The following is a 57,439-nucleotide window of genomic DNA, read 5'->3' on the forward strand; positions in this document are numbered from 1 at the left end:
CAGTGAGTAAGTTTTCTGAGCCTCACGATATCCGACCTTAATATGGTTCAGATCGGTTCATAATTGGATATATCTGCCAAAAAGACCAATATTTTGTTCAACAAAATTAAATAGTGACATATATATTAGACTACACAATGTCCGTGCCGAATTTGGGTGCTTAAGTTATCCAATTTTTACCGGATTGTGACGAAATGGGGTTTACATATATACCCGAGGTGTTGGGTATCCAAAGTTCGGCCCGGCCGAATGCCTTTTTACTTGTTACATTTATTTAGTTTTCATATGACTGTGCCCACTTTGACTTATTTTCAATATAGTTGAAATTAGCGTCCAAATTTGCAATAATAGGAAAATAGGCTTTTAATTTTTAATCAAAAAAAAATTATTAAGTGTGTTTGATACGATAATATAGCAACAAAATACAAATGGGCAATGCTTCATATCGGATGCCTAACTCAGCCTTAGTCATTCCATTTCTGGGAATAGTTGATATATTTGGTTTATAACTCACATCCGTTTCTGATAAAGATCCACAAAAAATCGAATAACATTACGGTCGAATTTAAATTGCTGTTATTATAGCCATTTTAAAACGATAAATGCTAATTAATTTTTACGGCTGCGATAAAAAATTGAACAAAACACAAAAAAGGGTTCGGTTGGTTGGTGAAGTTTTTGCATCTCAAGTTCTGGTCTAACATATAACAAGTTCAGCCGGGCCGAATCTTATATACCCTCCACCATGGATCGCATTTGTCGAGTTCTTTTCCCGGCATCTCTTCTTAGGCAAAAAAAGATATTAGAAAAGATTTGCTCTGCTATTATCGGTCTGAATCGGTTTATAGCCTGATACAGCTCTCATATTAATCGATCTCTCTATTTTACTTTTTGAGCCCTCAAAGGGCGCAATTCTTATTCGAATTGGTTGACATTTTACACAGGTCTCCAACATATAATTTGATTGTGGTCCGAACCGGACCATATCTTGATATCGCTCCAATAGTAGAGCAAATATTTTCTTTTATCTTTGTTTTGCCTAATAAGAGATGCCGGGAAAAGAACTCGACAAATGCGATCCATGGTGTAGGGTATATAAGATTCGACCCGGCCGAACTTAGCACGCTTTTAATAAATAACTTGACAAATAGATCAATGATGAAGCGTATATGTACAACACCGGTAGACCCTTCTTGTGGACTGTAGCTGGATGAAAATAAATCTCTCGGCTTTCTATTATTGCTGCTGCACAAGTGAAAGATGGCAGTGGCAAAGGTAACCAAGGCATCATATAAAATGTATCGGTTAACGTAAAAAATTTATTTCAGCGATTGAAGTTGAAGTTAAAGGGAGACAGGTATGTGTGTGTGTTTAAGTTTAGTACAAGTTAACTTGGCTAGGGTTGCCATTTTGCAAGAATGAATTTAGATATTAGTATTCATATTAACAAAGAGGGAAAAATTCATATTTATTAAAATTCATTTAATTCTTGACTTATAACTAAATGTGAGCAGATTTGGAAGAATAGACAGATGTTGTTGAACTGGGTTCAACAATATATAAGACTTCGCCTTGTAGAATGTGTGATGAGAGAGAACACGCGACTGCAACCAACGTTGCCGTTTTGGACTTTTCTACCAAATTTGGTGGGATTTACTTTCAATTTTAAGGGTTTGGTCAGATGGACGACCCATTTCGATTTTGATAGATTTTGAGATAAACTGCATGTTTATACCCCCACCTTGGCTTGCAAGGTGGGCAACACATCGAAATATCCATTTCTGACCCAACCCAACAAAACCCCTTTTTGAAGAGTGTTTATTGCAGCAGACGGACATCGTAAAATCGTATAATACTTTGAAGAAGATCAAGAATATATAAAGGGGTTTTGTTGGGTCAGAAATGGATATTTCGAAATTTAGCACAGATCCATATTTTTTCCTTTCGCAGGTAAAGTTCTGGAATCGGCCAAATCCGACTACATTAATATATAGCTGCTTAATGAGAACCGATCTACAGATTAAGGATCTAAACCTCATAACAGTCACAGTTATTATCCTATTTAGCTGAAATTTGAAGCGATGATCTGCAGTATGGTCCCCAATGTCCAAACCGAACATGGTTCATGTCCGATCATAGCTGCCATATATATCGATCTTCCGATTAAGAGTCTTAAGTCCATACCAGCAGCCGCATGTATTATCTTATTTCGCTAACATTTGAAACAATGATTTGCTAGACCCCCAGATATTCGGACCAGATATGTTCAATATCGGACTATATTTAAATAAAGCCGTCATATAAACCGATCTGCTTATTTGAGGTTTTGAGTCCATTGAAGGCACAGTTTTTCCCGATCTTGCTGAAATTTGGTACCATGAGTTGCATTAGGCCTCTCGATACATGTGTCGACATATGACATTAAGAGCAATCTTCGACTTTTATTAAGCCTATAGAATGTACATTCTTCTCCAATTTCACAGGTGTGTGAAACAGTGAGCTTTGTTAGACCTATCGATAACTATGTCGAGTATGGTCGAGATCGAAACACATTGGGATATAGATGACATAAAGACTAATTTCCCGATTACGCGTTTTGAGCCCATTGAAGACGCATTTTTACCCGATTTCACAGAAATTTCGAAAGGTATAATGTATTAGACCCTAAGAAGGCCATGGGCTCATAATAATCTCTTTATTACCCGAAATTGACAAAATTTAGAATATTGGTCCTCTTAACATTTTGTCTGAAATAGATCAATGTCTGGAAAAAAAAAACTTCCTTGTATTCTTGAATAAAATGTGTTTATAATGCGTTTTTGCTTGTTTTTTTTTTTTGTTTTTTCTACCCACCACCATAGGATGGGGATATAGTAATCTAGTTATTCCGTTTGTAAACCTTCGAAATATTCGTCTAAGAACAAATAAAGTATATGTATGTATTCTTGATCGTCTCGATGTCTGAGTTGATCTAGCCACGTCCGTCTGTCGAAATCACGATAGCGTAGATCTAGCCGCTTGAAATTTTGCACAGATACTTAATATTTATGTATGTATGTCGTTGGGGATTGCAAATGGGCCATATCGGTTCAGATTTAGCTCCCATATAAACCGATCTCCCGATTTGACTTCTTGAGCCCCTGGAAGCCGCAGTTATTGTCCTATTGGGCTGAAATTTTGCAAGTTGTGTTCCGTTGTGACTTTCAATAACTGTGTGCGGTTCAAATCGGTCTATAACCTTATATAGCTCCCATATAAACCCATCTCCCGATTTGACTTCTTGAGCCCTTACAAGACGCAATTTTCGTCCGATTTGGTTGAAATTTTGCATATGGTGTTCCATTATGACTTTCAAAAACTATGCCAAGTCAGGTCTGAATCGAATATAACTGTGCCAAATAGGGTCTAAATCTGTCTATAACCAGATAGACTGATTTGGACCGTACATCGTTGTTCGGTTTCTAGAAGCTTAAATTTTTGCTGGTTTGACAAAAGTTTGGTATGTAGAATATAATTATGCCCTTCAACTAAACTTAATTGTATACATTTTTAGCAGAATCAATGGTGGTGGGTTAACAAGATTTGGCACGACCGAAATGAAATTATTGAAATGTCTGATTTTTCGTAAAATTTAAACACTGATGTATTTATGAATGCCGAAAAGGGTTCCAACTCTGCATAATTCCTCAAATCCAGAGGTATCTTTAGGCTTAGAAAAACTTAGTTTAACTTATTTCGTTAAACTAGGCTAAAAAAAAACTTGGCGTTATTTCATTAAGCTCGAGATTCATTTATGGTTAAGCATATGAAACACATTGGATTGCCTTTTCACTAGTGGTGTTACTATCAACCTATAAAGTTCAGAAAATTACGAAGTAATACCGGCATTTCTTTTTCTATACTCCTACGTATAGGAAAGAGAGATTTACATCCCAACTCTACAAGACCTTCAATGCTCCACCATCTTTTCCGCTTTCCATTTCGTTTTATATTCCGACTATTAGATTGGAGTTGGTATTGAGACGAAAATTTCTTTGGGAAACCAAATCCACCAGCTTCCAATTCTACCGTAGTTCCTGGGCAATATTCTTGATGAATGTTGAATTCATTTATAAATTGTTTTGTAAAGATAGGATTTTATTTTTTTTTTTTTTTTTCATTCTTCCACATTATTTTTTCATATATAATTTTGTTTATCTATTCTCACAAAATGTCTTTTTATCTTTGATAACATCTTCAATTCTTCCGCAACAATTTTATATTTTGAGTCATCAGAAAGATCACTTTATCTCGAACACATCACTTGTGAATAAACTTAATGACTCTTGGGTAGCATTGCTTCAATCAACAATCTTTCTTCCATTTTTTCCACTTAAACTTACTGCATTTTATTCCCGCAATTGTACATAAAATAACCAGCAAGCCTAGTGAACTAATCTTTTTTAAATTATTAATCATTTTTCCTTACAAACTTTAATTATTGAATAAAACGCGTCTAACGAATACAAAATCACCACCTTAACTGGAGTGCCGTTTTGTTCAGGGTTATACATAAATGTCGCCAAAAAGCGATTGATTCGTTATAAGTGACGCCACTTATCAGCGTATCTTATCAAAAGCCAGAATACAGAAAAAAATGCTTTTGAAAAATCCACACACTACAAAAGCACTCTGAAAAAAAAAATAAAACGGAAAACTTTGAGCATAGATATCAACAAGGCAAAAATTTGTCTCATAACCATGGTCTTGAAGTGTCACAACAAAACCAAACAAAACAACAATTCGTTTATTACAACGAATTATTGATAAATATGCGCATCGTTATTGAGAAGCATTTTGATGTAAGGAAAACGATTTTTGATAAAGAAAATGGAGTATGAATAAATGAATAATATCTTTATTCATTTAATCATTTCAAATATAAATAAATAAAAAAAAATTATTAAAAAATATAATGTTCAAAATTATGCACGCTGAACAGGCCTCTACCTGATCTACGAAGTAATGGCACAGAACTGTCTGATAGTCAGTCCAATCTTGAACTCATATGGCCTGAGGCCAGAGCATTCAACACCACCTGACCGTCGACGTATGTCATGACAGTCCAATAGGGCAGTCGCTCTGGCATCGAAATATTCTCCAGTATCACCAGGACAGCGAAGAAGCCTAAATGAAGGCTCCTGCCACGGTGCCGCCACCCAATTAAGAACTAACTATTCGTGTAAACATACCCGTACCACTGGTGACTCATAGTAAAATTCATTGCAAAAGTGACTCAACTTAACTAAGCACAATAATTTAGCACTATAAGTTTATGAAAAATCTAACAGAGCATGTACTTACCGAGACTGGGACCCTCGAATAATCTTTCGAAAACCTAATTTTTGAACAACGTTCTTTATTTCTATACTTGGTAAAATGTAATTATCCCTAATACCATTTGGTTTAAATGACAAAGACTGAGAACTTTTATATGGCAATACAGTTGAACCTCGATTATCCGGGCCTCTATTAAATGGTTATCCATGTTAACCGGCTTGCTGTGTTTTTGACTTTGAACCTCTATTAACCGTGCCCTATTATCCCTGCGTCAATAATGCTCCCTCTATTAACCGTGCACCACAAAAATGATTGTTTGATGTAAAATTCTGGGATTCCCCTTTTTATGCGATTTAATATTCCCCTTAAATGTGATTAAATATTCACCTTGAACTTAAAGGTGAATATTATATCACATTGAGTAAAGTTCCTTCAATTCAGAAAAAACCAGGCTATGAACCGATTTAAACCATACTTAGCACAGTTGTTGGAAGTGATACCAAAACATCACGTGCCAAATTGAATAAGAATTGCAGAAGCTGAAGAAGTCAAGACCCATGATCGGTTTATATGGGAGCTATATCAGATTGTATACTGATTTGCGTCATACCAAGCACAGTTCTTGGAATACATAACAAAACACCTCATGCAAAATTTCAGCCAAATCGGATAAAAATTGCGCCCTCTAAAAGCTGAAGAAGTTAAGACCTATGATCCGTTTATTTGGCAGCTAAATCAGGTTATGCAATACAAAAAAAAAATTACAATACTTAACACAGTTGTTGGAAGTGATACCAAAACACCACCAAAATTTCAGTCAAATCAGACGAGAGTTGCGCCTTCTAGAGACTCAAGAAGTCAAGACCAAAGATAGGTTTTATGGCAGCTATACCAAAACATGGACCGATTTGGCCCATTTACAATTCCAACCGACCTACTCTAATGAAAAGTATTTGTGCAAAATTTCAAGCGCCTAGCTTTACTCCTTCGAAAGTTAGCGTGCTTTCGACAGACAGACGGACGACCATGGCTAGATCGACTTAAAATGTCATGACGATCAAGTCATACTTTATGGGGTCTTAGGCGCATATTTCGTGGTGTTACAAACAGAATGACGAAATTAGTATACCACCTATCCTATGGTGGTGGGTACCTTTTTATAGCCGAGTCCGAACTGCGTGCCGCAGTGCGACACCTCTTTGGAGAGAAGTTTTACATGGCATAGTACCTCACAAATGTTGCCAGCATTACGAGAGGAAAACCACCGTTGAATGTTTTTTTTAAATAGGGTATAATAATAATAAAATCCAAAAGTTGATTTCGCAATATACGAATGGTTTCGTTACGAAAGGTTCAAGGGAACCGAAACTTCAGGTGAGTTGACTCAAATTTAACAATTTATTGTCTGGCATAATATTTAATTGTGACTTTTAAGTGAAATAATAACGGAAAAGGCGAAATATTTTCAAGAAAAACTAAACATAAATTGGAAATGTAAGTACTCAACTGGTTGGCTAGAAAAATTCTAAAAACGACATGGAATTCGCAGGCTCAAAGTGACAGGGAAAAAAGAATGCGCTGATTATGAATCATCCACTCTGTTTGTAGAAGGCTTACGCAAATATATTAAAAGTGAAAATCTGTCAACTGGACAAATTTCTAATGCCAACGAAACAAGCCTATTTTGGATGTATTTGCCTCAGACTCCACTGGTCACTGATAAAGAATTATTTATCGATGGGTACAATCATACAAGGAGAGAATAACAGCTTTGCTTTGTGGTAATGCAGCTGGGACACACAGATATAAACTGATGGTAATAGGAAATAGTGTCAATCCAAGAGCATTAAAAAATGTTCCCAATATTCCTGTAATTTATAAATCAAATAAGAGAGCCTGGGTGACACAAGAACTTTTCCTCGAGTGGTACAGTAATTTTTTGATAAAAAGTACGTTACCACTATTCCTGATAGAACCGATTGGAACTACGATATTCCTGGTAACAGAAGTTACATAGACTTCTATACGGATGGCTCCAAGCTAAACGACCAGGAGGGCTTTGGGTCTAGAACTGGTCGGATCGAAAAGTGCAGTGTGTATCAAGCGGAGATCGATCCTTGCAACTAAGTAAGTAAGAATGGCTAAAATATAATGTCATTACGACGATTGGCATAAATATCTTCTCAGACAGCCACGCAGCCATTAAACAATGGAGAACATACATATTTCTGAACACAAAAACCACCCGCGACTGTCGCAGATCTCTCAACCAGATGGCTGAACAGTTCAAAATTTACCTGTTTTGGGTGCCGGGCCACAGAGATATCCCAGGGAATTGTAAAGTGGACGAGCTTGCGGGACTAGGAACTACCCTTCACATTCCAAGGATACTGGAATCTGTGGGTATGCCTCTAGCGACATGTAAGCTAAGTTTTCAGGACCAGGCCCGAAGGACAACCATTGATAAATGGTCACAAAGAGGGGGCTGTGAGCATCCCAAAACTTTGTGGTCTAATCTAGATTTAAAGAGGTCTACCGCTTTGCTATCATTGGCTAGAACAGACGTCTCAGTCATTGTATCTGTGATGACAGGTCACTGTCTAATCGGAAAACATGCTAACAGACTGAAGGTTGCCAGCAACGACTTTTGCAGAAGCTGTGAGGACATCGAAGAATAAGAGACTATAGAACACCTTCTGTGTGTGTGTCCCGCACTAGCAGTCAGAAGAAGTTCCACTTTAGGTTCTCAGTTCTTTGAGAACCTGTCTGATTTAGCGGATATTAACATTCGCAAGTTAATGGGCTTTTTAAAGCCATCTGGAGGGTTAAACGGTAGGAACTAGATGGCATCTTTCTTCTTCTGTTCCTGTGGTATCACAATGGAAAAAAACGTCTAAGTGAGTCTGATTTCAGACTACCACTTAAACCTAACCTAACCTAAGAGAACATATACAAAACACTGGCTTCGATAGGAACTGCAAAGTGCTTTTGCTTCTATTACATAATTGTCCAGCCCACACAGATGTTAATGTTCTGAAATCTGAAAACGGTGCAGTAAAATTTTTTCCAACGAATCTCACTTGCTAAATACAGCCTATGAATCAAGGGGTAATTCGAAGCTTCAAATCACCGAAAATGAATAGTCCAAAAACTTTTAGCTGCAGACAGCAGACATGATTTCGCCAAGTCTTTGAATATTAAGACAGCTTTGGACAGCTGCCATATCTTGGCACAAGGTAACACCACAAATGTTACACAATGTTTGGAACAACCTGCCGTCACAAGATGACGAAAATGCGAACTATGCCGGCGTTGTACAATCAGACATTATAATATCGCCTGAATGTTCTATTGATGACCTCTCAAAGTGGGTCGAGTGCGATGATGAAGTCATATACTGTGCTATTCTATCTATTGTAATACCGACATAGTACGTATGACAAATCAAAGCGAAGATTACAAGACTAATGGGGATTCCGAAGTGTCAGACTAAGGAAACTCAAAAGACCCAGAAATACCCAATGCGAACTATACCTCAGTTGTACAATCAGACATTGGAATACCACATGGATGTTCTATTGATGACCTCTCAAAGTGGATCGAGTGCGATGATGATGTCACATCCTGTGCTATTCTATCTAATACCGACATAGTACGTATGGCAAATCAAAGCGAAGATTACGAGACTGATGGGAATGCCGAAGTGTAAGACGAAGGAAACTCAGAAGATCCAGTAATACCCACATTGGCTCAAGCAATAGAGGGATGCAGTGTTCTTTTGGAATTATTTGAAAACAATAGAATTCCAGAAATTTCAGAGCCAGGTGTAATGCAGGTACATCGCATACAATCAAATCTACTCAAACAAAAAATACACGCTCAAAAATAAACAACACTTCATAAGTACTTTAAATTCAACAAATAGTATATTTATTTTAAAACGCTATCTATATACCGATGTATGTATAGAACATCAAAGAACTCTATATGGTATTGAGAGAAATCAGTATAAATACATAATTAATAACCGGAGCGAGCCGGATAATCGAGGTTCAACTGTAATTTCAATATTTTTCTTATTCTTATCTAAAATATATTATAGCCAAAAACACTGCAGAGCAAGATAAAAATTTGAGCAGTAGAGACACTCAGGCCTTTGGCACTATTTTTATTATTTTTCTTATTATAAAAAGTGTCATTGGCTTTTACAATCCAATCATAAAAAAATGAAACATTGGTATATATCCCTGGATTGTTGGGTTTGCCCATTCCGTCACCCCTAAAAACAACACCAGCTAGTTTGCCATTGCAAACCATGGAACCACCAGCATCTCCTTGACAAGATCCTTCCTCTTCACCAGGTGGAACCACGTAATCTCCGCATATCACACTTAGGGTAACATTTTCATGACGGCGTAAGCAGGTTTCATAGGACATGAAGGGAACGGTATCAGCTGCAAGTTCGGCGGGAGTACAAGTCTAAGGTGACAATAAATCTCTGAACCAACCTCATCTCTGAACCAACCAGTCACATTGCACATTGTTTGTTCTGCTACCAGTTCGCTATTAAGACTGACAGCTTCGGCCGTAGGCCAAGTCCATGGAATTGAATCATTTAGGTATAACAAGGCAATATCATTGTAATAGGTTTCCCAATCGAACGATTTGTGTTTGGTAACATTCTGTACTTTGTATTGCAGAGTATTAGCTTTGTCATACAAATTGGCTGAGCCCACTACAACTACGAACTCTTCTGGTTTTCGATCACTAGGAGAAGTATGGTTGACACTAGAAAAAATATCAAAAATTCAACTTTAGTAGATGTTATTGAATTAGGATTGAATGGCTCTTACTTGATCACACAGTGGGCCGCAGTTAGAATCACTCTCTGTGAGATAATCGTTCCTGCGCAAATGTGTCCATGTCCATAGCCGTTGGTCTTTTCCAATGAAACTAAACGCAAAGATGGTTGATATTTGGCATCATTGATGGAAATCTCTGGATCTGGTTCCTCATCATAAGTTTGATCTTCGGTAATTGAAGGAAACTTTTTAATTCAATTATTTTTAAGAATTATTATTTAAAGCTGGTACTATGTTTGTGGAATACCCATGTTTTTTTAGCGTTATACAATTTTTTAAACACTACAAAAATCTCAAAGATAACACAATATTTTTATTAAAATTTTACCATAAGTAATGAGAGAATGTACTGAATGAAATCAGCATATTTGTTTGCTTCAAAATTTCTTATCTGAAAAAATTAATAGCGAAAAAATATTCGGTTTAGTCACGAAAAACAAGCATACTCGTAATATGAAGTATTTGTGCAATATTTCAAACGTCTATCTTTACTCCTTCAAAAAATAGTTTAGCCACAGACGGACATGGCTAAATCGACTTAGAATGTAAAGACGTTCAAGGTATATGGTATATATTGGGTTGCCCAAAAAGTAATTGCGGATTTTTCATATAGTCGGCGTTGACAAATTTTTGCACAGCTTGTGACTCTGTAATTGCATTCTTTCTTCTGTCAGTTATCAGCTGTTACTTTTAGCTTGCTTTAGAAAAAAAGTGTAAAAAAAGTATATTTGAAGTTCATTCTAAGTTTTATTAAAATTGCATTTACTTTCTTGTAAAAAATCCGCAATTACTTTTTGGGCAACCCAATACTTTGTTGGGTCCCAACTCAACATTTTGATGAGTTGCCAAGGGAATGACGAAAAAAGTATAACTCCATTCTATGGTGGGAGGTTTTAGAAAATTCTCCCCGACTTGAATGACCATGTATTGCTTAACTGCTCGTGGAATATCCCAACTCTATTCATAGAAGGTGATGCATACGCACTAGCGGATGTACTAGAAAAGTATAAGGATGACATCACCGACTTATTGGAAGTACGATGCTTTGGGAGAGGCATCACGCCACCACCAAAATGTGATGCATTATACTATAGAAACCATGATACTGTCAACGAACTGATGAATTGGGCGACTCCAGCATTGAGACGAGAATGCCATCAGATCACCCGTGGAGCGATTTCGCTAAGAAGATCATTGGACTCGAGATAACTCCCAAGATGGTAATTGACCATACAAGGTTAGCAAGATTGAAAAGATTGCGTAAAGAACGAGCGAGCGCAGAAAAACACTTGCATAAAGCAAGTGACGATATGCCATCCTTTATATTCTTAATCGTCTCGACATTCTGAGTCGATTTAACCAAATTTTCCACGGATACTTTTTATTGATGTAGATCGTTGGACATTGCAAATGGGCCATATCGGTTTAGATTTGAATATAGCCCCCATATAAACCGATCCCCGTTTTTGACTTCTAGAGCCCCTACAATCCCCAATTTTTTCCGATTTACCTGAAATTTGTTACAAGGAATTGTGCTATGACTTCCAATATCCTTGTCCAATATAATCCGAATCGGTGTATAAACTGATCGAACGCATCGAAATATTGATCTGAGACCCAACAAAGTGTGTATACATTCTTGATCGTCTTGACATTCTAAGTCGATTTAGCCCTGTTCGTCCGTTCGTCTGTCGAAAGCACGCTAAACCGATCCTGAGTCATGACTTCTTGATCTTCTAGAGGGCGCAATTCTTATCCGATTTGGCTTTAATTTTGCACCAAGTGTTTTATTTTGACTTCCAACAACTGCGTCACGGTTGGGTTAAACCAGTTCATAACCTCTGATATAGCTCACATATAAACTGATCTCGGGTCTTGACTTCTAGAGCCGCTAGAGGGCGCAATTATTATACGAATTGCCAGAAATTTGGCACGAAGTGTTTAGGTTTGGCCGTCAAGAACTGTGCCATGTATGGTACAAATTGGTTCACAACCTGATATAGCTCAGACATAAACCGATCTCGGATGTTGTCTTCTTGAGCCTCTAGAAGGAGAAATTCTTATCCGATTTGGTTGAAATTTTGCACAATGACTTCTGGTATGACCTTTAACATACATGTTAAATATGATCTGTCCATCGGTCCATAAATTGATATAGCTCCCATATAAACAGAACTCCGGATTTTATTTCTCATTTTTATACCCACCACCATAAGATGGGGGTATTCAAATTTAGTCATTCCGTTTGTAACACCTCAAATATATTCTTGACCGTCTCGACGTTCTGAAGCGATCAAGCCATGTCCGTCCATCCATCTGTCGAAATCACGATAGCTGTGGAACGTGTACAGCCAGCCGCTTGAAATTTCGCACAGATACTTAAAATTGATGTAGGTCGTTGGGAAATTGCAAATGGGTCATATCGATTCAGATTTGCATATAGCTCCCATATAAACCGATATCCCGATTTGACGCAATTTTTGTCTGATTTGGCTGAAATTTTGCACGTCGTGTTTTGTTTTGATTTTCAACAATCGTGCCAATTACAGTACAAATCGGTCTGTAACCTGATGTAGCTTCCATATAAACCGATCTCTCGATTTGACTTCTTGAGCCCATTACAAGGTCCATATTTTGTCCGATTTGGCTGAAATTTTGCATGCATGGTGTTCCGCTATGACTTCCAACAACTGTGTCAAGTACGGTCTGAATTGGTTTATAACCTGATATAGCTCCCATATAAACCGATCTCCCGATTTGACTTCTTGAGCCCTTACAAGCCGCAATCTTTGTCCTATTTGCCATGCAGTGTTCTACTACGACCTTCAACAACTGTGCCGAGTACGGTTCAAAACGGTCTATAACCTGATTTAGCTCCCTTATAAACCGATCTCCCGATTTGACTTTTTGAGCCCTTACGAGGCTCATATTTTGTCTGATTTGGCTGAAATTTTGCATGCGGTGTTCCGCTATGACTTCCAACAACTGTGTCAAGTACGGTCTGAATCGGTTTATAACCTGATATAGCTCCCATATAAACCGATCTCCCGATTTGACTTCCTGAGCACTTACAAGGCGAAATATTCGTCTGAGACCCCATAAAGTATATATATTCTTGATCGTCGCGACATTTTATGTCGATCTAGCCATGTCCGTCCGTCCGTCTGTCCGTCCGTCCGTCTGTCGAAAGCACGCTAACTTCCGAAGGAGTAAAGCTAGCCGCTTGAAATTTTGCATAAATACTTCTTATTAGTGTAGGTCGGTTGGCCATGTCGGTCCATGTTTTGATATAGCTGCCATATAAACCGATCTTGGGTCTTGACTTCTTGAGCCTCTAAAGTGCGCAATTCTTATCCGATTGGAATGAAATTTTGCACGACATGTTTTGCTATGATATCCAATATCTGTGCCAAGTATGGTTCTAATCGGTCCATAACCTGATAAAGCTGTCATATAAACCGATCTTGGGTCTTGACTTCTTGAGCCTCTAGAGTGCGCAATTCTTATCCGATTGGAATGAAATTTTGCACGACGTGTTTTGATATGATATCCAATAACTGTGTCAAGTATGGTTCAATTCGGTCCATAACCTGATGTAGCTGCCATATAAACCGATCTTAGGTTTGACTTCTTGAGCTTCTAGAGAGCGCAATTCTTATCCGATTTGCCTGAAATTTTGCACGACGGATCCTCTCATGACCATCAACATACGTGTTTATTATTGTCAGAATCGGTCTATAGCCCGATACAGCTCCCATATAAATCGATCTCTCTATTTTACTTTTTGAGCCCCCAAAGGGCGCAATTCTTATTCGAATTGGCTGACATTTTACACAGGCCTCCAATATATAATGTAATTGTGGTCTAAACCGGATCATATCTTGATATCGCTCTAATAGCAGAGCAAATCTTTTCTTATATCATTTTTTGGCTAAGAAGAGATGCCGGGAAAAGAACTCGACAAATGCGCTCCATGGTGGAGGGTATATAAGCACGCTTTTACTTGTTTTTATTTTATTTGTTTAATCCAGATTAATCTTTTTTAGCACTTCAACTTACTGCCTTCATTTCCCGCAATTAAACACCATATTATCAAAACTCGTAGTAGACTTATTGGTAAATTATTGAACATTTTCCTCTATTTGTGATAATAAAGTGAAGGCGTTTGACAATAACAAAATCTCAGTCAATACTGGGTTGCATTTCAGTCGAGCTAGAACCTATGCATAAAGTGCAATAAGGTGAATATTTTCAATAAGTTATCAATTGGAAATCCCTTGAGGATAGATATCAGGGCCATCGATTTTGAGAGAAGAATAAACAACCTAATCATTTCTTATATTACACCAACAGTATTAACACAAATATACGCTTTAGAGCAATTTATAAAACAATCTTCAACGAATCTTTTGATTCAAGATAACTTTGGACGTGCTACAACATACACTTCCCTCTATTAAATGATCTGAGAATATTGAGGTATTTGTTAGTTAGTGATAGTGGTTTGGTCATCATATCTATTCTATAGTTGTATTGCTAAGTATCTCATCTTTTATCATAAGCAAAAAACTTTGATTGTCTTCAAAAATTGTTATCAGCAGATATTAGAGGTGTTTTATTTACCCATTAAGCGCATTTTCTCGCTTAGTTTGTTCGAAGAAAAATGCTTAGTAAGCGGCTTGACTATTATCCCTGTTTATAACAACACACGGTGTCATCATTCAATCGGAATGACAAAACTAATAATAAAATGAATATTCCAGTTGCATACATCCTTAAATCGTAGTTCGGGGTTCAACAACTGAACATGTAGCTGCAGTTTCATCTCTAAATCATTCGAACTTTGGAGTCTGCAGATCGCCCTTGAACTATTCGAACAAGTGAATCCGAGCATGCGTCCGTTAAAGAGCTGGCAAACAATGGATATTCGCTCCATTTGATAGTTTCGATATTTTTCTTCTAAACTATTGAAAGTATCGACAAATTTGTTAAACATATTATAAAATACGTAAAAACGACTAATATAGTTCAGGCCGAGCTTTACATCGACTACATACTTGGTACTCGATCTACTACTATAGAATCCTTTTTTATATCCACCACCGAAGGATAGAGGTATATTCATTTTATCATTCCGTTTGCAACACATCGAAATATCCATTTCCGATATTTTCTTGATCGTCGTAAAAATCTAAGATGATCTATCCATGTCCGTCCGTCCTTCCGTCTGTTGAAATTACGCATCAGTCTTTAATATTGAGCTGAAACTTTGCACAGATTCTTTTTTATACCCACCGCCATAAGATAGGTGGTATATTCATTTAGTCATTCCGTTTGCCACACATCGAAATATCAATTTCCGATCCTACAAAGTATATATATTACGGATCTTCGTAAAATTCTAAGGCGATTTAACGATGTCCGTCCGTCTGTTGTAATAACTCTACAGCCTACAAAAATTGAGATATTGAGCCGAAATTTGTCACAGATACGTATTTTTGATGAACGCTTGTAAGGTTCTTGAACGGGCCAAATTTGACCATATTTGGATATTGCTGCTATATAGACCGATCTGCCGATAAAGGGTCTAATGCCTATAACTGCTTTATTTTTAATCCGATTTCGCTGAAATTTGAAACCGTGAGTAGTTTTAAGCCTTCCGGACAATAAATACTACTTTTATGGGCCCAAGACCTTAAATCGAGAGATCTGTCTATATGGCAGCTATATCCAAATCTGGACCGATCTGTGTCATATTGCATAAAGATGTCGAGGGGCCTAACACAACTTACTGTCCCAAATTTCGGCGATATCAGACAATAAATGCTACTTTATGGACGCAAGACCTTAAATCGAGAGATCGGTCTATATGGCAGCTATATCTAAATCTGGACCGATCTAGGCCAAATACAAGAATGATGTCGAAGGGCCTAACACAACTCACTGTCCAAAATTTCAGCAAAATCGGACAATATATGCGCCTTTTATGGGCGCAAAACATTAAATCGAGAGATCGGTCTATATGTCAACAGTATCCAAATCTGAACCCATCGGTGCCAAATTGAAAGTGGATGTCGAGTGACCTAACGCAACTCACTGTGCCAAATTTTAACAAAATCGGATAATAAATGTGGCCTTTATGGACCTAAGACCCTGAATCGACGGATCGGTCTATATGGGGGCTATATCAAGATATAGTCCGCTATAGCCCATCTTCAAACTTAACCTGCTTATGGACAAAAAAAAAGAATCTGTGCAAAGTTTCAGCTCAATATCTCAATTTTTAAAGACTGTAGTATTTCAACAGACAGGCAGACAGACGGACGGACATGGCTAGATCGTCTTAGATTTTTACGCTGATCAAGAATATATATGCTTTATAGGGTCGGACACGGATATTTCGATGTGTTGCAAACGGAATGACAAAATGAATATACCCCCATCCTTCGGTGATGGTTATAAAAACATTTGAAGAGTTTTGTAAATGAGAGGTTGCTAGTTTCTTCTGGAGGTTTTTCCCCAACAGAAGATTCCTACTTTCCTGGACATTTTTACTGGCAAATTATTACTGAATAAGTTCGCCAAAACTCCTAATATTACACAGCTGTATTTATCGGGATAATCGATACGACAAATTATAAGTGGAGAATGAGAAAACGGTCATTGGCAAAATCTTATTATTCTAAGTGTATATTTATTTAGCCAAAGGCGTTGACTCTTATATTGAAATACAATTATTTTCTAATTCTTATCTAAAACAAATTATAGCCCAATACACTAAAGAGCAAGATTAAAATTTGAGCAGAAGAAACACTCAGGCCGTTGGCGCTATTTTTGTAATCAAATGTTCCATTGGTTTTTACAATCCAATCATAGAAATATGAGACATTTGTAAATATTCCCGGATTGTTGGGTCTGCCCATGCCATCACCCCGGAAAACGACGCCAGCTAGTTTGCCATTGCAAACTAGGGAACCACCGGCATCTCCTTGACAAGATTCCTCCTCCTCTCCAGGGGGAAGTTCGTGACCTCCGCAAATTACACTTTCGCTGACATTTTCATGGCGGTAGGCGCAGGTTTCATGGGATATGATGGGTACAGTAATACTCAACAGTTTGGTGGGTTTACAATCCTAAGGCGACATAGAAAACAAATATGAATACCAGAGTAAAATATATTAGGTTGATTGTTTTTTTATATTAACCTCTTCTCTGAGCCAACTAGTGGCATTGCACATCGTTTGTTCCGGCACCAGCTTGCTATTTAGACTGATAGCCTTTGCCGTGGGCCAAGTCCATGGAATAGAGTCATTGAGGTATAACAAGGCAATGTCATTGTAATAGGTTTTCGAATCAAACGAATTGTGTTTGACAATTTTCTTCACATTGTATTGCAGAGTGTCAGCCTTGTCATACAAATTGCCTGAGCCCACTACTACTACAAACTCATCGGCATTATGGTCGCTTGGAGGAGTTTTGCTGGCACTGTAAAACAAAATTAAACATTCAACTATACCATTTATTATGTGCAATTGAATTAGGTAGCTCCTACTTGACCACACAATGGGCAGCGGTTAGAATCACTCTTTGAGTAATAATCGATCCTGAGCATAGGTGTCCATGGCCATAGCCTTTGGTCTTTTCCAATGAAACCAAGCGCAAAGATGCTTGATATTTGGCATCATTGATGGAAATCTCTGGATCTGGATCATGTTCCTCCTCATCATGAGTTTGATCTTCTGTAAGTGAAGAAATCATTTTTAATTTTTAGGTTTATTGCTAAAGAGGAAATCATCAAAAGGGGATTATTAGCCAAATTAAAATTTTAGGCAAACATCCGACCACAAAGACCTTAAAAAAACACAAGTAAGAGCGTGCTAAGTTCGGCCGGGCCGAATCGTATATACCCTCCACCGTGGATCGCATTTGTCGAGTTCTATGCGCGGTATCTCTTTTGAGGCAATCAAAGAATATTGAATAAGAACTGTTATGCTATTGGAGCTATATCAAGTTATAGTCCGATTCGATTCATAAATGAATGCTGAACATTGTAGAAGTCATTGTGTAATATTTCACTTCATTCGGATAAGAATTGCGCCGTGTAGGGCTCAAGAAGCAAAATCGAGAGATGGGTTTATATGGGAGCTGTATGAAGCTATTGATCGATTCAGACCATATTAGACACATATGTTGAAAGTCATGAGAGAAGTAGTTGTACAAAATTTCTGCCAAATCGGACGAGAATTGCGCCCTCTAGAGGCTCAAGAAGTCAAGACCCCGGATCGAACTATATGGCAGTTATATCAGGTTATGGACCGATTTGCACCATACTTAGCACAGTCATTTAAAGTCGTCACAAAACACCTCATGCAAAATTTCAGCCAAATCGGATGAGAATTGCGCACTCTATTGGCTCAAGAGGTCAAGATCCAAGATCGGTTTATATGACAGCTATACCAGATTATGAACCGATTAGCGCCATACTAAGCAAAGTTGTTGGCAGTGATACCAAAACACCACGTGCAAAATTATAGTAAAATCGGACGAGAATTGCGCTCTCTAGAGGCTCAAAAAGTCAAGACCCAAGATCGGTTTATATGGCAGCTATATCAGATTATGCACCGATTTGCACCATACTTAGCACAGTCATTAAAAGTAATCACAAATTACCTCATACAAAATTATAGTCAAATCGGACGCGAATTGCGCTCTCTAGAGGCTCAAGAAGTCAAGACCCAAGATCGGTTTATATGACAGCTATACCAGATTATGAAACGATTTGAATCGTACTTAACACAGTTGTTGGAAATAATACCAGAACATCACGTGCAAAATTTCAGTCAAATCGGTCGAGAATTGCGCCCTCTAGAGGCTCAAGAAGTCAAGACCCAAGATCGGTTTATATGGCAGCCATACCAAAACATGAACCGATTTCAACCATACTTAGCACAGCTGTTGGAAGTAATACCAGAACATTACGTGCAAAATATCAGTCAAATCGGACGAGAATTTCGCCCTCTAGAGGCTCAAGAATTCAAGACCCAAGATCGGTTTATATGGCAGCCATATCAAAACATGGACCGATTTGGCCCATTTACAATCCTAACCGACCTACACTAATAAAAAGTATTTGTGTAAAATTTCAAACTCCTAGCTTTACTCCTTCGAAAGTTAGCGTGTTTTCGACAGAGAGACGGACTGACGGACGGACATGGCTAGATCGCCTTAAAGTGACATGACGATCAAAAATATATATACTTTATGGGTTCTCAGACGCATATTTCGAGGTGTTACAAGCAGAATGACGAATTTAGTATACCCCCATCCTATGGTGGAGGGTATAATGAACAAATATTCTATCGGGAATAGAACGTTCTCAATATCGGATACAGTAAAATACTTGGACCTTGGAAAAAAAATTTAACTGGAACTACTCCATAAGGGACTCTACGTAATGTGCTAAGCTCTTCTTCTTGTGGTAAAGCCGATTCCAACAAGAGCGGGCAAACTATCGGATGGCACTATCAATAGTTAATTTTTTTTGTCAATATCGATCATTTTTAACACGATTGACTACAGACTATCTGGCGCCCCACCTAGCCAATATATTCACAGCGTGCCTGGGACTTGCATATACTTCGAAAGCTTGGCAGGAGGCAAGGGGGGTATTTATACCTAAGACCTGCAAGGCAAGATATACGACAACAAAGGCCTACAGACCTATAAGCCTAACGTCCTTTCTACCCGAAACCGTGGAACGTATTGTGGATACCACGATAAAGAGTAGGACATCCAGCGGACAGCTCAAATACAAACAGCATGTCTATGTCAAGGGAAGGTACGTGGAGGCTGCCCTGCACGAGGTTGTGCATAAAATAGAAGAATCAATCCTTCGATGCCAAAACGTACATCGAGGGGGCTTTTAGCAATGTACAGACCGACACACTTATCCAATCCTTAGACCAGTACCTGGTGGAACCGGTCCTTAGAGACTGGATAAACCATATGCTAAGGAGCAGATGGATAAATTGTGTGTCCCATGACATAAATATAAGGGAGAAAGTGGCACAAGGCATGCCACAGTGGACATTTTATCGCCACTGCTATGGGTGACCACCATAAATAACCCATTACAGATGGTAGCTGAGGACGAATTTGAACCCGTCTACTAAGCAGACGATGTTGTTATACTTCTAAGGGATAAGGATCCCAACCAGCTATGCATAAGGGCCGAATGGGTCTTGCATATGGCATATGACAGGGACCCAGAGGTCTCAATGTTAACCCAGAGAAGAATGAAATATGCCTGTTCACTAGGAAGACGAAGGTGGGCCAATTTAAGGCACCACGTTTCCTCAAGAAAACGATTTCGATATCTGACTAGGTCAAATACTTAGGTGTGATTTTGGACAGGAAACTGAATTGTAAGTGTCACATTCAGGAGCGTACTCAGAAGACTCACAGATGTTGGGCACTATATAGACGGGCCGTAGGCTTGAAATGGGGCCTGGATCCGAGGATAGTTCACAGGCTCTACAGGAACGTGATTAGACCAATACTTATTTATGCCTAAGTACAATAGTTTGGTGGTCTGCGATGGAGAAAAAGTGCAACGTAAGGATTATACAACAGGTTCAGAGAACGTGTTGTCTTGGCATAGGCGGAGCGATGAGAACCACTCCTACTATGGTAATGGAGACCATTCTAGATTTCCGATCCATAGACATACAGATTTAGTGTGAGGTAGCCATTGCGGCTATGAGAGAATGGATAGAGGATAGAAGCAAGTCATACCATCGCGTTATAATCGAGGTGACGATGGGAAACTGGAAGGAATGGAAGAGGTTTCCGATGGGATACCTGAGACTACACTTGAGGTCGAGTGCGAAGCACTGCTGCCGGTTGCACAGTCATTAATTGACGGCTAGGCTTACGTCATTCGTATTGCCATCTAGAAGAATGTTACACGGATAGATCGAAGCTAGAAGACATAGTGGGCCTGGGGACCTACATTGAGAACCCAGGGACTGAGATTTGTTTTAGACAGGCTGATCATAATACGGTCCTGCAGGCGGAGATCCGGATGATCGAGGAACGCGGGAGGTTGAGTGGTGTTAACACAAGGACGTCGAGTATGAACAGCTTTACGTTCCAACACGAACAGTGTTGGAATGTAAGAAGGAGATTAACGCCTTCTCTGAGGATGGCACGATCCGCATCGTTTGGGTGACGGTCCTTTGCGGAGTAACTAGGAATGAGAAAGCAGATGATTTGACAGTGAAGGCCGTCATTAAACTTTACGGTTAACCCGAAGCCTTTCGAGTCGACGCAGTCCGTGTTAAGGGCGTGGGCAACGAAGGCGCATACAACCCTGTGGAACAGCGAAACGTTCGGTTCGAAGGTGAAAATCCTATGGGCAGATCTAGATTGTGAGAAGACTAGTCTATTACTGAAAGGATTGGGTGCGGTACATATAGCTCACGGGTGTCGAAAAGCCTAGCATAGGTCACTAAATTTCAGCGAAATCGGATAATAAATTCGTCTTTTATGATCTAAAGACCTTAGATCGGGAGATCGGTCTATATGGCAGCTATGTCGAAAAATAGGCCGATGGATGCCATATTGAGCACGGATGTTGAAGGGTCGAACACAGCCTACTGTGCACAATTTCAGCTAAATGTGGTAATAAATCCTCCTTTAAGGGCCCAAGAACATAAATCGTGATATCGGTATATATGGCAGCTATATCCAAATATAGACCGATCTGAACCATATAGAAAATGGATATCGGAAAGCCTTACATAGATCCTTGTGCCAAAATTCAGCGACATCGGGTAATAAATGCGCCTTTTATAGCCCCAAGATCCTAAATCGGGAGATCAGTCTACATGGCAGCTATTGGGTTGCCCAAAAAGTAATTGCGGATTTTTTAAAAGAAAGTAAATGCATTTTTAATAAAACTCAGAATGAACTTTAATCAAATATACTTTTTTACACTTTTTTTCTAAAACAAGCTAAAAGTAATAGCTGATAACTGACAGAAGAAAGAATGCAATTACGGAGTCACAAGCTGTGAAAAAATTTGTCAACGCCGACTATATGAAAAATCCGCAATTACTTTTTGGGCAACCCAATATATCCAAATATAGCCAATATAGCCCGAACTTGACCATACTCCTTACAAATATCGAGGAGCCTCACGCAAAACATTGTGCCAAACTTCAGTGAAATCGGATAATAAATGTGTTTTTAATGAAACTAAAATCTTAAATCGGAAGATCCTTCTAAATGGGGACTATATCAAGATATAGTCCTATATAATTCATCGTCGCTAACTTGCCTATGGCTAATTATCTTCATTTGTAAAGCCTGTACCGTGATTTCAATAGACAGACAGACGGAAGGGCGGATGTGGCTAGATCGTCTTTGATTTTAGCGAGGAACAAGAATTTAAAGGGTGATTTTTTAGCAATTATCCTTTTGGCAACACTGGTTTAGACAGCTCACGCACGTTTCATGCTTTCATTCACTGTCAAACATCTTCAGTTTGGTCTATAATTTAACCATGAATCGCCTCACAAACGAACAACGCTTGCAAATTATTGAATTTCATTATCAAAATGCGTGTTCTATTAGGAAAGTTCATCGCGCGCTTCTTCCATTTTATGAACGAAGCTCATTTTTGGCTCAATGGGTACGTAAATAAGCAGACTTGTCGATTTTGGGGTGAAGATCAGCCAGAAACATTGCAAGAGCTATCAATGCATCCAGAAAAATTCACAGTTTGGTTTATGGGCTAGTGGCATCATTGGACCGTACTTCTTATAAGATGATGCGAATTGTAACGTAACTGTGAATGGTAAGCGCTATCGTATGATCACATCCAACTTTTTTTTACCTAAAATGGAAGAGCTTGGCTTGCATAACATGTGGTTTCAACAAGAAGGTGCCACATGCCACACAGCATGCGTAACAATGAACTTTTTGAGAGACGAGTTTGTGACCGTTCTATTAGCAGCCTAGATCGTGCTTCTCTACTGTTAGATCATCTTGGGGCATAACCATCACATCATTGTTCAGCTCCTTTTCCGTCTGTCTGTGGAAAACACAGTAGATCATTAGGAATTGCAAGTGGGCCACATCGTTTCAGATTGATTTTAGCTCCCATAAAAGACGATCTCCCGATTTGATATCTTAAGCCCTTGAAAGCCACAATTTTTGCATGATTTTTCTAAAATTTTGCGGTGTTCTGTTACGACTTCAAACAACTGTGTCAAATACGGTGCAAATCAGTCTATAACCTAATGTATTGGGTTGCCCAAAAAGTAATTGCGGATTTTTTAAAAGAAAGTAAATGCATTTTTAATAAAACTTAGAATGAACTTTAATCAAATATATATATATACACTTTTTTTCTAAAGCAAGCTAAAAGTAACAGTTGATAACTGAAAGAAAAAGAATACAGAGTCACAAGCTGTGAAAAAATTTGTCAACGCCGACTATATGAAAAATCCGCAATTACTTTTTGGGCAACGGTCTCTCGAACTTCCTTGTTCGGTTCCTATGGCTTTAGTTTTTGCAGGTTTGTCAGAATTTGATACGTAGAGTAAAATTATGCCCTTTAACTAAATTTATTGTTTGAACATTTTTAGCAGAATCCATGGTGGTAGGTTTTCAAGATTCTGCCCGGCCGAACTTTGTACGTTTTTACTTGTTTTGCTTTCAGAAGGCTTGTCACATATCACTTTGTATGTTTTTTTTTATTAATTTTCAATATTTATTAATCCTTTTTTTAACACATCAACTTACTGCCTTCATTTCCTGCAATAATACAAAATATTACTAAAACTCCTAACAAGCCAATTTTTAAATGATTGACCATTTTTCGCGGTTAACGATTGGTGAATTGAACGCGTCTGACAGTTACAAAATCTCCTTCTTAACTGAGTTACATTTTTGAAAGGGTTAATGATATATAGTGCAAAATATGTGAATACGTATTTCGCAATTTAGCACAATAAATTATCATTTGGAAAACCCTTGAGGATAGGTATCATAGCCATTGATTTTGAAGTGCCTCAGAAGTATAAACAATCAATTCATTTGTAATATCACACAGAGGGTATTTACACAAATATTGTTATCGCAACTCAGTCACCTTTTTCGAGTGAAGTCCATGTAAAACTCATCGATATTTGATAAGGACATGTGCAAAATTATTTACAACTCATCAATATTACAAAAATTTGCGACATATATATATATAGCAAATATTAAAATATAATCTCTCGAATCTCGGGAAGGGTCGGAAGTCATATCAAAACACTATGTGCAAAATTTCAGCCGCATCGGACAACAATTGGGGTTAGGTTGGGTTGGAGGGTACGCGACTAGCAACCAGGTCCATTGTGTTCACCCTAGAAAAAAGTAGAAGAGAAAAAGATGGTGAACAACTTTAAAGGCCTTGGGAACTCTATTGCCCTCATTTTTATACCCACCACCGTAGGATGGGGGGAATATTTATTTAGTCATTCCGTTTGCAACACATCGAAATATCAATTTCCGACCCTACAAAGTATATATATTTCGGATCGTCGGAAATATCTAAGACGTCCGTCTGTTGTAATCACTCTAGAGCCTTCAAAAATTGAGATATTGAGCTGAAATTTGGCACGGATACGTCTTTTTGATGCACGCTGGCTAAGTTCTTGAACTGGCCAAATCGGACCATATTTGGATATAGCTGCTATAACCGATTTTCCGATATAATTTTATTTTTCATCCGATTTTGCTGAAATTTGACAACTAACCCAAATATGGTTCAGATCGGACTATATTTAGATATAGCTACCATATAGACCGATCACCCGATAAAGGGTCTGAAGCCCATAAAGGCTTTATTTTTTAACTGATTTCGCTGAAATTTGAAACAGTGAGTTATTTTTAGCCTCCTGATAACCGACCTAAATATGATTCAGATCGGACTATATTTAGATATAGCTGTGATATAGACCGATCTCCCGATAAAGGGCCTGAAGGCCATAAAAGCTTTATTTATTACCCGATTTCGCTGAAATTTGAAACAGTGAGTTCCTTAAGTTATCCAATTTTCACCGGGTTGTGACGAAATGGGGTTTACATATATACTCGAGGTGGTGGGTATCCAAAGTTCGGCCCGGCCGAACTTAATAGCTGAGGTGCCGTTGACACCTCAGCTATAACCATATATTTCATTTCAAGAAAATATCTTTATCCGTTTTAAAATGGCAGACTTATTTTCGTTTATTTTTATGCCATCCCACTGTGCGTCCACTGTGTTGGTCCAGTCAGCCAATTCACGCCTCTACAGAATACAAGAATGACAACAGTACTAAGAGTCTGTAAGGAATTCAGGTTCGGAAAGAGGTGTTCACCCATTATGCTGTGTCTTCTACTCGCAATTGAGTGTCAGTGACACAATAGATACTCTTCCGTCTCCACCGCTCCCTCGTCATCGCACATCATACAGAAGTCTGCCTCTCCCTGCACCCAGCCCAATGTGCAATGACCATATGCTGCAATGACCGGTCAGCACTCCTATTATCAATCCTAAGTCAAGCTTTCTCAGCCCCTGGATAAGCGAAGTCCGGTTTCGCTAAATACTAGGCCACAACGCCTTTGACACCCTAGTCATTCACTCGCGCAGTCATTGTAAAAGACTTCCACCTTAGCAAGGAGCAAGCAGAGTGGAGGTCTCACTAATTCCATAGCAAGATCTGCTGCAATCAGCTCGTTGCCGTTTCGTTCCCCGTCACCCCTTGATGGTCTGGGACTCAGCAGAGCATACCAGCTTTTCTCATGGTTCGAAGAAGCTTTTTGCATCTTCTTATCAGTTTTGACCACACGAGGCTCAAAGCCAGAGTCTTCAGCGCCTCCTGACTGTGCACGTATATCTTGACAGTCTGATCGAGCTGCCGTTCCTACATCAACAGCGTCTCCAGTGCCTTCAGCATTGCGAAGACCTCCGCCTAAAAGACGCTCCAAATATCTATAAAATTCCCTAATTCCAATTCCCAACTCCTTTCTAACAAAATGCGACAGGAGTAAAGCGCATTTTAATCCTTTCTTTGACATTTCTTCTCCAACTTAGTTTTTGGTCAAGAATCACGTCCAAGTACTTGGCCTCTGAAGGAGCGCTAGCTCCACCCCATCCAGATCTGACACTATAAAAACCCCAGGTTTTGCCAACTCCTTCCTATCGAGATGCGAGAGGAGTAAAGCGCACTAAGTCCCCTTTCACTCCTTACTTCGATATTTCTTCTCCAACTTAGTTTTTGGTCAAGAATCACGCCCAAGTACTTGGCCTCCGAAGAGAGCTCTAGCCCCACCCCCTCCAGGTCTGATAGCATAAAAACCCCCAGGGCCAGTACAGTCTTTCTGGAATTTATGCCAAACCGGTTGGCCCTCGCCCATACGGGGAACCTCCATGTCGCCAGAGCGTCATGTATGGGCTTCAACTTTAAGTTATTAAATGCCCCTTCTATTTCCATGACGTCAAGTCGCCCACACCCAAATTTGAATATCAACAGACCGACCTTTAGCGTGCGCATGCTGATAAATGCATACCAGTGAACGGTTGAGACGATTCTTATAACACATATGTCAATTAGTCTCTCCAAAGTCTTTAATATGAAGGATGGGAGGCTTAATGGCCTGGGGCCGCATTACCGCATGCGTGATCGAGTGCGCTTTCGTATGAAATGAAATTTCATGTCGGATATAATGGGTGTTATACCACTTGCATATAAATTTTTATGTCGAAGTTTTCATAAATAATGCTCTATTTCAACATTTGCGTTCTCACCTCGTCACCCAGTAGGTAAATAGTCCAGCAAACTCTGCTTTTAAAATTCTCCTCAAGGAGTCATATGACAATCCGTACTATCTTTTTCAGCATAACAGGCAGTATGCCATCCGTTCCCGTTAAATATTAGGGTTCAAACAAATTCACCAGCCAGACTATCTTCCTCTTCGTCCATTATGCCCTTAACCACGAATAGTGACTCGCCATTACGTTGTTAAGATTTTAAGAAAATCGGCCAGCCGTTTTTTATGCCACGGAACAAACCGAGTCCCATATACTCATAATTGGTTAATATGCCCATTTGGGGCGTTTTCGGGGGGTTGGTGTGTACTCCCATACTTCAATCTGATTTTGTATGCCAGATTCGTAATCTACTCCCGAATACCTTTCATTTGAGCCCATATTGATATGAACTTTCAATTTGTCTGCTTGAAGGAGTTTGGGGTTAGGGTGACTTCCTGAGTACTTGGACCTAATTTTGAATACCATATTCGCATTCTACCCTTCAATAGCTTTCATTTGATACCCATATTATTATATCGGTCCCCTTTGTTTTTGGGGTAACGGGGTAGGGGGCCGACGTTATCAACAAATTATGAAACCTGTTTCTCCCTCCTGCCCATATCCGCAATCTACTCACGAATACCTTTCATTTGAGTCCCATATTGTCATGCTCGTCCAATAAAGCTATTTTAGAGGTTTTTGGGGTTTGGGCGACCCCAAGTTAATTTGACCCTATTTCTAATATGAAATTCGTACTCTACTCCTGAATACCTTTCATCTGAGTCCGATATTGTCCCGATCGGTACACTTTTATTTATCGGAAGTACTTTTGGGATAAGGGGGAGGGTCCGCCCCCTTCCAATATCAAAAATTATAAGCCGACGCTAAGAATAAAACTACAATTTATTTGAGTCTTCAATTGTCGCGATCTACTGTTCTGCGGAACGGTAGGACATGACCCAGATACTTGAATCCTTATACCTACAATAGATTCGAAATATACTGTCATAGCCCTTTCTTTTAATTGGCATATTATCCCGATCGAACTACGCGTCCTATTTAAGGGTATTTAGTGGGTGGGCCGGTCCCAGACTCTATACTAATTGTGACTGCCAGATTTGTTGTAAACTCCTAAAGACCTTTCACTCGCTTCCTATTTTGTGACGTTGGACATTATGTCAGTTTTGGGGATTTTTTGGGATTGGGAAGGCCCAGTAGACACCTTGGACCAAATTCTTATAACAGATGTGTACTCAGCTTCCAAATATCTCTTGTTTAATACCCATATTATTCCAATCGTTAAACATGTCCTGTTGAGGGGTTTTTGGGGGTGGGGAGGCGCCTCAGACACCAAGGAATACATTTTTATATCAGCATTGGACTCCACTTTAAATAGCTTCCATTTGATATCCATATTTTCCCAATCGAGAAATTTTTCCTGTTGGGGTGCCCTCAGACACCAAAAAATAAATTTTTGTGCCAGATTTGTATTGTACTTTTAAATACCTTTCATTTGATACCCATATTGCTCAAAGTGGTTAAAGTGTCCTGTTGGGTGGTGTTTTTGGGGGGTGGGGAGGCGCCTCAGACACCAAGGAATACATTTTTAATTTTTTTTTACTCCACCTTAAATAGATTCCATTTGATATCCATATTTTCCCAATCGGTAAATTTTTCCTGCTGGGGTGTCCTGGGGTGCCCTCAGACACCAAAAAATAAATTTTTGTGTCAGATTTGTATTGTACTTTTAAATACCTTTCATTTGATACCCATATTGCTCAAAGCGGTTAAAGTGTCCTGTTGGGTGGTGTTTTTGGGGGGTGGGGGCCCCCGACACTTAGGGTAACATTTTAATGCCAAGTTCGTACTCGACTCCTAAATACCTTTCATTTGATACGCGTATTGCCCAAAGCGGCGAAAGTGTCCTCTTGCGGCTTTTTTCAGGGTGGGGGACCACCCCCGAAACTTAAGAGTGAAATTTGTATATCAAATTCGTACTCTACTCTTAAATGCCTTCCATTTGATACCCATACTGTCCCAATCGGTACAATTGTCCGTTCGGGTGGGTTTAGGGATGGGGCGTCCCCCCGGGTTATTTGACCCCAAATTCGGTGCACTTATTTCCGAGATCAGGCATTTTTGAAAATTGGGATATGGGGGAGGGTACGCCCCCCCCCCCTCTCCCCATTCGGATATAAAAAAACTTAGTACCCTATTTTCAGCGGAGGCCCAAACTCTACCATCTGTGAAAATCTCATGAAAATCAGTTCGGCCGTTTTCGAGTCTATACGGAGCAGACAAACAAAGAAAGCTCACCAATTTCATTTTTATGTAACGGAATGCCTAGATTAGGTTAACTTACCCTCCATCCTTTGGTGTTAGGTACAAAAATTCTTGAGATTTATTGCTTGACCTCCCTGAATCGTGTTTTAGTTTCTGCCTTTAAAGAGAAAACGTCCAAAAAACTCACAAGTGCGATCCATGGAGGAAGTTATATATACCCTCCACCATAGGATGGGGGTATACTAATTTCGTGATTCCAGTTGTAAAATGTCGAAATATGCGTCTAAGACCTCATAAAGTATATATATATACTTGATCGTCATGTCATCGATCGATCTAGCCATGTCCGTCCGTCCGTCTGTCTGTCGAAAGCAAGCTAAATTTCGAAGGGGTAAACCTAGGCGTTTGAAATTTTGCAAAAATACTTTTTATTAGTGTAGATCGGTTGGGATAGTAAATGGGCCAAATCGGTCCATGTTTGGATATAGCTGCCATATTAACCTATCTTGGGTCTTGAATTCTTGAGCCTCTAGAGAGCGCAATTCTCGTCCGATTTGACTTTGCACGTTTGATTTTTGCGTATTTTGATAACCTGATATAGCTGCCATGTAAACCGATCTGGAGTCTTGACTTCTTGAGCTTTTAAAAGGAGCAATTCTTATCCGATTTGGCTGTAGTTTTGCACAAATATTTGCACAATATTTGTGCGAAGTATGGTTCAAATCGGTTCATAACCTAGTATAGCTGCCATATCAATCTTGGATCTTGACTTCTTGAGCCGCTAAAGAGCGCAATTCTCATCCGATTTAGCTAAAATTTTGCATGAGGTGTTTTGATATGACTTTCAAAAACTGTGATGAGTATGGCGCAAATCGATACATAACCTGATATAGCTGCCATATAAACCGATCTGGGATCTTGACTTCTAGAGCCTCTAGCGAAAGCAATTTTCATACGATTTAGCACAAATTTTGTACAACGGCTTCTCCCATGGCCTTCAACATACGCGAGCAATATGGTCTGAATCGATTAATAGCTTGATACAGCTTCCATAAAAACTGATCTCCCGATTTTGCTTCTTCAGCCCCTACAATTCGCAATTTTTAACCAAATGGACTGAAATATTGCACAATGACTTGTTCAATGTTCAGCATTCAATTCATTTATAGTCCGAATCGGACTATAACTTGATATAGCTCGAATAGCATAACAGCCCTTATTCATTTTTCTTTGTTTGCCTAAAAAGAGATACTGCGCAAAGAACTCGACAAATACGATCCATGGTGGAGGGTATATAAGATTCGGCCCGGCCGAAGTTAGCACGCTCCTACTTGTTTCTTTTAATCTTCATTAAAATCAATTTATTTTTATAACTATAAGAACTCTTTTATTCAAATACACAATAATTTTATACTTTCACTTATCTAAAACAATTTATAGCTGAAAACACTGCATAGCAAAATCAACATATGCACATAAGAAGCACCTAGGCCTTTGGCACTATTCTTATTATAAAAAGTGTTATTAGTCTTAACGATCCAATCATGGTAAACTGAAACATTCATAAATACACCTGGATTGGAGAATGTGCCACATTTATCAACTCTAAAACCTACACCAGCCAGTTGGTCATCGCAGACCAAGGAAGCACCAGCATCTTCGCGACAATATTCTTCATCAACATCATCACGGCCGCAACCGCCACAAATCACGCTTTGTGTCGCATTTGCATTAAGTGCCTTACAGGATTCATAGGAAATGATTGGCAGGGTGTCAGCTACAAGTTTGGTGGGAGTACAATTCTAAGGCAACATGGAATTAAAAAAAAAAAAAACAATGAGCTAATGCAACAAATATTAAAAAAAAAGTCTTACCTCTTCAGTTCTTTCCCATCCAGTCGTTTTGCACATTTTGGCTTCTGGCAATAGTTTTGTATTTAGACTAATAGCCTTTGCCGTGGGCCAAGTCCATGGAATAGAGTCATTCAGATATATCATGGCAATGTCGTTTTTATAAGTTTTCCAATCGAAAGACTTGTGTTTGGAAATTTTCTCCACATTATATTGCAGAGTTTTGTTATTTTTCTCGTCATACAAATTGGCTGAGCCCACTACAACTACAAACTCCTGAGGCTTTCGGTCGGCGGGAGGTTTTTTGGTGGTACTATAATAAGAAAATAATGACTCAATTTTAACAGCTGTTATGGAAAATTGAATGAGGTAACTCTTACTCCATCACACAGTGGGCAGCGGTTAGAATCACTCTCTGAGTTATAATGGATCCTGCGCATATGTGTCCATGGCCATAGCCTTTGGTCGTTTCCAATGAAACCAAGCGCAAAGATGCCTGGTATTTGGCATCATCGATGGTAATCTCTGTTATTTGGTGATGTTCATGTTCCTTATTTTCAATTTGATCTTCTGTAAATGAAAGGAATAGACAATTGAAATGGGCATATGAACACAGCAATATGATAATAGTCATAATAAAAACCAACTATGCCATAATCTCACGGTAACAGTGCAAGCACAGATAGCCATGTATCGATTTTTCACAATGAATATTTTAAAACTGAAATTCCATAATGCGTATATTTGACTTTTGAAAACCAATATTTTTTAAATTTTTTTTGTAAATTTTAAATACTCCCTAATCCTTTTTTTATTATTTTTTCACTTACTGCCTTCATTTTTCGCAATTGTAGACAAAATTATTAAAACACCTAACAAAATAGTTTTTAAATTTTTAACCATTTTTTGCGAGTTGCGATGGATGTCTTGAACGCTGCTGACATATATAAAAACTAAGTCTGAGGTCACTTTCTGATAGGGAGGAAACTAAATAGTGCACAAATGCGTATAATTCGCAATATGGCACAATCAATAATTCAATGGAAATCTCTTGAGAATAGATACCGTAATCAGGGATGTCGCAACAGAGTAATTTTTATTTCGACTCCGACTCCGGAGTTTTTAGGAATCTACTACAACTTGATAGTCGTTTTTATAATCATCACCATATGATGGGGGTATACTAATCTAATCATTCAGTTCCTGAGAACTGAATGATTTTTCTGAGACCGAACAAGTAAAAAGGCGTTAAGTTCGGCCGGACCGAACTTTAGATAACCACCACCTCGGCTATATATGTGAACCACCCTTCGTCAAAATCCGGTGAAAAATGCATACCTTATGCCCCATAGCAGCTATATCGAAATATGTTCTGATTTGGACCAAATACTAATAAGTATTGATCTTTTTACTACCTATATCTAAAAATAAACCGGTCTGAACCGTATACGATAAGGATGTCGAAAAGCCTAACATAAGTAATTGTGTCAAATTTTCGTGAAATCGGATTATAAATGCGCCTTTTATGGCCTCAAAACCTTAAATCGAAAGATCGGATATGGCAGCTATATCCAAATCTGAACCGATCTCAGCCAAATTGAAGAAGATGTCGAAGGGCCCAACACAGCTCACCGTCTCTAATTTCCGCTTCATCGGACAATAAATGCGCCTTTTATGGGCTCATAACCTAAAATCGAAAGATCGGTCTATATGGCAGCTATATCCAAATCTGGACCGATCTGGGCCAAATTGAAGGACGATGTTGAAGGGCCTAACACAACTCACTGTCGCAAATTTAAGCAATATCGGACAATAAATGCGTTTTTTTATGGGCCCAAAGCCTTAAATCGAGAGATCGGTCTATGTGGCAGCTATATCCAAATGTGGACGGATCTGGGCCAAATTGAAGAAGGATGTCAAAAGGCCCAACGTAACTCACTGTCCCAAATTTTGGCAACATCGGGCAATAAATGCGTTTTTTATGGGCCCAAAGCCTTAAATCGAGAGATCGGTCTACATCAAATCTGGACCGATCGGTGCCATATTGCAGAAGTATGTCGGGGGGGGGCTTAACTTAACTCACTATCCCACATTTCGGCGACATCGGACAATAAATGAGCCTTTTAAGGGCCCAAAATCTTAAATCGAGAGATCGGTCTATATGGCAGCTATATCCAAATCTGGAACCATCTGGGTCAAATTGAAGGAGGATGTCGGAGGGCCCAACAAAACTGACTTAGCAAATTTCGGCGATATCGGACAATAAATGCACCAGTTATGAGACCAAAACCTTAAATCGATAGATCGGTCTATATGGCAGCTATATTCAAATCTGGACCGATCGCAAATTGAAGAAGGATGTTGAAAGGTCTAACACAACTCACTGTTCTAAATTTCAGCGAAATCGGATGATAAATGTGGCTTTTATGGGCCTAAGACCCTAAATCGACGGATCGGCCTATATGACAGCTATATCCAAATCTGGACCGATCGCAGCCAAATTGAGGAAAGATGTCGAAGAGTCTAACACAACTCACTGTTCCAAAATTTCAGCGAAATCGGATGATAAATGTGGCTTTTATGGGCCTAAGACCTTAAATCGGCGGATCGGTCTATATGAGAGCTATATCAAGATATAGTCCGAATTAGTCCATCTTCGAAAGTTTCAGCTCAATATCTCTATTTTTGAAGACTGTAGTGTGACTTCAAAGCGGAAAGACAGATAGGCGGATTCGCGACCAGACGGACATGGCTAAATCGAACTAAGAACTAATTCTGAGACGATCGATACACTATTGACTACCAAAGTAGTGGTTCTAGGCGTAACTTATGCTCAGTTAACAAAAAGTGCCATATATATGTTTACTTTGTGCTCAAATTAAATTCTAAGACGAAAACTGCACTAATAGATCCCAAATAATTCTCATTTTTGTACCCACCACCGAAGGGTGGGGGTATATTCATTTTGTCATTCCGTTTGCAACACATCAAAATGTCCATTTCCGACCCTATAAAGTATATATATTCTTGATCAGCGTAAAAATCTAAGACGATCTTGCCATGTCCGTCCGTCTATCCTTCTATCTGTCTGTTGAAATTTCGCTACAGTCTTTAAAAATAGAGAAATTGAGGTGAAACTTTGCACAGATTCTTTTTTTATAGATAAGTAGGTTAAGTTCGAAGATGGGCTGTATCGGACTATATCTTGATATATCCCCATATAGACCAATCTGCCGATTTAGGCCCATAAAAACCACATTTATTATCCGATTTTGCTGAAATTGAGGACAGTGAGTTTTGTTAGGCCAGTCGACATCCTTCCTTAATTTGGCCCAGATCGGTTCAGATTTGGATATAGCTGCCATATAGATCGATCTCCCGATTTAAGGTTTTGGGCCCATAAAAGGTACATTTATTGTCCGATTTCGGCGAAATTTAGAAAAGCGAGTTGTGTTAAGCTCTTTGACACCCCTCTTCAATTTGGCCCAGATCGGTTCAGATTTGGATATAGCTGCCATATAGACCGATCTTTCAATTTAAGGTTTTAGACCCATAAAAGGTGCATTTATTGTCCGATTTCGGCGAAATTTGGGACAGTGAGTTGTGTTAGGTTTAAACAACATTCTGCAATTTGGCCCAGATCGGTCTAGATTGAGATATAAATAGCTGCCATTTAGACCGATCTCTCGATTTAAGTTTTTGGACCCATAAAGGGCGCATTTATTGTCCGATTTAGCCGAAATTTGGGACAGAGAGTTGTGTTAGGCCCTTCGACATCCCTCTTCAATTTGGCCCAGATCGGTTCAGATTTGGATATAGCTGCCATATAGACCGATCTCTCGATTTAAGGTTTTGGGCCCATAAAAGACGCATTAATTGCACGATGTCGTTGACAGCACCCTCTTGCAACTTTAATAAGTTCTTTGCTATACTATTCTTTGAATAGAAAGCATTGAATTTCAATGAACTCAAGCTGGAAAATGTTCGAAAAGTCACAAAAATAAATTTTTTAAAAAATTTTTAATTTCATCCCTATGCTGAGTCGACTACAATTGCCTCACTCAGACTCATTTGGACTCCGATTCTGAAAACATTTTCCGACTCCACAGCCCTGTTCATGGTTTTAAAGTGCCAGAGAAACAAACAAGTAAAAGCGTGTTAAGTTCGGCTGAGCTGAATCATATATACCCTCCACCATGAATGGCATTTGTCAAGTGTTTTGCGTTGTTTCTCTTTATAGACAGAAACTTAAGAAGGGGATGTCATAACAAGAAATCCTCATGAGGTTTTTTACATATTTCGATAAGAAATGCTTCCTGTAGGTACTAAAGTAGCCAAATCGAGCAATTTATATAGCAGCTATATCAGGTTAATGACCGATTCGAATTATAATTAAAATAGATATTGGACCATACTTGGGAAAGTGGTTGGAAGCTATTGGAGAACTTATTGTGCAAAATTTCAACCAAATCGTATAAGAATTACGCCCTATTATGGCAAATGAAGTCATAACACAGATTTTCCAAATTGCAATCAAGTTGAGTAAGAATTGGACCCTTTAGGAGCAAAAGATGTTTAATCGAGAGATCGTTGTATATAGAAACCATCGACGCAAAGTAAAAATATCTCTTGAGAACGGATAGATGGTTGGAGCTGAGTTGTAATACCAAAAAATTGGTCACTTCGGCGTTTCGAAAAATTGTTCGGGCAGCCCAATCTTTGTTTGTGTCCCAATTTCCATTTTTTTGGGTAAATAGTGTTTAAATATCAATACAAAAACAAGTAAAAGCATGCTTAGTTCGACCGGGCCGAATCTTGGGAACCCACCACCACGGATTCTGCTAAAATATGGGAGCTATATATGGTTATAGACCAATTCGGACTGTACTTAGCACAGTTGTTGAGAGTTATAACAGAACACTATGCGCAAAATTTCCGCCAAATCGGATAAAAATTGAGGCTTCCAGGGGCTCAAGAAGTCAAATCGATAGATCGGTTTATATGGGAGCGGCATCAAGTTCTTGGCCGATTTTAACCGTACTTGCCACAATTGTTGCAATTCATAACCAAATTGTGTGCAAAATTTCACGCAAATCGGACAAAAATTGCGGCTTCCCGTGGCTCAAGAAATCAAATCGGAAGATCGGTTTTTATGGAAGCTATATCAGGTTCCTGACCGATTTGAACGGTACTTTGCACAGTTGTTGGAAGCCATACCATAACACCATGAGCAAAATTTCAGCTAAATCAGATGAAAATTGAGGCTTCCAGGGGCTCAAGAAGTCAAATCGGGAGATCGGTTTATATGTATAGGAGTTTTCGAGACCTGAACCAATTGCGATCCAGACCAATCCACATTTGTATATTACTATGGATATAGCAGTGGAGTTGTTATAAAAAATAATGGTTAATTTTTCCATGTTGGTGGGTATCCAAAGTTCGGCACGACCGAACTTAGCACGGTAACACACTTTAGGAGCTATCCAAGAGGCGCGCGGACAACCTAGGGCCATAAAATGTTAAACATGGTCTCGATTGCAGCTAACTGTGTATAGTGGACAGGCTCTTTCAAATGTTGGTGTTATTCCGACAGACAGACGGACGGACATAGCTACAACCATTGGATATATCATGGTGATCACCAATTTATGTATATTTTACCACCAATATTTCGAGTTGGTGCAAACGGCACGATGAAGTTGGTACACCCCTATCATTATATAGTGAAGGGTATAAAAACAAACAACGACTCAATTGTTACATCGTACACACCGTATTTACACAAATATCGTTATCGCAACTGCAGCAGCTATCCGTGAATTCCATGTAAAAACAATCGAGAATGATAGAAATAATGACAAAAATATTAATTTTTTATACAAGCCTTATAAATAGCACATAACTTATGACAAACATATGTACATATTTAGAACAAATTATAGCAAATATTAAAATGCATAAAAAATGGGTACCACCATGGATTCCGCTAATAATTTATATTTAAAAATTTTTCTAAGTCTGTATTTGAATTATTTTACAATAATCAAATCGGAAATTGGTTGCGGCTGCTATGGACTTAAGTAGTATTTATGGAGCCTATATCAGTATACTCTGCAAGGATTTTAGAAGTCAGAACCAAAGTCCTTGTGGCATTGCACATCTTACGATGGCCGTCGCACAGTGGGAGAAAATGGGGAAAAAACAAGAAAAAAATACGCCGTTTGAGAACGGATAGAGATAACCCTTTTAAATTTGATATGGCTAAGGCTGAGATGTTATTGAGAACATGTGCTCCAGATGGACCAGGCGCCTCTTGACAGGCCCCTAAAGTTGGTCACCTCTCAATTTCGAATAATTGTTCGGGCTGCCAAATCATCATTTGTGGTCCGATGGTCAAAATTCTTTTTATACCCACCACCGAAGGATGGGGGTATATTCATTTTGTCATTCCGTTTGCAACACATCGAAATATCCATTTCCGATCCTATAAAGTATATATATTCTTGATCAGCGTAAAAATCTAAGCAATCTTGCCCTGTCCGTCCGTCTGTATGTTGAAATCACGCTACAGTCTTCCAAAATAGAGACATTGAGCTAAAACTTTGCACAGATTTTTTTTTGTCCATAAGCAGGTTAAGTTCGAAGATGGGCCATATCGGACTATATCTTGATATAGCCCCCATATAGACCGATCCGCCGTTTTGGGGTCTTAGGCCCATAAAAGCCACATTTATTATCCGATTTTGCTGAAATTTGGGAAAGTGAGTTATGTTAGGCCTTTCAACATCCTTCGTCAATTTGGCCTAGATCGGCCGAGATTTGGATACAGCTGCCATATAGACCGATATCTTGGTTTTACATTTTGGGCCCATAAAAGGCGCATTTATTATCCGATATCGCTGAAATTTGAGACAGTGAGTTGTCGTAGGCCCTTCGACTTCTTTTTTCAATTTGTCCCTGATCGGTTCAGATTTGGATATAGCTGCCATATAGACCGATCTCACGGTTTTAGATTTTGGGGCCATAAAAGGCGCATTTATTGTCCGAAATCGCTGAACTTTGGGACAGCGAGATGTGTTAGGCTCTTCGAAGTCCTTTTTCAATTTGTCCCAGATTGGTCCAGATTTGAATATAGCTGCCATATAGACCGATCTAAGGTTTTGGACCCATAAAAGGCGCATTTATCGTCCGATTTCGTCGAAATTTGGGACAGTGCGTTGTGTTAGGCTCTTCGACATTTTTCTGGAACTAGACCAAAATCGGTCCAGATTTGGATAAAGCTGCCATGTAGACCGATATCTCGATTTAAAGTCTTGGCCCCATTAAAGCGCATTTATAATCCGATTTCACTGAAATTTGACACAGTGACTTATATTAGGCTTTTCGACATCCATTCGTATATGGTTCAGATCGGTTTATTTTTAGATATAGCTACTAAAAATTCCAATATTTTGTTATACACAATTGAACAATAACTTGTACTTTGGTCCAAATCGGAACATATTTCGATATGACTGAATTTTCCAAAAAAAAAAAAATAAATAAAAATAAATTCTGCCCAAATTATTTTACAAAAGTTCCCAAAATACCCCTTTCGAGCAAAAATGGTTTCAGAATCGGCATTGATTTCAATAACAAGATCTCGCACTACTTTGAGGTGGATCCTCCGTCACACTTACGTCATACGTCTTAGTCTTCCTGCATCCAGATGCCCACTTTATATAGCAGACGCTATATCATTCATGTTGCGTCAAGTTCTCTTTTCTTAACCTGAGTATCACTTCTGCAAAAGTTGTCACAGGTATCCTCTCTGTCATACACCCTTGTTGTTAGATTTTCCGCTCTTATTTCACCGATCTGCTCTTCTAGCCCCGCCAGTGTTGACAGCGGAGGACTGTATGCTCCGAGTCATCCACCACCTCTTCTTCTTCGTAGATGCTTTTTCGCAGCTCATATTGATTGTGTCAAATAGAAGTTTACGTTACCTTTCTTTTTACCCATCCATTGTTGTATATCGGGGATGAGCTTAAAGGTCGATCTACCTTGCGTGTCATTATACCATCTTGACTGCCAATTGCTCAGCGTGTCGAATATCTTCCAATATGGACTGCTGTTGGGAGTTCAGTTTGGCGTCATATATTTTCGTTCGCTCTAAGGCCTGTAGGGCTATCAGCACCATACCGGCAATGAGGAGAACTGCGGGTTTAGACACTATTCAGTAAGATGACTAACTGTTAGAGCGACCGTCCTCTGTACCGAAAGCAGCGCCTTAGCTCTGCATCTGGTGTTTAGGGATTTACCCCAGATCTCGCTTCCATATACAGAATACTATTGCAGGCCCACATCATTAGCTTGCGACAGCCTTCTGGAGGTCCTCCGATATTCGCCATTAATCGCCCTATTTGGGCCATTATCTTCGCCCCTTTTGTTGCCGTGTATTGCGTCTGGGCTGTAAACGTCAGTTTGGTTTCAAGTCGTACCCGTAGGTATATCACGTGCCTTCTAGTGAGTAAGACGACGTTCTCGATCCGCATATCTATCTCGTGAGCAGGAGTAGCTCAGTCTTTTTCATTGCCAGCTGTAGCCCGTGGAATTCTAACCAATGTCGTATTTCTTGCTATGATTACAACGGTGTCTCCATCCTTAGTATTCCGTCGTTTCAGAGGTCGGACCCAAGTATGGAACCTTGTGCAGCGTCCGACGTTACTTCATACCTTGCCATAACCTCGGTGGAGGTATAGAAGAGTACCCGATCTCTCATGAACCTCATCGGATACTCTCAGAAAGCTTTTGATGATCCTCATCGGATACTCTCAGAAAACTTCTCATGATCCTCATCGGATACTCCGGCACCTTAAAGTCCATCTTCATGGTCCGCAAAACGTCCATCTAACTGAGGCTGTTAAAGGCGTTCTTGACGTCCAGCGTTGCCAACAGGATGACAGGTATGATACGTCCTCAACTAAGCCCTTAAGGGCCCCTAGTCTAGACTTTCCTAGGCGGAAGCCATGTTGCCAGCTCCAAATCCTCCTCCTGCGCCGATGTCTCCGCGAGTCTAGGCCTTATCAAACCTCCAACAGCTTTCCCGCTGTGTCCAACATACACAGTGGCCTGCAAGACGGTGACGATTCTGGATCACCTTTCTCCTTGTTGAACAAAACCAGCCTTTGTTGTTTTTATACATCTGGGATTATTCCCTCTGACAGACATGTGTTGGTGGGTATATCAACCCCTGGTGGGTTTAACAACCCGTGGTGGGTATAACAACACTGCGTTAAATTCCGAGGAAAACGATTCTGAACCTATAGCATTTACATCGAACCAAACTCTCCACAATTAATTTTTCAAAATTTCAGCAAAAATAAGTAATAAAGAAGTCTCCAATGGGTTCAAGACCCTAAATTGGTAGATCGATTTATATAGAAGATATTGCCAAATATGATCCGATCTGCAACACTAACTTATAGGTGTGTCAAAACAGACAATGACCGACGAAGGTGGTCGCACAGTTTTTGGTTTTAATACCCTACACGAAGGTGGTCGCACAGTTTTTGGTTTTAATACCCTACAACACCACTGTGGTACAAGGTATTATAAGTTTGTGCATTTGTTTGCAACGCTAGGAAGGAAAAGAGCTAGACCCATTGATAAGTATACCGATCGACTCAGAATCACATTCTGATTCGATTTAGCCATGTCCGTCCGTCCGTCTGTGAGTACATGTATTTTTAACCGATCTGCACAAAATTTGGAAAGGATTGATTTGTTACAGATCTTAACATATCTACGAGATTTCATCAAAATCGGATGTATCACCAATACATTTTTATCGCCGGATTTGCACATATATGGCAGTAGTTCACTTATATGGCGTGACTGCAGTACCATGTTTTTGTCAGACCATCAGAAACAGATCTCATTCCCTGGATCCGCAATGTCGATTCCAAGACCCACTCCGATCCGTCCATGAAGCATGAACTACCAGATGACAATTCCAGAGTTCCGTCAATCCAAGACCGTTTCGTTAGCAGCAGTGTCTCGCATTCGAAGTGTCATCTCAGGTAACCGAACTGAAACTTCTTCCGATTCCGTGATTCCCGCGATGATATGACCCGCTTCTATCTTCTACCCACTACCCCATCGCCTTAAATCTCATAACTGCAGTAACTGCCTCATACCTAGTATGTTTGTCTATGGGTTCGACATCTAGAATTGGCTTAGTGCCTCAGTGAGCATGGTTTTCATTGCTCCGATAACATGTTCTCTAAAATTGTTGTGCTGTACTTATATTGCACTTTTTATACCCTCCGCCATAGGTTGGGGGTATACTGATTTCGTCAGTGTGTTTGTAACTCCTCGAAATATTCGTCTAAGACCCCATAAAGTATATATATATATTCTTGATCGTTATGACATTTTAAGTCGATCTAGCCATGTCCATCCGTCTGTCTGTCGAAAGCACGCTAACTTTCGAAGGAGTAAAGCTAGCCACGTGAAATTTTGCACAACTACTTCTTATTAGTCTAGGTCGGTTGAGATTGTAAAAGGGCCAAATCGGTCCATGTTTTGATATAGCTGCCATATGAACCGATTTTGGATCTTGACTTCTTGAGCCACTAGAGGGCACATTTTTAATAAAGTCAGTGAGTGAGATCATTGTACAAAATGTTAGTCTAATCGGATGAAAATTGCGCCCTCTATATGCGCAATGTATCTTAAAGAATACATCCAGTGTCGGATTGCTTATTTTTGTTTAGTTTTGCAAAAAATTTAACTTAAATTTAACCTATGCCAATCATCTTTATATCATGGGACTCACAATTTATACACAAGTTCCTTAGCACATAGTATATCCGTCTCTAACGACACGATGCACACGGTTCTAGTTTAAGGATTGAATCAGAGCGTCGGTCCTCACATTGTTAAAAGCCACCTCGATGACAATGCATATCGCCAACGCACAGTGGGATAGAATCGAAAAAAAATATCAACAAATCTTCCGTTTCAGGAATAGAAATAATTCCGTTGGAGGCCACCATAGCACAGAGGTTAGCAATTTCCGCCTATGACGCTGAAAGCCTGGGTACCATAATAATGGCGGGAACACCAGAAAAATGTTCCAGCAGTGGGTATCCCCTTTTAATGTTGTCGACATTTGGCAGGTACTATGCCAAGTATTTTAGGGCGTACTGGTAGCCGAGTTGGTAGCTACGTTTGTCAGGTATTATGCCAAGCATTTTAGGGCGTCCTGGTAGTCGAGTTAGTAGCGTGATCGGATTACCAGCTTAGGGTCATGGGTTCCATTCCCAACAGAGGGCTCGGTCTGGACTTAATGGACTTAAAATTGTCTAAGAGAGTCTGTAGGGGACTACCACACTTACCTTACGTCTTGTAAAAACTTTTCCCCAAAGAGATGTCGCACTGCAGCACGCCATTCGGACTCGGAGGTTCCCTATTATTGGGCTTTAACTGAAATCGGACAGCAATCATTGATGTGTGGGAATTTTGCGCCTGTTACTTAATGAAATGTTCATGGACAAAATTTGCAAATAATTTTTTATTAGCCAAAAGAAAATTTATAAAGTCTAATATATTTATTATGTATTATTATCACAAATGGAAACTATGGCAATTCAAAAATATTTCTATTAAAACACTCATCTTATAAGGAAATATTATATTTGTAAATATTTTGCCAAGATAAGAAAAACACTCAGGCTCAATAGGGCACTTAGCCCGTAAGTCACCTTTACAGCATTTCCATTGTTGTAATATAAACTATAGTTGAACGATTGATTATTGGTTACAATCCAATTGTCATAGAAGGAGACATTTGTATAAATGCCAGGATATCCAGGCTGAGCGCAGCTATAACCCCAGGAAACTATGCCAGCCAAGTAACCATTGCATACCAAGGGTCCACCAGAATCACCTTGACAGGCATCCACACCGCCTGTGGTCATGTAGCCAGCACACAACATGCCCGTGCTAATGTTGCCATAGTTGATATCACATGTGGCATAGCCCACAATGGGTACAGTGGCCTCCATAAGTATGCTCGAAACTATGTCCTGTAAAACGAAAATCTGTTAATATCCCCTTCCGTTTGGAAATCAAATCATGCTTACGGTGTTCAAACTGGTTTTACCCCAGCCGGAGACTGTGCAATATGTACCATTCGGTTCGGCAACGGTATTCAAGGGTATCGCTTGCACTGTGGGCCATGACCACGGTATATAGCCATTTATCACAAACATGGCCACATCATTTTGCATGGTGTTCAAATTGAATCCTAGATGAACGGCAATTTGCAGCACATCATATTGCAGAGTGTAAGGGGGAATTTGATATAGATAAGCAGAGCCCATTACCAAAGTAAATTCATTGGGACTGCGGTAAGCCATGGGATTAACATTTTGACTGAAAGTATGAAGAGATACAAAAAAGAAGATTACAAAATTTCAAAATCATAAATTTATTTTCGAAATCCGCTGTACTATACTTTAAAATTTAAAAAATATTGGCAACATATTAGCAAAATAAAGAAACAATTTAGCTTTTTGCAAAATTGTTATACCCTCCACCATAGGATGGGGGTATACTAATATCGTCATTCTGTTTGTAACACTTTCAAATATGCGTCTAAGACCCCATAAAGTATACATATTCTCGATCATCATGACTTTTTAAGTCGAACTAGCCATGTCCGTCTATCTGTCCGTCCGTCCGTTTGTCTGTCGAAGGAGTAAAGATAGGCGCTAGAAATTTTGCACAAATACTTTTTATTAGTGTAGGTCAGTTGGAATTGTAAATGGGCCACATCGGTGAATGTTATGATATAGCTGCCATATATACCGATCTTGGATCTTGACATCTGAAGCCTCTAGAGGGCGCAATATTCGTCCGATTTGACTGAAATTTGGTGTTTTGGTTTCATTTCCAACAACTGTGTAAAGTGTGGTTCAAATCGGTTCATAACCTGATAAAGCTGTCATATAAACCGATCTTGGGTCTTGACTTCTTAAGCTGCTAGAGGGCGCAAATCTTATCCGATTTGGCTGTAATTTTGCACGTAGTTTTGCATAGCCACGTAGTTTTGCATAACCTGATATAGCTGCCATATAAACCGATCTGGTATCTTGACTTCTTGAGTCTCTAAGGGCGCAATTCTCATCCGATTTGGCAGAAATTTTGTACCTTTTCCCATGACCTTAAATATACGTGCCCAATATGGTCTGAATCGATCTATGGCTTGATACGGCTCCCATATAAATCGATCTCCCGATTTTGCTTCTTAAGCCCCTACAAGGCGCAGTTCTTATCCGAATGGACTGACGTATTACACAATGACGTCTACAATGTTCGGCATTCTATTCATTTATGGTCCGAATCGGACTACAACTTGATGTAGCTCCAATAGCATAACAGTTAATATTCATTATTCTTTGATTGCCTAAAAAGATCCATGATGGAGGGTATATAAGATTAGGCCTGGCCGAACATTGCACTCTCTTACTTGTTTTTTTTTTACTTTTAAAATTTTAATTTTTTAAGAAGTTTTTACCAAAATGTGATTTTAATCATATCCCATGGCAGACGGTTGTACGAACCGGATTGACCCGATGAAGTCCTTCATCGGCAAGGCTTGCCGCCTCAGTATACCACACTGCTACAACAACAACAACAAATTGCCATTTAAATATATTGGGTTGCCCAAAAAGTAATTGCGAATTTTTTAAAAGAAAGTAAATGCATTTTTAATAAAACTTAGTATGAACTTTAATCAAATATACTTTTTTTACACTTTTTTTCTAAAGCAAGCTAAAAGTAACAGCTGATAACTGACAGAAGAAAGAATGCAATTACAGAGTCACAAGCTGTGAAAAAATTTGTCAACGCCGACTATATGAAAAATACGCAATTACCTTTTTGGGCAACCCAATATATAGATTGGCGTATTGCAAAAAACTAAAAGTTCTTTTTTCCTCCTGCAGGACCATATTATTGCCAGGCAGTCTCAGATCTCAGTCCCTGGGTTTTCAATGTAGACCCCCACTCAACCTCAAGTGTAGCCGCTCGGAAACCTCTTCCATTTCTTCCATGTTTCCTATTGTCGCCTCGATTATTCTGCGAAGATATGACCTGCTCCCATCCTCTATCCATTCTCCCTTCGCCTTATGTCTCATAGCCGCAATGGCTGCCTCACATTTAATCTGTATGTCTATGGGTCACTACTGGGTCGTAAGTAAGTATTGGTCTTATCACGCTCCTGTACAGCCAGTGGACTATCCTCGGATTCAGGCCCCATTTCGAGCCTACGGCCCGTCTACATTGTGCCCAGCATCTGTGAGCCTTCTCAGTACGCTCATGAATGTGACACTTCTAATTCAGTTTCCTGTCTAAGATCACACCTAAGTATTTGACCTTGTCAGATATCGAAATTGTCCTTTAGAGGAAACGTGGTACGTTAAATTGGCCCACCTTCATCTTCCTCGTAGACAGGCATATTTCAGTCTTCTCTGGGTTAACATTAAGAGCGCTGGGTCTAGCCCAGTCATATGCCATATGCAAGCATATGACTTGTGGCCCTTCTGCAAAGCTGGTTCGGATGCTTACCCCTTAGAAGTATCCTTATCCATAAAAAACGAAAATAAATTCTGCCCAAATTTGTACAAAAAGTCCCAAAATACCCCCTTTCGGGCAAAGATGGTTTCCAAATTGGCATTTTTCAGAAAATTTGCTGTGGAGGCTACAAATATTGTTAGGTGCAAAAAATTCTTTTCCATGGGTTAAGGGACACATGGAGTTAAATAAGTAAAAAGGCGTTAAGTTCGGCCGGGCTGAACTTTGGATACCCACCACCTCGGGTGTATATGTAAACCACCTTTCGTCAAATTCCGGTGAAAAATGCATACCTCCTTCCCCATAGCAGCTATATCGAAATATGTTCCGATTTGGACCAAATACTAATAAGTACAAGTAATTGTTCAATTGTGTATAACAATATATTGGACTTTTTAGTAGCTATATCTAAAAATAAACCAATCTGAACCATATACGAAACGGATGTCGAAAAGCTTAACACAAGTCAATAATACAAATTTTGCCCATGAACATTCCACTAGGGAACAGAGGCAAACTTTGCACATATCAATGAGGGCAGTCCGATTCAAGTTTAAGCTTAATGATAAGGGATCTTCTTTTTATAGCCGAGTCTAAACGGCGTGTCGCAGTGCGACAACTCTTTTTGGAGAGAAGTTTTACTTGGCATAGTACCTCACAAATGTTGCCAGCATTAGGAGGGAAAACCCACCGCTGAAAACTTTTTCTGATGGTCTCGCCAGGATTCGAACCCATGCGTTCAGCGTCATAGGTGGACATGCTAATCTCTGCGCTACGTTGGCCTCTAACATAAGTCACTGCGTCGAATTTCAGTGAAATCGGATTATAAATGCGCCTTTTTTGGGGCCGCGACTCTAAATCGAGATATCGGTCTATATGGCAGCTATATCCAAGTTTGGACCGATTTGGCCCAAGATGCAGAAAATGTCGAAGAGCCTAACACAACTCACTGTCCCAAATTTCGGCGACATCGGACAATAAATGCGCCTTTTATGGGCTCAAAATCTTAAATCAAGAGATCGGTCTATATGGTAGCTATATCCAAATCTGGACCGATCTGAGCCATATTGCAGGAATATGTTGAGGGACTTAACTTAAGTCACTGTCCCAAATTTCGGCGACATCGGACAATAAATGCACCTTTTATGGGCTCAAACCTTTAAATCGAGAGATCGGTCTATATGCCAGCTATGTCCAAATCTGGACCAAATTGAAGAAGGATGTCGAAGGGCCAAATACAACTCACTGTCTCAAAATTTTGGCAAAACCGTTTCAAATTTCAACAAAATCGGATAATAAATGTGGCTTTTGTGGACCTAAGACCCTAAATCGGCGGATCGATCTATATGACAGCTTTATCCAAATCTAGACCGATCTAAGCCAAATTGAAGGGGAATATCGAGTGGCCTAACACAACTCACAGTCCTAAATTTCAACAAAATCGGATAACAAATGTGGCTTTTATGGGCCTAAGACCCTAAATCGGCGGATCGGTCTATATGGGGGCTATATCAAGATATAGTCCGATATAGCTCATCTTCGAACTTAACCTGCTTATGGACAAAAAAGGAATTTGTGTAAAGTATCAGCGCAATATCTCTTTTTTTAAAGACTGTAGCGTGATTTCAACAGATAGACGGACGGACAGGCGGACGGACAGGGCTAGATCGTCTTAGATTTTTCCGCTGATCAAGAATATGTATATACTTTATAGGGTCGGAATTGGATATTTCGATGTGTTGCAAATGGAATATACTATGAATCCAAATTAGGGAATCTAGGCTTTAGAGTTTGAGAACTCGAGGGGTGTTTCCAAATTTTTAATAAAAAATTGCCTATTTTGAAGTACATATAGCACTCGTCTAAGTTCTCATGTCTTGTTAAAATTTTACTTAAAACGCATCGTAAATATGTCCATTTGACAAAAAAAAGGAAAAATTTAGTTATTTAAACAAGTTTTTTCAGTAAAGACTAATCTATAACTGTGGACACTGTGTATATATGTGGACACTTTTGTGGAAAAGTGGTTGTAAACTTTATCACCAAACCATGCATAAAAATGAAATTCGAACCACAAACGTCTTAATAAATTGCAAAATAAAAATCAGGTCTCGGTCAAATTTGAAAAAAAAAATATAGGCGAATATCCCCGAAATCACTAGAGATATTATAGACCTTAAGCGCACTTTTTTGTAGGGATTTTTGAGCACTATCCAGCATAAAAGAATTTGGAAATCGGACGGCAAACGAAGATTTGGCAGCCCCAACAAATTTTCGAAATACTGGGGTGAGCAATTCTAGGGGCCTAAAAATGTTACACACAATCTCGCTAACACCTCAGCTTTAACTATCATTCCAAATGTCAAAGAGATATCTCTTCCCGTTCTCACACGGCATATTTTTTATTAGTTTTTTTACACCCACCACCGAAGGATGGGGGTATATTCATTTTGTCATTCCGTTTGCAACACATCGAAATATCCATTTCCGACCCTATAAAGTATATATATTCTTGATCAGCGTAAAAATCTAAGACAATCTAGACATGTCCGTCCGTCTGTCTGTTGAAATCACGCTACAGTCTTTAAAAATAGAGATATTGAGCTGAAATTTTGCACAGGTTCTTTTTTTGTCCATAAGCAGGTTAAGTTCGAAGATGGGCTATATCGGACTATATCTTGATATAGCCCCCATATAGAGCGATCGGCCGAATTAGGGTCTTAGACCCATAAAAGCCACATTCATTATCCGATTTTGCTGAAATTTGCGACAGTGAGTTATGTTAGGCCCTTCGACATCCTCCGTCAATTTGGCTCAGATCGGTCCAGATTTGGATATAGCTGCCTTATAGACCGATTTCTCCGATTTAGGGTCTTAGGCCCATAAAAGCCACATTTATTATGCGATTTTGCTGAAATTTGGGACAGTGAGTTATGTTAGGCCCTTCGACATCTTTCTTCAATTTGGCCCAGATCGGTCTAGATTTGGATATAGCTGCCATATAGACCGATCCTCCGATTTAGGGTCTTAGGCCCATAGAAGCCAATTTGGGACAGTGAGTTGCGTTAGGCCCTTCGACGTTTTTCTTCAATTTGACCTTGATCGGTTCAGATTTGGATATAGCTGCCATATAGACCGAACTCTCGATTTAAGGTTTTGGGCCCATGAAAGGCGCATTTATTGCCCGATGTCGTCGAAATTTGGGACAGTGAGTTATGTTATGCCCTTTGACATACTTCTGCAATATGGTACAGATCAGTCCAGATTTGGATATAGCTGCTATATAGAACGATCTCTCGGTTTTAGGTTTTGGTGCCATAAAAGGCGCATTTATTGTCCGATTTCGCTGATATTTAGGACAGTGCGTTGTTTTAGACTCTTCGACATGTTTCTGCAACTTAAGTCAAATCGGTGCAGATTTGGATATAGCTGCCATGTAGACCGATGTTGACCCCATAAAAGGCGCATTTATTATCCGATTTCACTGAAATTTGACACAGTGACTTATATTAGGCTTTTCGACATCTGTGTCGTATATGGTTCAGATCGGTTTATTTTTAGATATAGCTACTAAAAAGACCAATATTTTGTTATACACAATTGAACAATGACTTGTACTTTTTACTATTTAGTCCAAATCGGAACATATTTCGATATAACTGATATGGGACATAAGGTATGCAATTTTAACCGGATTTTGATGGAAGGTGGTTTACATATATACCCGAGGTGGTGGGAATCCAAAGTTCGGCCCGGCCGAACTTAACGCCTTTTTACTTGTTCGATTTTCTCCCACTTTGCTTCGTGTCGGCACGTGTTATGGTTACCCTTTCCGTCCCCATAATATTTCGTATTTCCCTTATAGAGACCAAAAGGAAAACAAATGAGGGTATGCGTTTCTTTATTTGCAAAACATTTCTCCTTTATGGCGTGTGACAGTCTTACGAAGGTGTCTTCTTCTTTACTCCACTTTTGCTTAATGTCTTTGGCCACCATGCGTATGAATGTTCTTGAGAAATGTGTAAATAATTCATACGCCACCCCTTACCACAAGACCATCAAAAGCCATCTTCCTGGCTCTATGTCGTTCATAAATCAAAAACTTACTTGAGTATACAATGAGCTGCCGTCACTACAACACGTTGCGATATCACCGATCCCCCGCATATGTGGCCATAGCCATACATCTCCGCTTCGTAGACCTTTAGGCGTACCGACACCTGCCAAGGGGCCATTTGTATGGAGATCGCTTGGCCGCCAATAATGCGGGGATCTTTTTCCACTTCCTTTTCCTTTTTTGCAGTGGTGGGAGCTGAAAAAGAAAATTAGATTTTTGTATATTTTCAACAATGCCAACAAACATGATTCATCACTCTACCCATTAAAGTGGGCTTAATTTTTATCAATGCATTGCATTCTTATCTCTATTGACATTTTTTTTTTCGTTTGAGAGATCCATTATGTGGTGAAATCTGAGTGTGTGTGTGTGCTATTGTGTAAATTTGTTAAAATAATAGCTGATTCATATTTACAAATTTATTGATTCATTATTCTAAAAGAGTTTTGCGCATAAAGTGTTCTAATAAAACAATTGGGAGTTTTTAAAAACCAAACGCAAAGATATTTTCCCTATGAAATCTTTAACAGAGATTTTGGATATTGTAGTGGAACAATGACAATTCAAAGGGAACAAAGACAAGTCATTGTATAGGGCAGCTAAATCAAAGTAGAGTCCGATCTGGGCCATATTCAGTTCGAATGCCGACGGGCTTAATAAAACTCACTGTTTCAAATTTCAGCTCAATCGGGTTATAAATGCGACTTGTATGGGCTCAAGGCCCTAAATCATCGGATCGATCTATATGGCAGCTACATGTTAATATGGTCCCATATGAACCATATTTGTTTCGAATATTAGGGGTCTTGGTAAAACTCGCTGTCTCAAATTTCAGTGAAATGGAAAAACAAATGCTGCTTTTATGGGATTGAGACCCTAAATCCGCCGATTGTCTATATGGCAGCTACATCCAAATATAGTCCGATTTAGCCCATACCGTACCTGTGTATGAAAGAAATGCAAATCTGTGCCAAATTTCAACAGAATATCTCAATTTCTAAAAACCGATTGAAGTTTAATGGAATTTCGTTTTTAAAGACGAGTCCGAATGGTGTGCCGCAATTCGATATCTCTTTGGCACGAAGTTTTTGCATGGCATAGTACCTGCATTAGATGGAGATAACCACCGCTGAAAAATGCTTCTGAGGTACTCGCCAGGATTTGATTCCAGGCGTTCTGCGTCATGGGCGCACATCCCTAGTCATCGATTTTGAAATACGAAACAAAATCTCAGTAAGTGTACAGCGAAGCACACTGGGTTAACTTGTTAAAGATAACAAGTAAAAAGGCGCCAAGTTCGGCCGGGCCGAACTTTGGATACCCACCACGTCTACCTCAACGAGCTTGCCTCATATTTCGCTGCAAGAAATCTGAAGATATCCCCCACCAAATCTTGAGCCACACTGTTCACTACAAATACGCGTGAGGTGAATACTGAGCTGACTGTGATGGTCGATGGAGAAATGATTCCGACCATCAAGTGTCCCAAAAAACTTGGCGTCACATTTGACAGCTCTTACACATTCTCCTCACATGCCACAGCAATCTGCAATAAAGTCAAAAGTAGAAACAAGGTCCTCAAGTCACTTGCTGGCAGCACTTGGGGTGCAGACAAAGAAACCTTGTTGACCACGTACAAAGCAATTGGCCGGTCTGTGGTAAGTTATGCAGCGCCAGTGTGGTCTCTTCAACTTTGTGACACGCAGTGGAACAATATTCAGATCTTTCAGAATGCCGTCCTCCGAACTGCGACGGGCTGTCTCCTCAGTTCTCATGTGGACCACCTCCATCAGGAGACAAAGATCCTACCAGTGCGAAGACCTAACTACATGCTGTCTAAGCAATACCTTTTGGGCTGTTATCGCAGAAACCATCCAAATCATCTTCTTGTGGATAGAAGCCCACCGCCCAGAAGCCTTAAGGTAGATCTATACGATTTAGAGCATGAGGTTCAGCGCTACAAGAGAGAACCTCTAGATCAAGCGGCATATCAAGCGGTTCTGAACAACATTCATGCAGACACGGTAGCAGATGCGGTAAATGGCTACCGGGTGAATGTAGTCCTTGGAGAACGACCGCCACCCATTGCACCCGAAGAAATCGACCTCCCCCGGCAAACCAGAGTGGCTCTGGCTCAATTACGTTCCGGCAGATGCAGCCGCCTCAATTCCCACAGAGCTAGGATTGATGCCGACGTGCAAGATGTATGTCCCGATTGTAACCAGGGACCGCACGATACACGTCACCTGTTTAACTCCCCGGCCAGACCCACTCGACTCAGACCCAGATCCCTGTGGATGCACCCCATCTTAGTTGCAGAGTTCCTGGGTCTTGACACTCAACAGAATCAAGCAAACGAAAGATAGAACACAATAAACTGCTACAACAACAACAACATTGATGTAGGTGCCAATGGGTCATATCGGTTCAGATTTAGATATAGCTCTCGTACAAACCTATCCCACGATTTGACTTCTTGAGCCCCCGGAAGCCTCATTTTTTGTCCGACTTGGCTGAAATTTTGCATGTGGTGTTCTGTTATGACTTCCAACAACTGTGCCAAGTACGGTCTATAACCTGATATAGCTCCGTTTACACAAGCGCACAGGCGTATAAATGAATGTGGATATCACACACATTCTTACACAATTCTTGAAAACAGTTGCACATTTTGGTACTCTTATCGATTATTCTTCATGGCTGAAGAATTTTGTTTTATTTGTGTTTTAAATATAAATCCTGCAAAAACGGGATTTATTTTTGTATGGGAAAACCTGCAGAAAAACACAGGATTTAGAACTTAAATCTCGAAAATGCCATAAACTCGGATTTAGTGGCCAATGTAAACGTACTTTATGTTTGAATGTAACTCAGAAGACATTGTTTGAATTAATTACAAATCAAAAACCAATTTCCTTGCGATCATTCCTTAGACTTATTATAGATGTTGGTTATTTATAATATTTTTTTTTAATAAATTTGTTTGTCTTTTTTTTTTTAATAAATATCATGTCTTACATGTTGCCATTATATTTACACACAAATTGAGTAAAACTAACACCGAAATGATCACTTTAGTATGCATTGTTTTATAAGTTTTATTTTTGCTATTTAATATTTAATAAAATTTTGATTATTTAATTTTGCCTTTAGCCAAAATTCAAAGTTAGTTTTTCTTGATTTATTCCTCCAACGAACCGACCGTTGTCAATTTCGAATTTCATATCTTTTAACGTGCCCCGGGAAAACTGAGTTTCAAGTAGGCCAAAATGCAGAACATTAATTTCAATGTTCTCAATGTTCTTGGAATGCGTAATGCTGCGGGGGTAGCAGACAGTAGTCCAAGAGTATCATATGATAAGGGAAGAATACATTAATGATAACGTATCTAATTTTCGATATTTCCAATGGGGTGTACCTACAAATCAAAGGGATTACGATAAAGTCCCATAACAAACATCAATTTTAGATATCAACATATTGTTAATTGTTTGGCCGGAATGGCAAAAACCGAAAACTAAGCCAATAAAAAAGTTGGAAAAAAATCCCCAAATCAATTAGTAAAGCTTGCCCATGAATATTCTATTAAGGAGCAAGGGGGGAACTTCTCACATAGCAATGAGTGCTGTACAACAATTTTTCAGCTCAATTATAAGGGGTCTCCTTTTTATAGCCGAGTCCTCTTTGGGAAGAAGTTTTTACATGCCATAATACCTCACAAATGTCTTCAACATCAGGAGGGGATAATCACAGCTGGAAATTTGTTCTGATGTTCTAGCCAGGATTCGAACCCAGATACAGTGTTCAGATTCACAGGCGGTTATTGCACGGACAAGTAGGAGAAAAGGCGGAAACGAATCTTATATACCCTCCACCATTTTCTAGTTCTAGTTCTTTGGATAAATACCTGTCGGTTGAATACATGTCATGAGACGGAGTTTCCCAGCCAAAGGCGTGAGTTTGCCAGTGAAGCGCAATGAGCTTTGGCGAACCAACGCAAGCAGCCCGAGTATAACTGCATTGAAATGGTAGATTGGAAAGTTGATCGGTCATCACAAGCGGAATAAATGGTTGGAACATCTCGAAAATTCTCGCTCAGTTGCCAGTATACTGTGGTCGACGGTTATGTCTCTCACCAAGCCGTCGAGGAACACAGTCGAGTCACAAGAGCCTTCAATGGACAACAGCTACCGATTCGAAACAAAGTGCAGGACATTTTAGTGACAAGGGGCATCCTAAGGAAGGCAAAGAAACGCCCAGTCTCAGACCTCAACTATTCAAAGTGGAAGATGTTATTCAAGTCATAAGGAAAGTCAAATCATCAAAATTTATTGGCCCTGACGGATAAATCGAAACTTATGCTCAAACGTATAGAAGATATAGGAGTAGAATACCTGAAGGATTTCAATACTCAAACTATCCATCACACTAAAAATACCCGAGGTCCCGGTTGAACCTCAATGGCGAGTGTGGTTACGAGAAGCTACGTACAATAGAAACCACACTTAATGGTAAAATGAAGTTTCAATCAGCAGCAAACTTGCTCGAATAAGGAATAAACCCTGTGAACGGACTGTTCTCGTGGCCCTAGCATTATCGGCATCGAGTCTGATCTTCCAAACTGGATAAAGAGTTGGATTGTGAGCTACCTGTGCGTAGAGTTTGGAAATGGGAAATCCTTGGAAAAGGGGCATTAAACTACCATATTCCTTGAAAAAGAGTAATAAAACTAAAATTTCACCTTGGAAAACTAAGTCGCCGCCCCAAACCCAAAATCACATCAAAAGTACTGCCTAAAATCAAAAGTGAATCAATCGGGACAATATGGGACTCCAATAAAAGGTATTCAAGCGTAGAGTACAAATATTTGGGAGGGAAGGAAGTATGAACCTGATATCTTTTGGTTCTTGTTGTTGTTGTTGTAGCAGTGTGTTGTGCACTGCTAAGTGGACCTACTTTTGTTCCTTATACTATAAGAGAAGGCGCAGCGGAGCGAGCCCTGTTCGCCTAGTCTTATGCAAAATTCAAAGTGTGTTATTTTGTTACTTATAGATTCAAAAATAACAGATTTTATTGAAATTTTCACAGATTGTAAAGGATGGCCTGGAAGGATTAATAGGCTATTACACTTTTTTATTCCCTACACCTCTACTGTGGTACAGGGTATTATAACTTATTACATTTGTTTGTAACACCCAGAAGGAAGAGAGATAGACTCATTGATAAGTATACCGATCGACTCAGAATCACTTTCTGATTCGATTTAGCTTTGTCCGCCTGTCTGTCTGTCTATCCGTCCGTCCATGTTAATTTGTGTACAAACTACAGGTCCTAATTCTCATCCGATCGTCTTCAATTTTGGTACAGGCATGTTATTCGGTCTAGAGACGAAGCCTATTGAAATTGGAAAAAATGGGTTCAAATTTGGATATAGCTCCCATATATATGTTCGTCTGATTTGCATTATAAATGCAATAAAATGGTCCTTTTTGTTAACCGATAATCTCGAAATTTCGTAGGAAGGTGGATCAGATCTAGATATAGGTCTCACTTATATATATCGCCAGACTTTCACTCCCAGAGCCAAAAATTGTTTACAACGCTTTCCTGGACGACTTTCACAATATCTATAAAGTTTGGTCAAAATCGGTTCAGATTTAGATAAATCTCCCACATACATATTCGTCCGATTTTAAGAAATATTGCAATAAAGTGCTTGTTTGTTAACCGATTCTCTCGGAATTGAGCAGAAAGGTGTTTGTTATGACTTTCGACATCGCTGGTGAATTTCTAAAAATCGGTTCAGATTTAAATATAGCTGCCATATATGTATATCAAACGATTTTCACTTCTAGAGCCACTGCAAGTGCATTTATTGACCAATCTTCCCAAAATTTTGTACTACGCTTTCTTCGACAACTTTCACAATACCTATAAGGTTTGGACGAAATCGGTTCAGATTTAGAATTGGCTTCCATATATATGTTCGTCCGATTACTGGTGAATATCATAGAAATCGTTTCACATATAGATATAGCTGCCATATGTGTATATCGCCCGATTTTTACTTCTAGAGCCACTGCAAGCGCATTTATTGACCAATCTTCGACGACTTCCACAATATCTATAAAGCTAAATCGAAATCGGTTCAGATTTAGAATTGGCTCCCATATATATGTTCGTCCGATTTTGAGAAATATTGCAATAAAGTGCTCATTTATTAACCGATTCTCTCGAATATAGATATAGCTCCTACTTTGTACTTATAGGGTAGGTGTAGGTTATTATAAAGTCGGCACCGGACGACTTTGCTTTTCCTTACTGGTTTATATTAGAAGTGGAGCGGACTTCTCCCCCTTACCCCAAAAACACCAACCAAACTGAAAAGTGGACCTATCGGGACAATATAGAACTGCAATGAAAGGTGTTTGGGAGTAGAATACGAAACTTATATAAATATTTGGGGTCAAGTCCGAAGGGGGCGGCCCCCACAAAACCGCCTCCGAAAGGACATGTAGACATACAGGGGAGATATGGGACTCAAATGAAAGGTTATTATAGGTCCAACACGAATATGGTATTTAATTTAAGCCTACAACCTTCAGAGGTCGTCCTTCCTCCAAAAATCAGTCTTGCGCCAAAACCACCAAACCGGAAAATTAAATAATCTAGACTCGAGAAGGACCGATGGCCCTCGAAGGCTTGATACTTTGGATATCGATTATCGGAAAGTCATTTAAGAAGCACACTGGGCACATTTTACACACATTTTTATCAACTTAGATAGTTTCTGTTGTTGTTTCATTTCACATTTATTTAGTTTGAACATTTTCTTAATATAACTCCATTATGGTCTAAAATCTATATAACAATATGTTAAAATTTTTAGTACTAATCTGTGTAAAGGACAGGCAAATGAATTGAAACTTAAAATTTATGGATCTCTTTCGTCAACTTCAAAAATTGAACTTTGTTGAAAATTTTAAAGCGAGACGAGTTGGAAGAAAAATCCCAAAAATTAATCTGTTTGCTTGATAGAGTTTAGCATTTAACAATTGGTATATATATGTAAAAAGAAATTTAATATGGGATGCTCCTACAAAAATGAATTAAAAATCTAACTTCATTTTACCTAAAGAGGCGACTTAATAAAATTTGTTTCAAGGTATAATTACAATTAGGAAAAATTTATAATACAATATTAACTGCTGTTTGTTTTTCTTTGCCAGTGCTGGGTATTAATCTACAATTATTTAAAAAAAAAAAAAAACACTAAAGACTATTCTTAAATCTAGGCTTTGCAGGTGCGGTGTTTCAAATCGGCCAAACGTAAGGCTTCCAAAGACTCCAATTCTTTGCGTATGGACTCCAACTGCGAAGTTATCTCTCCAATGGCCAATGCATCGGTATTCTCCTTAACGGTCTTCTCTATACTCTTATTGGGCACTATTTGCAAATCATCCACCGGCTTGGGAGTGGACAGTATTTGAGGCGAGGAACGGGTTACTCGTGATTTCATTAAAAACGAGGGAGATTCTTG

The 57,439-nt window shown here is 39.3% G+C and overlaps 5 protein-coding genes across 5 annotated transcripts in view; all 5 read right to left on the reverse strand.

Annotated features, from left to right (window-relative positions):
- Window positions 1-7,050: 7,050 nt before the first annotated feature.
- LOC106081646 (trypsin) lies at window positions 7,051-14,349 on the reverse strand. Its single transcript, XM_059367329.1, has 5 exons — window positions 14,241-14,349; window positions 10,173-10,347; window positions 9,824-10,107; window positions 9,597-9,773; window positions 7,051-7,187 (listed from the first exon to the last, which is right to left on the reverse strand). The coding sequence occupies exons 1-5, from the start codon at window positions 14,311-14,313 to the stop codon at window positions 7,051-7,053; spliced, it is 846 nt and encodes a 281-aa protein (XP_059223312.1). The 5' UTR covers window positions 14,314-14,349.
- Window positions 14,350-16,855: 2,506 nt separating this feature from the next.
- On the reverse strand, window positions 16,856-24,143 carry LOC106081607 (trypsin eta). The gene is made up of 4 exons (XM_013243691.2): window positions 23,991-24,143; window positions 17,734-17,920; window positions 17,387-17,666; window positions 16,856-17,314 (listed from the first exon to the last, which is right to left on the reverse strand). The coding sequence occupies exons 1-4, from the start codon at window positions 24,061-24,063 to the stop codon at window positions 16,934-16,936; spliced, it is 921 nt and encodes a 306-aa protein (XP_013099145.2). The 5' UTR covers window positions 24,064-24,143; the 3' UTR covers window positions 16,856-16,933.
- Window positions 24,144-30,676: 6,533 nt separating this feature from the next.
- On the reverse strand, window positions 30,677-32,136 carry LOC106081634 (trypsin-2). Its single transcript, XM_013243741.2, has 4 exons — window positions 31,991-32,136; window positions 31,541-31,730; window positions 31,185-31,473; window positions 30,677-31,112 (listed from the first exon to the last, which is right to left on the reverse strand). The coding sequence occupies exons 1-4, from the start codon at window positions 32,061-32,063 to the stop codon at window positions 30,735-30,737; spliced, it is 930 nt and encodes a 309-aa protein (XP_013099195.2). The 5' UTR covers window positions 32,064-32,136; the 3' UTR covers window positions 30,677-30,734.
- A 10,644-nt stretch (window positions 32,137-42,780) lies between these two features.
- LOC106081612 (trypsin delta) lies at window positions 42,781-53,161 on the reverse strand. Its single transcript, XM_013243705.2, has 4 exons — window positions 52,918-53,161; window positions 49,890-50,094; window positions 43,289-43,580; window positions 42,781-43,231 (listed from the first exon to the last, which is right to left on the reverse strand). Exons 1-4 carry the CDS (start codon window positions 52,982-52,984, stop codon window positions 42,836-42,838), a joined length of 960 nt encoding a protein of 319 aa, XP_013099159.1. The 5' UTR covers window positions 52,985-53,161; the 3' UTR covers window positions 42,781-42,835.
- A 3,998-nt stretch (window positions 53,162-57,159) lies between these two features.
- The window catches only part of LOC106082142 (M-phase phosphoprotein 8), a 9,268-nt gene continuing 8,988 nt past the window's right edge, over window positions 57,160-57,439 (reverse strand). The window contains exon 7 of the mRNA XM_059368014.1: window positions 57,160-57,439. This exon is cut by the window's right edge and continues 916 nt beyond it. Coding sequence (XP_059223997.1) covers window positions 57,191-57,439 — 249 coding nt within the window. The 3' untranslated portion in view covers window positions 57,160-57,190.

This window comes from Stomoxys calcitrans, chromosome 4, assembly GCF_963082655.1.
Source record: "Stomoxys calcitrans chromosome 4, idStoCalc2.1, whole genome shotgun sequence".
NCBI classification, from domain to species: domain Eukaryota; kingdom Metazoa; phylum Arthropoda; class Insecta; order Diptera; family Muscidae; genus Stomoxys; species Stomoxys calcitrans.

Bases quoted from the DNA above. Each gene is read 5' to 3' on its own strand.
- LOC106081646 (XM_059367329.1), bottom strand. From the start codon at position 14,313: ATGTTCAATAATTTACCAATAAGTCTACTACGAGTTTTGATAATATGG. The intron at 9,774-9,823 runs GTTCAGAGATTT...CCGAACTTGCAG, and splicing joins TTGGTTCAGAGATGAGGTTG to CTGATACCGTTCCCTTCATG. The intron at 7,188-9,596 runs GTGACGGAATGG...TATAAATTACAG, and splicing joins AGCTGGTGTTGTTTTTAGGG to GAATATTGGGAACATTTTTT.
- LOC106081607 (XM_013243691.2), bottom strand. From the start codon at position 24,063: ATGGTCAATCATTTAAAAATTGGCTTGTTAGGAGTTTTAGTAATATTT. The intron at 17,667-17,733 runs GTAGGAGCTACC...TTTGTTTTACAG, and splicing joins GCTGCCCATTGTGTGGTCAA to TGCCAGCAAAACTCCTCCAA. The intron at 17,315-17,386 runs GTTAATATAAAA...ATGTCGCCTTAG, and splicing joins CTAGTTGGCTCAGAGAAGAG to GATTGTAAACCCACCAAACT.
- LOC106081634 (XM_013243741.2), bottom strand. From the start codon at position 32,063: ATGGTTAAAAATTTAAAAACTATTTTGTTAGGTGTTTTAATAATTTTG. The intron at 31,731-31,990 runs GTAAGTGAAAAA...TTTCATTTACAG, and splicing joins AATTGCGAAAAATGAAGGCA to AAGATCAAATTGAAAATAAG. The intron at 31,113-31,184 runs GTAAGACTTTTT...ATGTTGCCTTAG, and splicing joins GATGGGAAAGAACTGAAGAG to AATTGTACTCCCACCAAACT.
- LOC106081612 (XM_013243705.2), bottom strand. From the start codon at position 52,984: ATGCATACTAAAGTGATCATTTCGGTGTTAGTTTTACTCAATTTGTGT. The intron at 50,095-52,917 runs GTAAGACATGAT...TTTCTTTTTCAG, and splicing joins TGTAAATATAATGGCAACAT to CTCCCACCACTGCAAAAAAG. The intron at 43,232-43,288 runs GTAAGCATGATT...TTCGTTTTACAG, and splicing joins GTAAAACCAGTTTGAACACC to GACATAGTTTCGAGCATACT.